We start from the raw sequence: 72,089 nt of genomic DNA, 5'->3' as shown, positions 1-72,089 counted from the left end.
GCATTGACAGGGATCACTCTCCCTAAGCTGGAGGTGGCAGAAAGAGAGAACCTAGAGGTCCCAATAACGTTAGAAGAACTAGAACAAGTGATCAAGTTATTGCCTACTAACAAAGCCCCAGGGGCAGATGGACTCCCAAGTGAGTTTTACAAAGCTTATAGGACGGAATTACTCCCCCCACTGCTGGCAATGTTAAATGAGGCGTTTAACACAAACACATTCCCTGAGTCCCTACGGGAATCAATCATCATTCCGCTCCTTAAAACCAACAAACTGGACATGGAATGTGGGTCCTATAGACCGCTCTCGATGCTCAATCAGGATAGAAAAATACTCACGCAGTGATGGCGAACAGGTTGAGAGCAGTCATAAAAAAACTCATATATTATGGCCAAACGTGGTATGTCCCATGCAGGAGCATCTCTGACAACCTGAGAAGACTCCTTCACATTATAGAGCAGACACAGGTAAGCTCCCAGGAGGCAGCAATAATCTCAATAGACGCGGTGAAAGCCTTTTACTCGGTCAAGTGGCCCTGGCTGTTGGCTGTTTTAAAGGAATATGGTATTGGGCCTGTATATTTAAAGTGGGTCCAATTACTATACAACAAACCACTGGCTCGAGTCAAAACGGGAACAACCATATCAGAACAATGGCAATTGAGTAGAGGCACCAGACAGGGATGTCTGTGGTCCCCCGATGCTTGTCATTTTAGCACTGGAACCCCTAGCGGCATATCTGAGACAGCAATATGGAGAAGTAGGAATCGATGTACACGGATGACATGTTGCTGTACCTGAGGTACCCCAAAGAGAGCTTACAGTATATTTTAGAGGTCATTGAGCGATATGCGATGTTGTCTGGCATAACAGTTAACCACAAGAAGTCAAGCATATTCTCCCTGGGTAGATATATGGGAATGCCACAACATAAACTGCCAGTATTACAGATAAAGTGGGAAACAGAGACTTTCAGATACCTGGGAATAGATGTATACCATGATACTGAAGTTGAATACAAGCAGAACAACGAAAAGGCGGTGTCTAAAATTTAAAATAGCATGGTATTTTGGGCCAAGCTACCTTTGACCATGATGGGTAGAGTGACACTGCTAAAGATGGTAGTACTTCCCAAGTCATTACACTACTTTGCAAATATACCATATATCATACCCACATGATTCTTTGCTAAACAACAGAGTATATGCAGGCGTTTTATATGGCACAACTCCAGGAATAGATTATCGTTATGGAAGCTACAGAATCCGTACGAACAGGGGGGCATCAGATTGCCCTATTTTGAGGTGTATTACATGGCTAGTCAACTCCAATATGTAGCGAGGTGGCTATCAGAGGATCCCACACCTGAGTCTAAACTGTTGAGGGCCGAATGCACCCCTTATTTCTTGATCGAATGGATGTGGTTGCCAAAATTGCAATGGGAAGGAGGAAGTAGATTACTGGACCTGGGGTGGAAAATGTGGCAGAGAGACTGACAGTTAATAGAGAACCCGTTCCCATGCTCCCCACAGATACCACTGGTGGCACTCGAAGGAGTGGATGTGCAAATGAGGAGGAGCATCAGAAGGCAGTGGGAACTGACAGGCATAGTGACCATGGGAGATGTGTGGCAGAATGGAAAGGCAATAGAGTTTGATACATTGGTGGAAGACACTGCATTACACCAGGGACAATACATTACATACGCTAGGCTGATGAGGATGATAAAAGGTACGTGCCCTGATGCAGTGTTGGACCGACAGCCCAAGGCTGTCATAGAAACATTTTATGATGTGTCAGAAAGGGGCCATGAGGTCTTCCAGATATATGAACGGTTGATGTCTAAAGTGGGGAAAGAGGTAACCCAGAATAGACTAGACTGAAAAGAGGAGGTGGGGGAATCAATGGGAGACAGGCTATGGGTGACGGTACAGGGATACCACAAGAAAGTATCAAGGAATATTCGATTGCAACAAATTCAATTATATGTTACCCACAGAGCATACATGACCCCTAAGAAGCTAAGAAGATAGCCAAGTTTAAAAATGCTGGTACACAGACATGCCCAAAATGTGGGGTCAATGCAGGAATGTTACATATGTTCTGGGCATGCCCCGAACTATGGAAATTCTGGAGGGAGGTGGCCCCCTTCATGGCAAGAAGGGAGATTAATTTAGATGGGAACTCCCCGTGGTCATGCTTGTTGGGGGTGGGGTTCCCCAGGTCGAGTAAACTTAAACATGTGAGCAAACTTAACGGTCTGGCATATATACTGGAGAAACGTAGGATAGCAATGAGCTGAAAAGCTATTAGGTGACCGAGAGCAGAAGCATGGTGGTACAATCTTCAGAAATGGGTGAATGCAGAAACAACGGTGTGGGACGAGGTTGCAAACAGGGGGGTGGGGGAGAGGCGACCACGTTGACTGCCTGCAATCAAATAGTAGCGACACTGTCTGGGTCTGACTGGGCAAACCTGGAGGAAGGTAGCCCTCTGGGAGAAAAGGAAGGAGGAACGCCCACAGGAACGGATTGAGGAAAGTGGAAGTGTTTGGTAGGCTCGGGGGGAGGGGAAAAAATACAACATGGAACTGCATATGAAGATTGATATGCATGTTTGCTGCTAAACTGTATGGTGTACGTGTTGGAAATCAATAAAAACTGTTTATAAAAATAAAAAGGTTTCATTAGAGGGATGTCAATATCTAGGGAGGCAGGGGTCCTTAAACTTATCAGGAATGATCTTTGCCTCAGTGAGGCCTGACCCAAGGCCCTGGAGACCGAGCATGTTCAATCTCTTGAACCGAAAACTCTAGCTCAGATACAAACTGAGTTGGAGGAGTTTTGTTCATACGCCTTGCGCAAAGTTCACTTTCTTGCTAGGCCGATTGCCGCCAGGAAGTATGGGGAGGGAGAAAGGCCTGGTAGGACACTGGCCAGGGTGGTATGGGTCAAACACGTGAGAATTTACGGTGACAACATTCTCACTGTGCAAGAGGAACTCAAGTGGGAGGAAAATGATGCTCTGGAAGTGTTCCGGAACTTTTATGGGGCCCTTTATGAGGGGGAACCATGATTTGACCCCACTGTCATTAGTGCCTGGCTCAAGCGAGTGCCGCTGTCAAGGTTGAGTCCACAAGCTACTGAAAGCCTCAATTGCCCAATTACAGCAGAGAAACTCATAGCGATTGTCAAGACCTCCCCAGGGGAAAGGCACCCACCCCTGATGGCCTAACTGCCGATTTCTTTTGGGAATATGGGGCCCTCTTGTCCCCATATCTCAAAGGGGTCTGGGAAAAGCCGCTGGTCAACTCCCTGCTGCCCAAGTCCATGAAAGAGACCGTCATAACCATACTGCTCAAGCATCGAAAACTCAGCAACCAATGTGGGTCTTATCACCCTCTGTCATTCATGAACGCAAACATTAACATTTTCACCAAAGTGCTGGCAAATCGGCTCCTACCGTTAATGCCCACATTATCCATCAGGATCAGGAGGGGTTAGTCCCAGTTAGAGCAACATCTCTCAACATCTGTCAGCTATTTACTGTAATGGCTAGACTGAACTCCGACGTGGAGGCTGTTGCGGTAACAATTGATGCTCAGAAAGCATTTGATATGGTATCATGGAAAAATCTGTTTCTGGTACTGGAAAAAATGGGCCTGAGGTCTGAGATGCTCAGATACATTAAATTACTGTACTCTAGCCCTTTGGCTAGAGTTCTTGTAAATTCCAGGGTCTCTGATCAATTTGAACTGGGAAGAGGTACCCGTCAGCGATGCCCCTATCATGTATCCTTTTCGCACAGGCTATTGAGTCAATGGCAGACTTCATCAGTTTCCTCACAGCTGTCGATGTCTACATCTCAGAGGCCCTCCTTAAATAATCTCATTATATGCAGACGATGTCCTGCTCTATATTCACGACCCAAAAACTAATCTCGACCCCATTATCAGTGATATTACTCTCTTCGGCGAGCACTCATGATTTGTGATAAATTATACCAAGTCTGAGATCTTTCCCCTGACGTCCTGTACAAAAGAACCCTGCAGAGACTTCCCTCTTCAATGGGATCGGAATGGCATCAGGTACCTATGTGTGATGGTGGCCCGAGAGCGTGCTTCCCTCTTCTGTAACAAATACTTTTTCCTCGAAGAGTATGTCAGAAATAAAGTCATCAGGTGGAGATCTTGACAGTATTACTGGTGGATAGGCTTGCTCTAATAAAATTATGATACTGCTCACCAAATTGTTCCCTCTGGCCCTACAAACCATACTTCACTAAACTACATGGGACACTCGCGCAATTCTTATGGCATGTTAGGGAGGTCCATAAAAAATGGCTAGATTTGACTCATCTATATTCTGCAGGAGGACTGACAGCTCCACGTCTTGAATTATACTGGCTAACTGCCCAAGCCCAATTTGCATCCTACTGGTACAGTGAGGATCCATCCTGCCTCACGTTAACCTGGAAAGCCTAGCTTCAGGGAGGACTGACCTCTGGACACTGGTCCTAGAGGAGAAATAAGCTGATAACTGCCCGTACGAGACCTGGTTTCGACAATCTTGACAGCGTGGCTCTCAAATTTCTTAAAAACTGGGACCAAACACCCATAGAATAAGTGGCTTCCACTATGAATATTCCCTGGGCTGGGTCCCACGTTGGACAAGACCCTGAGCTCACGCTGGGAGGGCCTGGGTAATCAAGGATTGGCTGATCTGTTTCCAAATGGCTACTTCATTACTCCACATACCAGGTGACAGGGCCACGGGGACTCAAGTATGGAGCAAATGCAGTATTACATAATTTGTGCTGCTGTCACTGCGTGGTGGCCAGATTACCCCAGGGAAGCCACAAAAATTCTGAACTGTCACACATTGCAAACTCCACAAACTGCCGTGGCTGCCTTTCCACACTTTATAGGATGATATTAAATAAAACACCCATGAATTTACCTGCAATCTGGTTGAAATGGGCGGTCAGTTTAAATGTGGAGTTGTCTGACATCCAATGGAAAAACATGTGCGAACATACACAAAATGTATCCCTGAATTCTAGATTTAGGGTCATGCTATTTAAATTGTTAACTAAACTGTACTACACGCCCAGGAAACTGGGTAAAATGCTTAAGACTGGAGAACAACTGTGTCAGTCCTGAAGACACTGTTGGACATAGTGAGGGTAAAGCTCAATCGATCTCCTTAGGGCACACTGTTTGGAGGCTGGTCTACACTTCCGTCCAAGCGCCTCAGACCTTTTGTAAGCATGGGGTACATGATTGCCAAAAGTTGCATACTGCTCAAATGGAAAGCCAATAACCCTCCAACTGACAAGACATGACTGGTCGAACTTACATGGGCTCAGAACTGTAAGGAATCCTACATCGATACAATCCCCAACTCCTCCATACCTAAAGACACATGGTCAGAGTTCTGCTCATACTTAGCTGGCCGCACATCAGACTACTCATCCTGCTATCTTGCTGAATCACCCCCCCCCCATTCCCTTCTGTCCCCCATTTGCAGCTACTGTGATTTTGTATCGAAAATCCTGCTGCCTGAATGACATTTCTCTCACTGAAATGTTGTGTTTCTCTACATCTGTATGCTCTTTTGTGTTCTGACTGTTGCCTGTTCTCCTCTGCCTGATGTTTCTCGTTGTACTTGCCAAGAGTAAATAAATAATAATAAAAAAAGGAAAAACACCTGATGACAATGCGCCGGAAAAACAATTCACCCCCTCACTAAAAGAAACAATCGCAAGATTGTTCACACCCCTCCTCAGAGCACTGAATGCAACTACCAGGAAACTGGAACACAAATGGAAGAAAAACTATGATTGCAGAAAAAATGCACATACCAAAGACAGATATGACTATACAAAGACAAAATAATCAAAGCAAAACAAAATATTACAATAATAATAATAATGAATGAATGTATCACAAACGCAAGCAACACCCAAAAATAGATGCTCAACATCCTCAATGAGCTAAGAAACCCAAATGTCTGTGACAACACCCTCACAAAAACTATGTGCTGACCTTGGAGACCACTTCAAAAATAACATCACAAATATCCAGCAAGTTATCAAGAGAATGCCCACAAACATGAACAACTTCCATATCCAACCAATCCTGGAACTAACTACACGACTAAACAACTACTCACCAATTTTGATAGAATAATTAATCAGTGTAGTGAACATAAGCGACAGAACCAGCTTGCCAGCAGATCCTTAACTACCAGACATGTACAAGACTATCCTTACCAAAAAATACTTGCAGAATACTTCTGCAACTTCTTCATCCATATAGAAGCAACAGGAAATGTGCCACGAGCCTTCAAATTGGCATACATTAAGCCACTTCTCAAAAACCCATCGCTAAACATGGAAGACCTAACCAAGTACAACCAATTTCAAACATCCGTACCAGGCAAAACTCCTAAAAAGGTAATCCTGAAACATGTACAAAACAATTGACTACTATAACAGTGCAGGAACCTCCCGGTGTCCTCCTTGTCCCCACGACTGAAGGTCAGGAACAGCCAGATCTGCAGGAACGGCCAGGAACAACTGCCTCAGCTACAGGTGTGGAAATCCTTTCGGCCGCATTGAAAGTTTGTGAAACTTTCCCAACTTTGGAGTCTTGTTCGCTCCTGAACCGACATATAACTCTTTGTCTGGCAAACTACTTCTAAGAACATTGGCGAAGACTTAACTGTTTACTACCAGAACTGTGCTATCCTCTCCAAGACACTGAACCACTGACTTTGGCCCAGGCCTATTGAATTGAAATGCCTCTTGCAGTGAACTAAAACTAATTGCCCTGCCTCTGAAAGTAATTGTGTTTTGATTCTTATAAACTTTGTCTTTCTACCCCTTTTTGAAAGTTACTGAAGTGCCATTTTGCTCCCACTTCAGGGGAGCCTAACTTGTTCAGAAACCCATTGGTTGTGTACTGTAGTGTACTATAGTGTGATATTGAGCTGCTCCTTGCTAGTGAAATGTTTTCTAACTAAATGTGTAAATACATGTATATTCTTTTAGCAAGAAACCTTGATTAAGTGTTTGTTTGAACTACTGTGATTACAAGTCCTTTGTGTAACATCTTGTACTGCCCTGTCGGGGGGAAATTCTGCCGGGGTCGGCCGGACCGTCCGCAGACCTCGAGGCAGGGAGGCCCCAACTCCTCCCGTGTGTATCCCAGATAAGATGAGATAGAGTATGAGACGCACACAAGGAGCAAGGTGACTCTGCTGTTTATTAGACAAAATGGCAGGGATGGGTCAAGGAGCGCACGCGTTCGTCCTGACACACACTCAATTGTGGGGCTCGCAGGCCCTTTTTACTGTAGTATGACGCGCTACTTGCGTCACTTCAGAAAGTTAACAAAAAACCTATCGCCACTCTTAATTGGGTGTTCGAGTGGTAGGGTTAGTATAGCACACATATAGAGAAAGATATTAGTGGACAAGGTGTAGTCAGGTGGTATATCTGGGTTGTCCCTACAATTAGATACATGAAAATTGTTACATGAAGGCTCCTGAGGATTGGCTAAATGTGCTGGCGTCAGTGATAAGAGCCCCAAGTTCTGATTGGTGCACCCGTGAGCTTCCCAGCCTGGGACCACCGTCGTTCCCAGCTCTCGGTGTACCTGTAAGTTGCAACAATGTTTCACTATGGGTACATGCAGACAATGTGAGGACTTATTCATAGCTAGACGGGGTACCGTTCCCACTGTTGCAGATGTCCATTGAGCCTTTCAAGTGTATCTGCCAGTGTCTCGTAGCGAGGGATCCAGACGCCTCTGTTCTCCAGGGTTTGGCATCTCGTCAGTTTCGGCTTGATCACGTGGGGAGGGACCGTGAAAGAGGCATAATTCTGCACAATTAATATTGTTTTTCTACTGTGCGTCTGGTTTAATTTGTCGGTGTGACTTTAACGTTGGTGCGCGGAGTGCGAGGTTGCAACATCGTGCCTTTGATGATTTGCTCTTGGAACATGGGTTTGCAACATTGCGACCTTGGCTGGTTGCTTCGCCAAGCTCATTCTGCAGGATCAGCAACTGACTCTTGTCTTGTTGATGTTCACGGGAGCTCTTGTTTGAGGCCTACTTTGGCCCGGTGCATAAGTTGTCCGTTTGGTGCACAGGTGCTTTAAGTTATAGGAGCATATAATTCCATAATCGGTATTGTCTTTATTATATTTCTCATCATTGTACCTGATTTCAAAGAGAAGCGTGAGCAAGCTAGTAAAAGTTCATGACGCGTCTTGCGTTTCTGCATTCTGAAAGCCTATATAAAAATAATAAAGATGCACGTCCGTGAATATGCCTGTCGCCTACGTCATAGCACTGAGTATATTCTTCGTGTAGGTTGGTGTGGGAATGTCCAGTGAGTATCGTTGTACAGATGTGCTTCCCGTCGTCTAGGTCGTCATGGCATCTCTAACGACGTGTAGATTTTAGTCTAGTTGATCCGTGCCGCAGGTGTCGGCATGGCCAGTGCGGGCTGCTGGGCAGGCAGATGGACACACCCGTATGTTCCTGTACCAGGGTATCTGGTCGTCTGGTAAATGGGCAAACTCTTCTCGTGGCGGGTGTTTGGGTCGTGACCCTCTAGGCCAAGCGCGAGAGGTGAAGGACGGGAGCCTGGTTTTCCATTCTCCCACTTCAGTCCCCCCTCTGGTCGACTTGTCGACCACAAACATATCCTTCTCGTTATCTCCTCTTACTCGCCATATCTTAGTTATTCCTCCGAGATGTCCATAGTGGTTTACATGATCTTCAAATGACCAATACATATATTCACAGGTACCCCCAGGAGTACAGTATACCCATCTTCCTATGTAGCTCCTGGGGTTTCTTGGGTTCTCGGTCTTTACTGACGGTGGGTCTAGATGGTTGGTAATTATTTGGGTGCGCAGCTTCTCCCTTTCCTGTATAATTACACCTGTATGCTGGCCGTCATCTGCTGGCATCAAGGGGTGCATTCCCACCATTTCCAGCAATTCGTCAGTAGTGCGTGCCTTTCGTGCCTTCCAAAATCTAATTATGATCAGGGTAGCTCCAGCCAATATAGTACAGCCCACTATTATTTTCAGTCCATCTGACAGCCAGGATGGCATCCATGACCATAATAGTGAAAACCAGCTCTCATCCTTGTTCACACCATTGCTTTCATCCGTCATTTTGGAGTGCATCTGAGCTAATTGTGAAACTGCTTCTGTCAGTGTACCATTGTCAGCATCATTGGCAGGTATGAACGTGCAGCATGATTGTCCTATCTTTGCACAAACTCCTCCTTCCATTGCTGTGAGAAGGTCCAATACATATCTGTTCTGTAGTGCTACCATCCTTACAGCTCGCAGCTCTTCTTTTATTGCGTTGAACCCATTTACTGTAGAATTGATGGTCATCATTAGTTCCCATCTAGTTATTTGGAGCCATTTTGCGTTTGCGTAAGCCTGTAATCCCGGGTGTATTATTGAGGAGAAGAACATTGCTGCTCTGCTGAATAGTCTGTGTTCTGGCGGTATTGATGTTAGTGCCGTTTCCGACCTTCCCCACAGGTAATTTCCTGTCAGCGGCTCTCCTTGTCTTTTTCTTCTATTTAGTACAGTGCCATTGCTGTTGGTCCTGTTCACTTGCTCCTCCTGGAGTGGTGCAGATCTCTTTCTTCTCTTATCCCCTTCATTCATTCTAGGAAATTTCGCCACATCAACGTGCTTCTTAGGTACCACTAATGATGGTACATTGACGTGTACCATTGTGCACACACCATTCCACAGGGGAGGCAGTGTATGGTATGCCTTTTCTCCACAGGCCCAATAATGATCCATTATTACTGCTGTTCCTGCTCCCCCCTCAGGTAACTCCGTCACACTTGCGCAATTGGTGTTATACCCTACGTCCACCTCTCCTTTATGCTGGTAACATACCTTGGGCGCAGTCAACGGTAGTATCGTTATTGGGTCTTCATCTTCTTCTACCCATGTGAGCATTGGAACATACTTGATCCATGTCGTCCAACATCGGTGATTGTGTGTCTCGATGGTTGAGATAGTTTCTTTTGTTACCATGTTGCTGCCAATCACTCCTATCTCCCAGCTGTTATCCAGATACACCTTTCCTGTTATCGTCAGTAGCGGCCTCTCCCAGCATCCTTGTTTACCCGGAATTTCAGTGGCGTACCAATCACATGGTAGATACTTCAGTGTTACTTTCTGTGTTTCTCCTTTTGCAGGGCCACTTGTTATATATTTGAATGCTTCAGCATGTAAACTGGTCTTGTGATAACTCAAGTAGGTCTTGAGGAAGTTGTTTTCATATGGGTATGAGTCTCGTGTTTTCCATGTCATGTGCACTACAGTTCCTTGAAATCTTCCTTTCGTCTGGAACAGTGCCAAGTATATTATGCACTGTGCTACCTTCTCATTTATTTCTGTGGCAACAAATGTTCGTGAAGCACTCATGGCGTATGGTATTAATGAGCAGACGTAGCAGCTATCCTCAGTTGTCTGCTTACCAATGCGGGTCATGTGTTGGTACCATATATTGTTTGTGACGTGTGCTGAATCTTGTACATAATTATCAATACCTTTATTGTCTGAGTATGTGCTGCGTTTAACTCTATTTTTCTTTGGTGCAATGTTACTACTACCACCTGACGTAACACCTGTTGCAGCAAGGAACGGGGGTATATTAGGTTCGGGTACAGCAACAAAATTGATAGCACAGCTATACTGCCATACAGAAGCAGCCAAAAATCCGGTGACTATCAAAATCCCTATTATTTTTATTACAATTGCTAATCTCACCGGCATTTTGCTCTTACCTTGCTGCAGTCCTGGCAGCTTATTCTTGCGACGTTAAAGTTGCCCGCCTAAAAATTCTCAGAAATGCTCGTTTTAAATGTTAGTTTTGTTTTGTTTAAGCTCTCCCTATCAAATAGTCATTCAGTGCCCAGGCGAAGAGCTGCTCCCATGCTACTCTAAGTGATTGGTCTCTTAAGACCGGCAAGTATGGGCGGAGGTGGGGCATGTAATATTCTATGGCCAGGAGGAAGGCTGTGTAGTAAACACGTACCCTTCTTCTTTTTAGGTATGTTGGCCTTTTTATTTCGTATACAAATTGGTGTGACAATTCTTCTGGGTAGTTATCGTCTGGGAGTACCATCTACGCCTGGACAGTGGACTTTGTTAGTTAGCTTTCTACTTAACAATACAATAATACGCAGTTCCTGTATGTGCGAGAGAAAAAGAGAACATTCACGTGTTTACATGTGTATTTGTGCGACCAATGTCTTTCAGTTTATGTTTACAACTGTCCTGGGGGGGGGATGGCGTAATTATTTTTACTCTTTGAACGTGTGACCATGGGGTGGGCAGTGTAGTGATCACCCCTTTCTTCGTCAGTTGTTGTCTCTGGGGTGTCTGGGTAGTGAGAAGGTAAGGGGACAATTGGGTCGTTGTCTGTGGTAGAACTTCCTTCCGCTGTCAGGGATGTTGTTGCTGTTGTTCCAATGGACCTGTCGTTGGCGCTGGGGCGGGTCTGCAGTTTGTATATCTTTACATCATGTAGGTGGTTCCAAGCACGCTTATCCTTTAGTTTTACTGCTCTTGTTGATACGTCTTCTACCAGATGTGGACCGGTGAACCTTTTGTCGTTCCACCTTCTATTGAAATTGCGAAGTAGCACGTGGTCACCTTTGGCAATTTTGCACAAGTTCTCTTTTTCTAATTCTGTACTGGCGCCTTCTTCTTTATCTCTGGTGGACCCGCCCTGCGTGCGCTCGAGCTGTTGAGACACAAACACAACACTAGTAATCAAAGATGACACATATTGATACATTTCATCACCTAGTATACTCGCTGAACTTTCGTGGTCAGTGAATGCCCTTGACGTTGGCGTTAGAGGAAGGCGCATTTGACGTCCAGTAACCACCTCGTGTGGGGTGAGGTGGTGGTCGGACCCTGGCATGTTCCTCAGCTCGAACAATGCTAACGGAAGGCAATACAACCAACTTTTCTTTGTTGTTTGTTGTATCTTTGCAATTGCCTCCTTCAATAAGCCATTTAGGCGTTCACATACGCCGTTAGCCTGTGGGTGATATGCACATGCAAATTTGTGCTTTATGCCCAGCAGGGCTGTGATATGTTGGAACATTTCGTTTGCGAAATGTGGGCCATTATCTGATCTTAGTACTTCGCACACTCCCCACCTGGGGAAGACCTCTCTTACTATGAATTTGGCTGCTCTAAATGCATCTGGGTGTGAACAGGGCCCTGCTTCAATCCACCTAGAAAATGGGCATACTACTACAATCATGTATCTATTACCTTGACATATGTTGATCATATCAACATAGTCAATGTGGAGGTGCCGAAAGGGTCCTTCTGGCCGGGGTATGGTACCTCTTATCACTTTTAGGGTATGACCGGCCGTAAACTGTTGGCATGTGAGACAATTGCTGATAAAATTTGAAACATGAGAATTTAACTCGGGACAGAAACAATCATCTCTAATTCGTGCTGCAATTATTTCCTTGCCTGTATGGGCTGGGTGATGTAATTGGCTCAGGGCGGTATTTAAAAGTGCCAATGGTATTACAACTTTCCCAGTACCACTCTGGCGCCATAGTGCGTCGGTTGGTGACATTGTACATCCTCTTTTTACCCATATTTCCTTTTCGGCCATTGGTGCTGCTGCTTGTAATTCCATAATCTGTGTGGCTGGGAGGTGGGTATACCCTTCTCTTATTAACATCTCTCTAGCCATTCCCCTCCCTCTCCCTCTCTGTGAGTCTGTGGGGTCCCATATCTCACCAAAGTATGCAGCATATTTCGCATGTGCGTCTGCTGCTGCATTCCCTTTTGATACATGGTCTTCACCATTGGTGTGTGCGGTGCATTTTACTAAGGCTAGCTCTTGGGGGTCGTTTATTACTTCAATTAATTCAGCCAACAAGAGGGCATGTTGCACTGGAGTGCCGTCAGCTCTCCTAAACCCTCTTCTCCTCCATTTTGTTAGCCCTGAGTGGACAGTGGATGTAACATATGCACTGTCGGAATATATTGTTACACGTTTGTTAAAACTTTCTTTCAATGCCAATATTAGTGCAACTAGTTCAGCGGCTTGAGCAGAGTAATGCTGTGGTAACTGTACACATTTCATAGCCACACACACCGGAGCCTCCATCATTTTTACCACTGCTGCCCCAGTTCTCCGTATCCCATCTCCTTGATCAATAGTTGATGACCCATCAATAAACAAAAGCTCACCTCCCTCTAGTGCATTCTCTTCAACTTTTCTAGTACATGAATACATTTCATTTAGTTGGGTGCAGTCGTGGGCGTAATCTCCCTCCTCACTTATTTCTGCTAGAAATCTTGCAGGGTTAACAATGCTACATCTAACAATCGCTAGTTCAGCCCTAGACAAAATGATCTCATAACCTGATGCCCTTTGTGTCGTTAGTGTGGACTTGGGTTTATTCAATATTGCAAATAATGCATGTTCCACAAACAGTGTAGTTGGACACCCCATGGTTATTGCTGATGCCTTTTCTACTGCAAAAGCAGCTGCAGCGAGGCCTTGTTCGCAAGGGAAGTGGCCTAACATCACGGGGTCTAAGTGACCGCTATAAAATGCTACTGGTTTATAGCCCATGCTTGTTTTTTGGGCCAATACTGCTTTCATTACTGCTGAGTCGCAATGTGAAAATATAAAAAATCGTCGCTCATAGTCTGGGGATGCTAGTACTGGAGCTGTTGATATCGCGTCCTTCAATTCGTCAAATGCCTCCCTCATTTCCATAGTCCACCCCAACCTTTTCTCCCCTTTATTTGCTTCCTTCAACCCCTCAAGCAGGGGTCCTATGTATGAGCTGTAATCAAATACCCATGCTCTACAGTAATTGCATAGCCCCAAAAATTGCTGCAGTTCTCTCACAGTCTGTGGCATGGGAGTGCTTGAGATGGCCTGTGCTCTTTGTGGTGCAATCTTTCTTCCATATTGGGATATCAGTTGGCCAATGTAGAGTACCTGTTCCTGACAGTATTGTATTTTTTCCATGTCTACTTTATACCCTTTTTCAGCCAATATAGTCAACATTTTTAACGAGTCCTCTCTGCATTTACTTTCATTTATACTGCAAATTATTATGTCATCCACATATTGTAACACTGTGCTTTCCACCTCAACGTTACCCAAATCCATCTGTATCACTCTATTGAAAATTGAGGGTGATTCACAATACCCTTGTGGTAACCTGGTATGTTTCCATTTAGTATTTCGGTAAGTGAAACTTGTTAGATCTTGTGAGTCGGGGTGTAATGGTATTGAGAAAAAAGCATTTTTAAGATCTATTACTGTAAATCGTGATGCCTCTGCTGGAATGCCACACAATATTGTGGCCGGGTTTGCTGTTACTGGATATTCTGCTTCCACTATGTTGTTCAAGGGCCTTAGGTCCTGTATGAAGCGCCAAGACCCCCCTTTAGCCTTGCGCACTGGGTACACAGCCGTGTTACATGGTGATTCTGAGGGGACCAATATGCCATTGTTTATAAGGGCCGTTATAGTTTCATATATGCCCTCATCTGCCTCTTTTGACAATGGGTACTGTTTTACTCTTGGTAGTATTGCACCTTTTTTCAATTTTATCCGTACACCCCCTATGCTTTTAATGCATCCTACGTCATAAGGGCTAATGGTCCATAATGATTTGGGCACCTTTGCCATATCCTCCTTAAAGAAGGGGACTGGGGTGCATGCAGGTGCCTCAAGTGCCATAGCAATTTTCTGCGCTATATGTTTGTGAGCCACTCGTAACCATATTTCTACACTCATCATGAACACCATTTCCCCCTCCTCTTTTTCTTCTGAAAACAGTTCCTCATCTGACACCTGGGTCAACCTACATCCTTCTGCTAGTGCTATCACTGCCCTCCATGCTCTTCCTTCTTTGTCTTGGGCGTGCACAGCAATATACTCAGCTGTTGTAATAATGCTTTCAATGTCTATTGCAAACACCTTTCCTTCTTGTTCATTAACAGGTGTTTCTGGTCGGAATAGGTAAGCTGCTGGCCTCCTCCATATTTTCCCTTCTATCCCTGGCATCCATGCAATTGCCATGTCTGTCCCATACTGGAATATTTCGCCATCTATTGGTTCCGCCCTAATCGCTGTCTGCCCACAGTATGCTTGCATAATCTGTCGTGCTGCTAGCATGTTAATCCCTGGAGTAGAGCAAATTATACCATCCTCTGTAAAGGAGATTGTCATATTTAACCTATTCATTATGTCCCTCCCCAGTATATTTACTGGTGAGGCACTATAATACAAGAGTGGAACTGACAGATCGTAATCTCCGATAGATAAGGGAACGTTATCAGTAAAAGGAACCAATCCTTTAGCCCCAGAAAATCCTTGGGTGTTCATGGCTTCGCCTGACATCTTAAATTTACCTTCCCTTATGCAAGACCGGGTTGCCCCGGTGTCAACAAGGAAAGATAATTTTTTGTCACCTATCGTTACCTCTATGCGTGGCTCCTCCGCACTATTAGGTGTTACTGACAGGATGGGACACACCAAGGCCGTCTGTGGGCTGTCCTATTGGGGGTACAATGATTGGCCATTTCCTGTGTAAGGGTTGTGTCCCAATACCGTCACCCTACCCAATTGTGTTTGTTCATTTTGGGGTTGTTGTGTTATCACTACTTGTTGTTGTGGCAGTGGCTGTTGTTGTGTTAATTGCTGTTGCTGCAGTGGCTGTTGTTGTGTTAATTGCTGTTGTTGCAGTGGCTGTTGTTGTGTTAATTGCTGTTGTTGCAGTGGCTGTTGTTGTGTTAATTGCTGTTGCTGCATGCCCTGCTGTTCTTGTGGTGGCCTAGGTTGTGCCTGCTCATTCCATGCTGGTGTTCCTGGCCTGACCCTACACGTGCGTGACATGTGTCCTAGTAGTCCACAACTCCAACACACGGGTGGTTCTCTGTTTTGCCATGGAAAGCTCCCTGTGTTGTCCTGGTATACCTGTTGCCCTGTGGGGTATGAACTTCCAACTCCCCCCACCTGCTGTTGGGTATTATATCCGTATCCTCTCCCTCTCATAAATCCTCCTCTCCCTCTGTTATAACCATAATACCCAGCTCCTTGCATCTGGTACCCTCCTCCCACGTTTTGTGCGTGTAATTGTAGTGGCGGCATTTGCTGTATTATACTTTGTCGAGGTGCTATTAGAGCTGGGTCTTGTGCAGCCACTATTTGCGTGGGGCTTTGGGCCATTGTTGTGGGCGCAGTTATTAGTGCCCCCTCCATTGTATATTTAGTTAATTTTTTCTGTACTAGTTTGGCCTCTTCCGTTTTCCTGTCCTCTTCCTTTTGTTTCATTTTTCCTTGCCATATCCTGCAGTGATGTACTATTGTCAGCTGTATTTCAGGCCATGGTTTTACTTCCATTCCCACTACTTTCTTTAGTTGTTTCTGTACTCCTTCTGGGAGCCCTTGTACTAGTATATGATAAAATATGGCTGGTGTTTTATCCCATTGTTCTCTCGTTTCCATGCGCCACTTTTCTTGAATATCCTGTATATAATCAACGGGATCTTCATTCTCACGCATTTTACGGGAAGTGATTGCTCCTATGTCTGATGTGTCTGGGTACTGTACTCTCAGTGCCTGCCATAGCGCATGTCTGCAGTTTGCAAATGGCGCCCCATCATGCGATGTGTTAGTTATTGTTATCCCATGGAATCCCGCTCTCTTCCAGATGTCGTCCGCTCTATCCCCTAATATTGATATTAACAGGCCTTTCACATCTCCTACTGCTAGTTTCTGCCCTGCGGTATGTTTTTCCATTTCATATATCCACTTACCCGCACCTCCACTTAGTGATGGGAGCCTACATTTTATATTTTCTTTATCCGTATGCTTCCATGGTACATACTGCGGTCTAACCCCTCCTCTCTCCAACAGTGGCATTAAGTTGTGTCTTGTGTCACCCTTTATGTTCCATAATATTGAGTCCTCACACCCCTCCTCCTCCCCTATTTCCCTTACCACATCAAATTCTTCCTTGCTACCCCTCCTCCTACCTACCTCTCCTTCCCTTCCCCTTGTTTCGTCATCCTCTGTGCTTAATATGGGTATGCTTATCTGTCTGTCTTGCCTGCGGCTAGGGAGGTCTCTAAGCCGGCACGCATAGGGAGTCACTTCGTCCATGAATGGCGCAAGCTTTATTTTGCGCAGCGTGCGTGTGGTGGTTGAGCATGTAGGGTGCGATGGGGGAGGGCGTGATGGAGATGGCGATGGTGTGGCTTCATGGGTTTGTTTTTCCACTAGTTGTTGCACCCTCTCCTCACTTTGTTCCAGCTCCTCCCTTCTCTTACGGATCCATGGCGAGTCTATATTGGTTCTAGTGAGGTACAGCTTATCTAAGCTTTCCCTTTCACTCTTTCTTCCTACCCTTTCTACTCCTTCTTCCTCCTCACTGCAAAAATCAGTCATAGATGGTATCCCCCACTCTGTTCTTTTCCCCTTTACTGTTACTGTTTCTAAGTCTATTAGCTCCATTTCTCCTCTTCCTTTGGTACCAACTGTTCCCCCGGGTGTTGATGTTGTTGCTACTTCTCTACTTCTATATACATCCCCCCATTTTTCACTCTCCTTATTTCTCCCTCCTCTTTCCCCTTCACTCCTCTCCTCCACTTCCCTACTATTTTCCTCCCTTTTCCTTTTTAATTCCTCCATCACTTCGTTGCTCATCTGTTCCAATATTCTTTCATCTTCTTTCTTTCTTTCCCATTTCACCCTTTCTCTTTCTATTGCTTTCTCTTCTTCATATTTCTTAGCTGCCTCTGATACTACCCTCCTCCTCCATATTTCCAATTCCCTTTCCTTTTCCTCTTCTTCCTTCTTTTTTTCTCTCAATACTACTCTTGACACCCTTTCTGCTGCTGCTCTTACCCTTCCATCTTCTATCCTTTGCTCCTCATTTCGTTCCCTTAATTTGTCCAATTCGTTTTTACCCTCTTTCCTTTTCCTCACTATCTCTTTTTCCCCCTTCTCAAGCTGTGTTAGTAATTCATTCTGCTCATCCCTTAGTTTTGCCAATTTTTCCTCCAAAATCTCTTCTCTTTGTATTAGTAGCTCCTCCCCCTTCATCTCACTCTCCCTTCTACTATCCTCGCCTGTTCTCTTTACAGCCTCCCTTTCTTCTCCCGTTAGTGAACCCCGTAATTTTAATAATATCTGTGCAGCTACCCACTCATCATGTCCTATCTCTACAATCTGTTCTTCTCCAATCCTCCCCTCCCCCACTATCTTCCTGTGAGCCACATATGGTGGAGGGCTGTAAGCCGGGTTCGAGTATCCTTCAGCCGCCCTTAACTGTCCTTCCATTTCTCCTAGTTCTCTTAAAGGGTACAACCCTTCTCTCTCTGTTTTCACTCCCGGTGTTATGGGTATCTCGTTGCTCGGTTCCTTTTTTATGTCTTCTAAAGTGTCAATCTTTTCTCTTCCCTCTCCTTCATTCTCCGCATTCTTTTTCCTTTCACACCCCTTTTCCCCATCCGTTCCCTCTTTCATAATCTCCTTTACTTCCGGTGTTTCTCCCACAGAGAACATTCCATTTGGTCCTGGTCGGGATCCCTGGAACATCCTCCATAAGTTAAACACCTCCATATGGCTCGCCAACTTCTTCCCCTTGTATGTATTGTGCAGATGGTTTAGCAATGAATGTTGGGCATATGGATCGAAACTACCATTAGGCGGCCACGGTGTTAACATTTTGTTATCCGTCCCCTGGGTCCACTCTATGCTGTACTTAATTAATTTCTCCCTATGGGGTGGCAGTGTTGTGCATATGTGTTGTAGTGGGGTAGTGAGGGTGTTCCCCCACCCTCCCAACCCTGTCCCATATGACATAGTCGTGCCCCACTTGTTACTCCTCCCTTCGCTATCAGTTTGCAATTTACAACCTTATATTGTTTACCTGGCCCCGTAAGTGTGGGGACTTACGACAATCCTTTACAAAGTATGCAATAATAATAAAAAACAAGAAATAATAAAACACAAATATGTATAATTTTGTATTGTATATTCCCTCCCCTACGGCCCCCTGCGGCCGAAGCGCACGCAGCCCCCTGTGACTGCGTACCCCTTACGACGATCTTATACAGTCGTCCTTTATTCCTCGTTCTCCTCCCCCTTTTACATTTGCCGTTGCTGGCGTTCTCCGTGCTCAGCCACGCCCCTCTCCCCTTCTCCTCTTCCAATCCACTCGTTTATTGCTTATCTTCGTACCAGCTCCCTCATCATTTTTCTCTTCCCCACCACTTTCAAAACTCAATGTTCCTTGTGCTCGTGATATCCTATAAAATCCCTACTGGTGACGTCACCGATGTCTCTACGCTACTAGTACAGTCTCATTATTAGTTTCAAAATACACTTGCAATTTACCCCCGCTAACCCTACAGCTGTCTTCCTGTCTCTCCTGGAACAAGGTAATCTCATCAATAATATAATTGGACTGCACACGCTGCGTCGCCTCGCGTGTGATACGCCCCTCAACAGGAGGGCTTAACCAGCCAATTATCTTCCGTATTTGGCAACTATGCAACTAGCTACCCCCTACAGGGAAACGTCATCTACCTATCGAGTTTCTTGCTCGAACAATAGGAAACCTCATCTACCTATCGAGTTTCTTGCTCGACCAATAGGAAACCTCATCTACCTATCAAGTTTCTTGCTCGAACAATAGGGAACCTCATCTACTCATTGATCAATAAATGCCAAATCGTAGGAAACCACACACGCCCAACCCTACACGTTAGTCGCGATTTAGGCCAATCAGTGTCTACGAGCGGCCACACGTGATGTTTCGTGCTCCGCCCCCCTCTTTCACGTCACTGCTCTCGCACTCTTTTCACTCCCTTTCATTCCATTGCCAACACTATATTGTCAAACCTTCGCCGCGCACCTGTGTAACACCTCCCTCCTCCCTCATTTACTTCCTCCCCCCTCCCTCACAATTTCGCATTGCTCGTTGTGTGTGCCATGCTCACCAAGTTCTCTCGATGCAGGGCCGCTCGACTGCGTGCACCCCTCCAAGCGGCTCGCCACCTCCCCTCGTCTGGACCACGTCTGGACACTCGCCAACCGCGGGCGGGATACTTCTCAACCGGCTCCCGAGGGCCAATATCCGGATTGCGCTGTCCGGTCTTCTCGCAGCTCCGCGATGGTCCTGTAGTCCTCAGAAGGGGGCAACGGCAGAGGGGGCCGCGCCGCCGGGTCTCCTCGCAACGGGAGTGCCTGGAAAAAGTAAAAATAAAAGTCGATCTTAAACAGATCTCAGCAGTGCCTCCAACTTGTCGGGGGGAAATTCTGCCGGGGTCGGCCGGACCGTCCGCAGACCTCCAGGCAGGGAGGCCCCAACTCCTCCCGTGTGTATCCCAGATAAGATGAGATAGAGTATGAGACGCACACAAGGAGCAAGGTGACTCTGCTGTTTATTAGACAAAACGGCAGGGATGGGTCAAGGAGCGCACGCGTTCGTCCTGACACACACTCAATTGTGGGGCTCGCAGGCCCTTTTTACTGTAGTATGACGCGCTACTTGCGTCACTTCAGAAAGTTAACAAAAAACCTATCGCCACTCTTAATTGGGTGTTCGAGTGGTAGGGTTAGTATAGCACACATATAGAGAAAGATATTAGTGGACAAGGTGTAGTCAGGTGGTATATCTGGGTTGTCCCTACAATTAGATACATGAAAATTGTTACATGAAGGCTCCTGAGGATTGGCTAAATGTGCTGGCGTCAGTGATAAGAGCCCCAAGTTCTGATTGGTGCACCCGTGAGCTTCCCAGCCTGGGACCACCGTCGTTCCCAGCTCTCGGTGTACCTGTAAGTTGCAACAATGTTTCACTATGGGTACATGCAGACAATGTGAGGACTTATTCATAGCTAGACGGGGTACCGTTCCCACTGTTGCAGATGTCCATTGAGCCTTTCAAGTGTATCTGCCAGTGTCTTGTAGCGAGGGATCCAGACGCCTCTGTTCTCCAGGGTTTGGCATCTCGTCAGTTTCGGCTTGATCACGTGGGGAGGGACCGTGAAAGAGGCATAATTCTGCACAATTAATATTGTTTTTCTACTGTGCGTCTGGTTTAATTTGTCGGTGTGACTTTAACGTTGGTGCGCGGAGTGCGAGGTTGCAACATCGTGCCTTTGATGATTTGCTCTTGGAACATGGGTTTGCAACATTGCGACCTTGGCTGGTTGCTTCGCCAAGCTCATTCTGCAGGATCAGCAACTGACTCTTGTCTTGTTGATGTTCACGGGAGCTCTTGTTTGAGGCCTACTTTGGCCCGGTGCATAAGTTGTCTGTTTGGTGCACAGGTGCTTTAAGTTATAGGAGCATATAATTCCATAATCGGTATTGTCTTTATTATATTTCTCATCATTGTACCTGATTTCAAAGAGAAGCGTGAGCAAGCTAGTAAAAGTTCATGACGCGTCTTGCGTTTCTGCATTCTGAAAGCCTATATAAAAATAATAAAGATGCACGTCCGTGAATATGCCTGTCGCCTACGTCATAGCACTGAGTATATTCTTCGTGTAGGTTGGTGTGGGAATGTCCAGTGAGTATCGTTGTACAGATGTGCTTCCCGTCGTCTAGGTCGTCATGGCATCTCTAACGACGTGTAGATTTTAGTCTAGTTGATCCGTGCCGCAGGTGTCGGCATGGCCAGTGCGGGCTGCTGGGCAGGCAGATGGACACACCCGTATGTTCCTGTACCAGGGTATCTGGTCGTCTGGTAAATGGGCAAACTCTTCTCGTGGCGGGTGTTTGGGTCGTGACCCTCTAGGCCAAGCGCGAGAGGTGAAGGACGGGAGCCTGGTTTTCCATTCTCCCACTTCAGCCCACATCCCTCTTGAGATAAGTCTGGCTGCTCAGCCACTGCTACCACATAACTGTGTAGTGCACTCTTGTACCAAAGGTGAGATTGTGCTTACACATGTAGTCTTAATTGTGTGCAGTGTTCTCAAAGGGTACTGCATGTAATTCTGCCTAACACCCTGCAAAGGTGCCATGACCCTTGGATTGGAGGGACCATCCATTCCTGACGTCTGCTCGGTGTCCAGCACAAAAACCACCTTCGGAATTGCCTTGGAACAATCCTGTGGCTGACCAGCTTTGTTTTTAGGCTACCATGCTAACTTTGTCACTGTTCTGAGTTTCTGTCTTAAACTTGCCACAACCTCAGCTGCCATGGCAAGGACATCCTCTGCGGTATGTCGGCGTCCTAGCACAAAGGGGACCTGAGAAAGACCGGAAAGTCTGACCGTGGCTACTGAGTCCTGTTGCATCACTGTGTGCAGTGTGAACCATGTGAAACCTGCTTACCTGACATGAATCTAGTCTTGAGAGGGGTACTGCATTGTTTGTTTTTGCATTCGTTGACTGAGTGCCCTTGCACCAGCAAAAGATCCCAACCCAAGTGAAGCTCGAAACTGCAACCCCTGAAAATCGAGGACCGCAGATTTTGGGAGAGAAAGCAATGTAGGATACCCGTCCTTTGTTCTACCAAGACTGGGGAGATTCGGAGTAAGGGAGGTAAGTTACAGAGCTTTTAACCTACCCGTATACTCACATTATAAGTCAATGGGCTTAAAATAATCCTATTTCTAACATGCTTGCCTTTGCAAGACTTCTGACTGTTGGGGATAATTTCACTGGACCCTAGATACCCTACCTACATTTTCTCCTGCATCCCAAGTTCTGTAGAACTGTATCCTGAATAATAGGGCACAAGGCCCCTGGCAATTTAGGGCTGGACAATTTTAGCTAGAGATCATCTCTGTAAATCCTTTGGTGTATAATACTTACCTATTCATTCCTTTGCAGTAGTATATAATTTGTATTGTGCATTTGAACCTGTGAATGTATATATGTATTCAGTTTGATAGTATTGTGTGATAAGTCTACCTGATTGTATTCATTTTCTTGCAGTGTGCTCTGGTCATAATTAAATAACTGCATTTTTGTACATCCTGTCTAAGTGCAATTTGTGATTCCCATTATGTGACCTCATTGTGAACCCTTTACAAGCTCACCATGTCTGAAGAACTTAGCCTAAACCGCCTGTCACAGCTATTTAAAATGGTTTGGCTGCAGCTTCCCAGAGTTGTCCCTGTCATAATTTAGGTTGGTCTTCTATACATCTGTCCACCAGGCCAGAGTATAGAAAATCAGTCCTAACATGCATTTACCTGTAGCTCGCTTTCCTGATTTGCAACACATACAAGCTAGTTAGCTTGAACTTAAGTTAACTTGATATTTAGAACAATCAAGCTAATAGCCAGTGAGAAATGAGGAGGGAACATGTCAAGAGTCGCACTCCCTCAAAACAACACAAAATGCTGTTCTCTGTATCCAAAAACCACTTAAGCTTACCCTAATGGGAAAGAAATAATAAACGGTTGCCTGTGTTCCGAATAGACTCTATTTTCTATGCCTTGAATTCTGAGTGAAAGTGATCTTGTCTTGGCTAGAGTTACTATACTCCAGGTTCATTACCCATTTAAATCACTTATATCCAAATTGTGAGGTGTTCCTTATAAACACAAAAAGGTAGAGAAAAGCCAATGAGAACCTGCATATGGTATCTAAGTCTGACAAAAGGGTCAAAAATCAAGTGTGCCCAGTCTCACAAGGTTAAGAACTCACCAAGATTGTATATTAATGGGACCTCTTTCAGTCTCCCTCTGACAGCTTTCCTCATGGGCGCTAAGTGTGGCCATGTTATGTGCCACTTTATATACCTAAAGCAGCACTTACTCAGCAGCGTGTGATGTCACACATAATTGCGCGCATCGCGGCACGTTTTTCGCAAACTATAAACAAAGTCCCGGGACCAACCGACTCAATAGATATACGGCCTCTAATGAAAATAGACAATAGCTCCAACTAATATGAAGAAATGCAGACATGTAAAGAACAACAGTTATATTTTTAACCCAAGGAGATTATTATTGTAAAATGAATTTTCACTTTGAAAGCTTCTTCTAAATGTTTTCTTCAAACTATTTGACTCGATACAATGGAGGATACAGTTCTTCCCCATAAACATAACCAGCTAAGGACACTTAAACGATCAACGCCCATAGTAGATTGTGTGGGTTTTGTTAAAGGTGGTGAGGGTACATAGTATCTGGCCCAAGGGATCTCAAAATGGACTTTCACTGATTATGAATTCACCATTCTTGATCGGCTTGCATATGGTATTAGAATAACAAAGATAAGATAAAACGGTACGTCTGTTAAATAATATGTTCCACTCCTATACTATACTGTGCAAATGTAATGCCATGACTTCATCAGATAACATTTTCTGTAAAACATTTAGCCTGCATGGATTCTCACTCTTTAGATTCTGAGATTAAACAATGCTTAGTTCATATTGTATAAATGTTCCCATAACATGATTTTTCAAACTCAATTCAAATTCCATGCAATTAGCATTGTGCAAACATACTGCTCATGAAAATCAGCCTGTGTGGAGCACACACAGTGAAGCCACATCACTGGTGCCATTCAATGATGACTTGGGGCAAATCTGACATGCCCATAACAACACCCTGAGAATGTGTGTCTGGGAGAGGCCAACTGCATGTGTCCATAGCCATTACAATTAACTGCAGAAAACCCTGACACAGTCAAAGCAACTGTAAACAACATTGTCCATGTTGCACACACTAAAGGACACAACATAAGCATCACAATCCATAATAAATTTCACATGGTTACCACCAACAATAGTGCATGCAGACCCCCAACAGCACACAGGAGTTCGCAAGTGGGAAGGCACAGCACCAAATGCAAACCACAACCAACAATTGTGTGTACTGCCCTGGCTACCCTTTGCTGACTCACAACAATGTGCAGCTTTAGTTGCCACCCCATTCCCTCACAATTATGCCCACAATACACATCTACATAAAAATAGTCATACAGAATGGGAACATTACTGGTTCACTACAAGAAAGATGCACATCTTACCTCACATTGTTCCCCTAATGAGCCTGCTGCAGCTTTACCCTGGAATGTATCCTTCCTCCCCTCTGTAGGCTTACAAACTAGCCTACTCTGCTGATGTGTTGCATGCAGGCATCCAACTGCACTGTCCTCCAGACTATCAGCAACCATCTTCCCTCACAGAATGCCTCAGTATATAAAAACAACACAAGGTCAGAGCACGTAACATATCCATGCACCCAATGACACTGAAACATGTGCCCCCCTGGGTACCATGCAACAAATGTAACCAATAAATCTCCAGTCACCCCTCACCATGTGTCCCTGCACCCATACAGCCGGACCCGCTCATCTCAGGCCAATGCATTCAAGACACCCCACACAGTGACACCTTCCCCATACACAAAACCTACACTGCCTGCCCCCCGAGTGCCATTCAGTGATGGACCAGGTCCCACTTACTGTTTGTTCTATTGAGCGTTCATAGTGAAAACTCAGATCTGGCTGCAGTTAGAATGACATTGAGAGGACTTCCCAATAGAGATCACCGAGGGTTTGGAAACCCAAGATCCCCTTGTAAGCACTCCCATTGCCACAGTATGGCATTCCCTGATTAACATGGCATTGGGACAGTGCAGTAAACACTTGCAGGAGAGCCAATGATGGAATGTCCATGACAACACAATGGCAATTCCTCATCAATTCCAGTGAAGACAGGATCTGGCAGAAGGCAGCTGGGCAAACAGGCAGCAGTGATAGAGGAAGGCAGGACATAGAGGCAACTGCATAAAGGAGACAAGCAGACAAGAGAAAGGAATAAGAAACTGAGGGCAAAGATACTGGCACACAAAAGGGAGCAGGGATCAGGCAAGGGGAAGGGAAGGCAGAGATCAGAGGTACTGGACTGACCAGGAACCACTGAGCCAGGAACTGAAGGGAGAATTGAGATGCACTGAGCAGCTGTCAACAGGTAGCAAAATATCTGCTAGTGTACAATGCATGGTACATGTCTCCATGGCAAACAACAACACCAAGCCAATAACATGTGCTTGGTGTCTGGGGTGAACATGGCATCCCCCAAATGGGCTGCAATGCTTTGCTGTTTGTTGATTTGTCTTGGGACAGTACCCCCAGAAGGGGCAGAAGTGGCAGAAGTGGACTGCCAGCGTGGGTAGACAAGCCACAAAACGCTGAGTGAATGGGATGACATGTGGCAGGCAAGACACATGCAAAACTGCAAGCATTCACTAGACAGACTGACCCTGTTCCCATGCATCTGGACCTGCTCACCTCAGGATAACTCAACAATCAACACACCACAGTGGCAGCTTCCCTCATAACAATCACCCCGCAAACCCTGTCCCCTGATTGCCATGCAAAAACAGCAAGCTTAGACTCACCAGCCTACCATCACAATGTGTCCCTGCAACCATGAAGCTAGACCCGCTCACCTCATTCCAAGGTATTACAAATCACCCCACACCGTACCAGACTCCCTGCCACCAATGACATTATACCATGTGCCCCACTGAGTGCCTTGAGCTTACCTGCACAGGGTACCCACCTGTCTCGCATCCACAGCATTCCACATGAAACAACATTCTAACCTTGCAAAGACTTGCATTGCATTAAAGTATAGACATCCATGACAACTTTTGTATGGAACAAGGTAACTGCCATGGACCTCCCAGAGAATGCATGCAAAGATTGTAGTGACCACTAATACAGACATTACATGAATGGCAGTGCTCAATCTTACCTGCTGACAGAGCTGCTCTGATGTAATTCCCTCATCACCTCAACCAGAAAATGTACCTCCACATTAGTAAATGGAGGGTCAGTTCCTGGTGGAAGGCATGAGAACTAGGGAGGTGAAAGGGTGTAGTGTGGACCTCCCATGGAGTGCAGTCACAGGATAAATCAGGATCACTGCAACAACATGGGCCATTGCATGTCACCATCCATAGTAGCAAATTATGCATAATGCACATATACGCGAAAAGGCTATCAAAGCTTTGTTACCTGCACATTTCATCCTGTTGTAATCAAGTCAACCAGTTCACACCACTGTGCATGGCAGCATGTCTAGTACTTCACTCATTAATCCCATGAGAGGGCAACAACACCTCTCTCAAGGTCGGACAAAATAAATGAAAACAGTCCACCCTGGCAGGGCAAAAACAACATATGCCTACATCCTGGACAGGGGTATAAAACAATCAGAACAATGTGTCCATCCCCAACAAGGTCAGGTTCAGAACAACATTATAAAGCCTATGCTGGACTGGGGTAAACAAATGTCCACGCTTGAGGGAATTGGAGGGAGGGTGAGTGTCCATGTCCACATGAGTGGACCACAAAAAGCAACACCTAAATAAACTAAAACAAAATAATACCCTCCATGAGCTCATGGACATCACGGCAGAGGTAGTTGAGGTGGCGTGGGTGTGCTGGGACCACCCTCCTGCGGTGGATCATTAGGCAGCTGTGGGGGTGGCAGTGGATCCAGTCCATGCAGTGCCAAAGCCTGGGCATCATTGGGTAGGGCCAGCCGTGCCATTGATGCATGCACCAGCACCCCACAGGTGGTGAGGTAATGATGTGCTTCTTCACTTATGGCCACAGAAACCGTATGTGCGCTCACTCATGACACCTCCATTTGCTGGGACAGCATCTACCTCAAGGCGTTCATCTCTTAGTTGAGATGGGTCCTTGTGGCTGAGAGTTCATCATGCAGTGAAGCCCTCAAGCTCTCCATCTCACAGCGATTGGATTTATGAGATGCCAACATCTCCTTCTTCAGGGCCTTTCTCTGTGCCTTAGCATCTGCATGCAGGGAGTACTTCAGACACTTCAGATCATCCCTTGATGTTGGCCTCCATGCCCAGTCGGTGGGAGAGCCTTCAGGGCTGCATGATTTTCTGCTGTTACGCATCCCGGGTCGCTTGTATGGACATGTTATCAAACAGGCAATCCATGCACTCTGCAATATTATTTAACATATTGCCATGCCAAATGGTGGCATGCAACATTTGCTGCTCCCACACTGTCTCTCCAGCATGAATACATCCACCACGTGTGCAGGAACCATGGTGGTGTGATGCAAGGGATGTGGCCTCTTGAGTTGGAGCCCCTGCCATTGGCTACATTTCTGCAACTCATTGGACATCAGCACCAGAATCTGACACCAACTCATCAGAGAGAGGTCTTGTAGTCACATCCACCACAGACATGGGACTCACCACTGACTGGCCTTGTGAAGCCCAGTGCACCACCACAGACTCAATGGCCCCACCCGATCTGCCCTTTGGAGCACTCACCTTCTCCATCAGTGAGCCATCCACTTCTGGTTCTGCAGAGTCCAAAGAGTCCAAAGAAGCAGTATCATGACTGATAATTGCCTGTAGCACCTGTGGATTTTCATGGCGAAGGACACCATGGCCTCCACTGGTGGACTGATGTATCACCTCCTCCTCCTATACATCCGTATGCATCATCACCTACACATGGACAGATAACGACATTTTTAGTTATGTGAATCCTGAAAAAATGTACATGTGCATAAAAGTTAATTCTGAGTGAATATGGCTGCACACCCATACATCAGACATTGTGACTTGTTACACTGTGAGCAGTATGCACCTGTGTATTTCCCATGCAGTTAATGTGGACATAGCTATACAAATGTGGCCTACTCATGACTGATGGGCCATACAACAAGCATTTGAGTAGTCAACCAGGGGGGAAGTACTGTACATGATGCACTGTAATGCTGAAGGCCAGCACATGGCATCGGTTTGCCATCTAAATCCACATATCCTACCATGAGCAATATATGACAGACTTTATGTGATTACAACTATGTACATGATAACCATGTCATGTTGATTTCACACGAAGACGGTTCATATATTTGACTACATTGCCACAAATGCTGCATGCATGAGAAAGACAAAGTGTGATCTACTTGACAAAGTGCTCCAGTGGATGTATTAGGATATGGCCCACATGTATTCCCTCACCATTGATATCCTCTCCATCCTCTCAACATGCCAACCACTGTCAGATGTCTCCTAAATCTGACTCTGCACCTTGATTTGGACAGCAGGGTCCAATCTGTCATTGTGCAGACTGTAGTCCATGTACAGTCAATGATGCTGAATGTGTGCAGCAATTATGAGTGCATAGGCAAAATCACAACCCTTGTAGTCAAGCCCTCCCTGTCCTGGGCAAAAAATGTGAATAGACATATGGCTGTTAACATCTAATGTGTCTCATGAATGATGACACCAGGTCTACCAGCACCCTGTGTGTGAATCTATTTATTAATTTTTATTTATTTTAATTCTTGTTACATGCCACATGCTCGTGACATTGTCATGTGATCTGTCATGCAATTATTGTCCATGAGTGAGTGAGTGACAGTCATTGAGTCTCGCTTTAAATGGCACTGTCAGGTAAAGGGCGCTGTCATGTGACACAATTTGAAGTGCCACTTCACTTTGTGTTTGTTGGCTGTGCACTATATGTGCTGTGGCCCTGTGTTACCACACAATTTAGTTGTCCCTTGAGCCAGCTTTGTGTCACTTGCACATACAACATTGCACTGGGAATGTTGACATATGCAGCTATTGCGAGTGTGCCATTCTGTACACACACTCAAGCACATGAATTAATCACAGAATTCACCACAAATTCAACACTCTACAGTACCAAACCCACATACCACACCACTACAACATGGTGTGCACTGGTTGCAGGTCATCACTTACTAGAGACACTGATGCCCGAACTGTGAGTCGAAACATGGTCCTGGTCTTTTGTGCATGAATCACCAATGAGGCATGCATAATGGTGAGTTGGCAGTTTCACTGTAAAGGTGGACCCCATACGACATGTCAAGAGCAGCTTTTGTCATTCATACTGCTGAAGCTCATTCATCATATATAGGTATATAGGAATCATATATAGGTGCAACAATCATTCCCTACATTCATTCCTCTGGTATGGGTGATTTTGTTTATGGCATCAGTCCCTGTCTATGAGCTGCATCCTACAAAGATGTGTAAGTATTGTTGACCGGGCATGCTCAGACTGAGAACCAGCACTTCATCATCTACAAATCTCATGACAAGAGGAGTAACAAAGCCCTCATGCCACATCTGAGTGGGCGATGTTGCTGCCATGTCATTCCACATTAAGCAGAATCCACATGCCAGGATGAGAATATATGTCTCAAGGACAAGGCCAGGGCAATGTTTGTGTGAGTGTCATCAACAGTGATGCAAGCATCAAGGTATGTGTCTGTGATGTATCGACTGATAAACGCATACAGGCCTTACATGTCAAACTGGTGATACAAAATTCAACTGCATTGTCATATTTGCTATCTGAAAATCCACATACATGACATGCAAGGCAGACAGGCACACTCATTGGCATAAATCAACTTAGTAATCTTTTGCATGGGCTCTCTACAGACATATCAATGGGAGAGTACCAGACTGGCCACCTTGGAATGATGGCCCACCATTAACTGATTTCACCTATGTAATGACTAGTGTGGGCCCTCGCAATTTACACGTTAAGTTGTCTGAACATACACAGGGCAGTGGTCTGTGGGCACTCATACCACATTGATGTGTACTGTCACACAAACATGTGCAACACATGTAAACCACACAGAAGCCTCCAGGAATACAGGCCCTGTCACAGAAGTGAATATGGTAGCAAACATGCATTGGCCTGTTAAACTGTATTCATATAATACTGCCTTGTTATGAATATTGGCCCAAGCCCATTCGCATTGCACTGGAAACCGCATTCCTTGCGATTTCTGATCAAACTTTGCTGCCATTTTAAGAGTCATCCGCCATTTTGATTTCGACTCCTGCTTTGTGTTCTAAAATGGTGGACTGTGTTTTCAACTTGCAGCCGAGGCGAACAAACTTTGAGTTTTGTTAATGTTTAGGCTGACCGAGAGCAGACAGTTTGTTCTATGCAAATAAACCTTGTGACTCGAATGAACTGCATTCCAAGTGTTGTCTGCACTCACAAGCCTCATCCTCATATAATCAATGAAACGATGTAGAACAAACTCAAATCATGTGCTTTTGCTGAACTGCATTGTAGCGATTCATGAAATAAGGCTTACTATGGATCAGAGAATCAACATCACCATTCTAACTTCATGGACATGCAAAATTGTTAAATCCGTCGTACAATATTGTAATATTTGACATGTGAACTGGGCACGTACCCTAGCATGTAACTTATTAGTTTGGAGAGGGGCTGGACAATTTTTGAAGAACTGTATAAAAGCGTCCGTGTTAAGATGTCCAGAACTCTCACCCCTCACTGTGTCTGCTGGTACATACTGTGAGGTGTTGGGAGCCAGATAGCTATCTGTTTGCTTTGACACTGTACAGAAATAAAAGATACTTGTATCTTTCAACCCGTGATTGGTTCATTTCATTTGGTGGTACTAAGCCTCGAAATTTCTTTGGTCTTTCAGGTCAAGGATGGCTGACAACTGCAGCTGGCTGTACTACAACAAATATATGGCCTGGGAAACCTTAATTGTCCACACACATGATGCACACAAATGCCACTCACCAGATGGGTCCTCACAGGTCTCCATGCCCCCAACGCCTTGCTCCTGCTCACTGCTGATGAGTGCATTCGTAGCCTCTTCGATTGGGGTCAGCAGCTCCTCCTCTGCTGGCCTCCCTCCAGTGGCCAGTGCAGAGACAAGGTTGTCACTGAGCTTCTGCTTGCTCCTTTACGTGAGGTCATTCAACTGCTTTTGGGCCTGTTCGGCAGTGTGAACCTCCACACCACATGCATTGGTGTGGCCTGTGACCTGCTTCCAATGTGCCATTAATTGTGCTGGAGTATTGGTGCTTCCTGAACACTGGTACATCTCATGATGGTGTTCAGTGACATAGCCTGCGAGGAACTGGAGGGTCTAATCGGTGAAGCACCTCTTCCTCTGTGGACCTGCCTCCAGTGCTGTGTCATGTGGTGTAGCCTCTTCCTGCCTTGCAGGGCATCCCTCTTGGACCTAGTGGCCCTAGGTGGTGCTGCTACACCTGTCTGCCTCTGACCATGTCCACATACAGGCACCAGATCACCTGTGGGCTGAGGCACACCATGACATTCTAGGGCTTTGGCAGATGTGTCCTCACCACGTCCCCATCTTCTCACTTTTCATTTTGGGGCCTTACCACTCATGGTGCAAATGAAATGGATGAATGTAATGAACACCAATATACTGCTCTGGGCAATATGAGGAAGGGAACAGTCTATGTGGTGTATAACATAGGTGACGCAGTCCAGCAAGGCTCCAATGTACCAAAAAATAAAAAATGTGCAGTAGGCGATATGCAGAGGCTCCACAAGAGCCCAAAAATGCATATGCGACACCCGTAAAGCTTCCAAAATGTGAAGAAAGTAGTATGCAATATGCAGTGGGATCCCAAGAGACAAACATGGAGTAGGCCATACCCATAAAGCCTCTGAAAAGTGAGAAAAAAAGGTACCCGATAACACAGAGGCACCCCAAAAACAATAAACGCATATGCGATTCTCAGAATTCCTCCGAAAGGTGAAAAAAACAGTATGCAATACACAGTGGCACACCTAAACAGAAAAATGCAGTAAGCGTTACTTGAAGGAAACGGCTTGAGTAGCACCCCCAAATACGCATCTGAGAAACTTGTCTGTCTTCGTGCTTTCACAAGCACAACCAGTGATGCGTGTCACATATCTTAAATATCACTGTCATTGCCGTGAACCGCATAGGCATGCTGTGTGCAGTGCATAACACATATGTTAAGTGATAAGGGCCTTTACTCTGTATTCAGCTGGGTCCAATCCGAGCCATGGATAACACCCGTTCTCCTGATACCAGTGCCAATTCTACTGCCTCCTCTTTCCCTGTGCTGCCTCACACCTTGCCATCTGCTGCTACCTGCGGAGAGTGAATACCTGTTGCCTCGCCACTGCATGTGCTCCTGTGTCTGGCCCTGTGACCCCATCATCTGCTGTGTTGAACTCTCACCTCTCCATTTCACCACCACTGCTCCACAGCCCATTTCCAGGACCAGTTTGCCCACCCACACCTGCCTCAGCAGTTGCCATGTCTGGGCCATCATCATCATCAAATAGCAGCACCACCACGGTAGCAAGGCAGATGGCTGCCCACTTCATCTCCAAAGAAGTTGGAATACTGGTGGATCTGGTCCTGGAGAACTATGATGCCCTCTTCAACCCAGCAACGCAGCAGGGGACTGAAGGACACAAACAGATCTGGGTGACCATCACGGCTGCCATCAATGTGGAGGGGTGGCAGAACATTGCCCAAAGAGCCGTGCTCAAGGAATGGAAGGACCTCAAGTCCTGGACCCACTCCAAGGCATTAGCAGCCCTCGAGGCTGATGTCACCGTGAAGGTGCACCATGCAGGTTGCTACATGTTTCCCATCACCAATTTCTGGGTCCTGGAGAGGTTTTACCCAGAGCTATTTTCCCAGATCTGTGAGTGGCAATGGCGTCTGGATGCTGATGGTATGTAGCCATGTGGTGTTCTGCTTTTTAGTGCATGTGTGTTGTGGCCTGCATGATTGCAATTACTCCTCTATGTATGCAGCACGTGTTTCAGTGATCCACAGCATCATGCAGCCCCCAGACAATTCTCGTCATGTGTGATGTCAGACATCGGTTAATTTGACATGCACTGGTATGTGCAGTGTTCGTAGCTGTAGACTTGTGCCAAATGTGCACATGCAATGTCAGTTGATATTTACACATACCTGGACAGTAAGGGTGCCAGAATACAATGTTGTGCCCATGTGAGGGGCATGCATGATGGACATATTTTTGTGTGGTCCATTACAAAGTGTAGCCATCCACCCTCAACGTCCGGAGTTGAAACATGTGTATGGATGTTGGTGATTGTCATGTTGGAGCATTGACCTTTCAGGGACATTGATGTGATCTGTCATCCCGCTGCATGTGAAGTCTGAGCTCACTGTGACCATGCCATGTGTATGTGCTTTGGGCTACAGCATTCCCATGTGTGCCTATGCAATTTGTGGAAGTATGTGTTGCATGCTTACAGGTAAGACTGTCCATGGGGCAAGTTGGATGAAGTAATTGTGTGGAGAGATGCCCAAACAGGTGTTGTTAGCATGGCCATGCTGTGCATAGTACAATCATGAGTGTCGACTGAGATACATCATTCCACTGGGTCTCTTGCCGTCAATGTGCTCCCAGCAGTACCCCAGTCCATCTGTGCTTCCATGCATTCTGTGCTTGGCCAACCTACCAGTTGACTCCCTGCCCACCACTGTGCCCATGTGCCATGACTCCAATGGCAACGCAGCAGGTAGCAGTTGGGTCACCTTCGATTGCCATTGTGCCATGTCATGTGTCTTTGTATGTGTCTGTGGACCAATGTCTATGTGCTATGGTGACATGTGAATGTGTTGTGACTGTGCTCATCATTGACCCTAGAGTTGTGTGTCAGTTTTCATGGGAATTGCACAGGCGTGTGTCTGTGTGGCTCTTGCTGGTTGGCCCATTGTTACTTCACATTATTGTAAAAGTTGTGTATGCCACACATGCTTTCACGCTGTTGCCTGATGTCAATGTTCTATGTCTTATATCCCACAGTTTATGCAGCTGGCGAAGAGGGTGGACGCAGTACTGTGGAATGTGGGCACAGGGTCCGGACCACCAGACCAAGGCACAGACTCAAGCCACTCCCCTGTGACACCTCCTTTTCGGGGACTGATGTGGCAGAAGGTGCACCTGGACCATCGGGCATGGCTGCTGGGGTAAGTCCCAGGAGGAGAAGGAGGCAGGGGACACCTCAGCAGTAGTGGGATAGGGTGATGCCACACAGGGGTCATAGACAGGGGAAGAAACCCTGGAGTCATTGCAGGCCAGCCCATGGGGTCAGGTGGGGCCATCGAGCAGAGCGTGCATGCTGCAACCCTGTCTGAGGGGCATAAGGCTGTGCAGGCCCGCATGGAGGTGCCTGTACAAAATTCTGTCTCTAGGCCTTCAGATGCAGCAGTGACTCCAACAATCCCAACATCCCCATGCCAGCCAATATGTCAGTTTGAGATCATGTGCCACCCCTGCTGGCTGGTCTCATGAGGTGGACTGCAGTCATAAATGATGATGTAGAGACTACTTGCTGTATGCTTGTACATCATCACAATGATCTGTGCCACCTCATGGCCTTGCTGGCAACAGAAATGCTCTTTGATGGGCTCCATGGGCTGTTCTCTGTAGTGACCCCCTGCTCCACTTCCTCCTCTGTGCACCAGTTGTCCTCCAGGGTGCTTTCCGGCCACATTCCAGCATGGCCCCCTGTGCACCAGTCCCACCACTGCTGGCCGTCTTGTTGAGCTAGCATCCATGCCCAAAGTGAGAGTCACTTCTTCATTAGATGAGATTGTCACTGTGCCTACTGAGGACCCGACTCAGACACAGGCAGTGGAGGATCATCAGGCACCTCAGAGCAGTGCAGGATCCATACACTCCTGATGACAGTCATCAGGTTGGTGGGCGTACCTACATAGCTTGCACTCTGCACAGAGGCAGCAGGTGGCAACTAGGAGGAGGCAGACCATCACTGGGGATAACCACCCGAGGAGGCATGTTGCACCTTTGAGGCAGGCGGACCATAGGTTGGCCATACATGCTTTGTCATCCGTGTTCAGGCATGACCAGAGGCAGCTTGTGGTAGATAGGCAGAGAGGCAGTGGGCAAGCAGTGATGCTGGCCAGGGCTGAGGTGGCACTGTGGCGAGCACGGAGCTCGGCTGCCATCCTAGAGGCAACTTGTAGGTTGGCAGAGGAGGCACAGCAACAGATGGTGGCCACCCTGCCATCTCTCAAGGCAACACCAGAGGCCTGCCTGAGAGGGGAGGATGTTGCTTGTGACTCAATCCTGGATGAAAACAAAGTTGTCTGAGATTGGTGAGGACTAGCCTGCTGCCTTTGTAGATAGTTATTTAGGATTAGGTTTCATGTGTGACATTTTTTAATTTTTCTTCACCAGGCTTTTATGCCATTCCTTCCATTTGATCATGTATATAGTTCAATATCAATACAGGTTTTACATCACTGCATTCCCGGGTTTTGTGCAGGCTATTGGATGTATGTAAAATACACATACACGAAAATACCGAAGCTAAACACTGCAAGGCTGAAATCATTTTCACATTTTTAAAATGTGCCTATTTTATTTTTAGTATATGTCCCCCGCGTTTGATGTTATGTATGCAGAGAACACCCCAGCAACCCCTGAATGCAATAATGCCAAACTAGGGGTGCAGGGGACACATTCAGCATTATTGGATTCAGTATGTTTTACTATCCTGAATGCAGTATAAACGTTCATACGTTTTCTTTTTTTCAATCAATTGGGTTAAACCCTATTGGCCTGACTGTGTGCGTGTAATGGTGATGCTGTGATATTTGCTGGGATGAACGGTGCATATGTGCCTGACATGTGGGGGTGTGGCCATCAGACAGCTTGATGGTGCACTGGATGATTTTCATATTCCATTCCGTATTCAGGGGCACTGCGTGTTTGGGGTCAGTGTTTCGATGTTGTTGGTGTGGAGGATTCAGTTGTGTGTGTGATGGTGTACATTCGGGTATGGTTGTGGTGATGTGTGGATGTCTTTTGATGGTTTTTGTTGTCTCTCATTGTGGATGGATTGCAACCTGTTCATGTGTATTTCTATGTGTCCCACTTTTTTTCATTGTGTTTAGTATGTGGTGTCATCTGAATTCCCTCTGCACATTTGCTACTGGAGGTAGTGTTTCTTTTGCATTGAATTTCAGGTCCACTGCTGTTCAGGTATCTCCTGGGTGCATGCTTGGGGTTGTGTATGTGCCGACACTCTATTCACTGTAGTGTGCATTTGCCATTGTGGGTACTGTGGTGGGAAATGGGCTCACTTTGGATGAGTGGCCTGAAACATAATTTGTGCATTTGGCATTTCATTGCTGTGTCACCCCCATGTCACGGTCTCTCACCAACCCACATCTGCAGTCACATACTGCCTGCTCTCTTGTCATGCGCCACCTCTGCCTCTGGAATACAGTTGAGTCCCATGATGTGTGTTTCAGTTTGGCTGCCCACATATCCTGTCCACTGAGTCACACACTCTCTGACTGGCTTCCCATCACCCATGCTCAGGCATTTTTTTTTTCATCCCTGACAGGGACTTTGCAATCCCCACTACCCAGGTGGCATGTGTACAGCCGTAATGCACCCACTAATTCTTCATGGATATGCCCAATATATGATTTTGTGTACTTCTGTCCTCCAAAGGCATTCACTTGCAGTGCTTTGAGGCCTTTGTAATGACACATGGCAATATGCACATGCCACTTTGCATTGGCAGAGGCCAGGGGTGTGTGGGGAGGGGGGTGCAAATTTAGGGTGCTTCATGGGGTAGTGGCAGAGATGAGGGGTGCTTGTGGTGGTGTCAGGACTTGAGGGTGCTGCCTGCGGGTAGTGCCGGAGATCAGCCGTGTGTGGGGAGAGGTGTACTGTGAAGGTGCTGCATGGTGTAGTGGCAGAGGGCAAGGGAGCTGTTGGGGTTGTGTCAGGACTTGAGGGGTCAGCCTGGGGGTAGTGGCACAGGTCAGTTGTGTGTGTAGAGGGGAGTGTACTGTCAGGGTGCTTCCTGGGTAGTGGCAGAGGTGAGGGGGCTGGTGGATGGTGTCTGGAATCGATAGGACTTCTTGGGGGTAGTGGTGGAGGTCAGCAGGGTGTGGGGTGTACTGTCAGGGTCTGCCTGGGGTAGCGGAAGAGGTTGGAGGGGTTGATGGGTGGTGTCAGGACAATGGTAGGGCTGCCTAGGGTAGTGTTGCAGGTGAAGGGAGCTATTGAGTGGTGTCAGGACTTGGGGCTGCTATGACTTAGGGGTATATGCCAGCAGTTTGGAGTTTGGGTGCCTTGGTAGTGTGGGGGGGGGGGTCTGCAGTTACACTGGGATGCAGCCGTGACTGATGGGGTGCCATAGACAGTTTCACAGGTGTGCAGCCATGACTTACAAGGGACAGCATGCAGGGTGCTGGATCAAAGGTGGGCATGAAGGTTGGCGCAAAGGTTATTTTGATATGGTTTTGGTTTGCATGGGGGCGTGCTGTGGGTGTTCCTGGTACAGCTCGGTTTTCTTTGTGCATCTGGTTATTTTGTGCTTTGTAATCCATGAACATGTGTGCAAAGTGAGTTTCGCATGCAATTGCGCAAAATAGTTTTACGTGCAGAGTACTTGGAGGGGTCTTTGTGATTTTTCTATAAATCGGGCACAAAGTCTGCCTACATGTGAGACTGCATTTCCTATATGTGCCTTATTTCACGAGAACATACAGCACATCAGTTACTGGACCAAATCCAATGGTTGTTAGCTTTATTCCAAGCAATGTAGCATCGGTTTGACATCTGATGGGATTAATTATATATTTTCATCTCAACAATGTGTTTAAAACATGTCCAAATGTTTTACGTTCTGAATGGGATCACAAATCATGTATTGTAATAGTGGTGTTTATGCAGAATGTGAAAGTACCTGGGCATGGTGAAACTTTCCATTGCATGCCCACATTCATTTCATTGCAGTAGATTTATGATGCTCTTTGTCATAATGGACTTAAAATAGAGGTGAATCTCACTTAGGTGAAAAAAGGTGTCGTGAAATAACAATTCAGCACGGAATATCAGCTTTAATGACTGATCCTACTAATTGGTGTATGCATTGAACATAAATGTTAGTGCTCAGAAGTAAGGCGTTTAGCTGAACGGCACATCTTGAATACAGAGCAAATAAAAACTATTTGACAAATTACCCTTTAAACCATAGAATCGTGTTTGAGCACAGGGCACCTTTGCCATTGCATTTTGAATTTGGAGAAATGCTAAGTTTGACAGGCTTTGCTAAAAAATGTGCTTAATATCAATAAACACATGCTAATGTCCCTTTGCAGTAAAGGTTATTATTGTTTCCTTAGCCATCCAATTATCAATGTCCAGGTGCGACTATATTTTTCCATTCCCTATTAGCTGCAAGATTCTCCTCGAAGTTACATGAATCAGGTACACAATAGCGTGCTTGGCAAAACATAGTCATCCTGATAATATTTTCATTATGTTTCTATTGTACTCCATCACTGGATTTGTCAATTGTGTGCGGATGGATTCAGTGCCTGTGGCAACGTTTATTTTCTGTTTATATTCTGCTAATGACCCATGCATGCCGTGGATGGTAATTTCAGGAGAAACAAGGCAACATCCCGGGAATTCACATAAGCAAATATTGTTATACCAAATTGTCCTAGAGCTGGAGGCAGATGTATTGAGATACATAATTAGGCTACTGAATGTAGTCATTTGTCATATTAAACTGGCGAGTTGCAATATTGCAGCTTCAGACAGCTAGAGATGTTTCAAACCAACAATGGGCGAAGGTAAAACTTATTTTGATTTTAAGCAAGTCACAATGGCAATAATAATCTGAGACAAATGGGCAACCACTATCCCAGTACTATTCAGGAGACCAGCCCAGGTGCAGGCAAAATCTGTCGATTTGTAAGGGATTCGTTCTTAATAATTATTGATTATTGGTATAACAAGTTTGCCAAAGACTTTTACATAGAACATTCACATACAATTATCATGCAACCAAAGTTTGTACTCAATTATCGACTTCGAAATATACAAGGCAGGTATGGCCTTCGCGGGATTCAAACCGGCAGCTTGAAGTTCACACACAATTCGCAAAAGGAATCACGCAGCCCATTGAGGTATCTCACGGGCTATATTAATTGTTTCTGGGTCAAGATTACAGCTCTGCCGTATGATGAGCCCAGGGGTAGTGCAATTAAGTAAAACATTTCCTGATTAAAAAAAGCAATATTTCCCTTCACTTCCAGTCGTTGGTGTCAAAAATGCAACCCCTTTGTTAAAATGTGCTGCTGGGTAAAGCATTTTAAAATGGGAGTTTCATCCATCATCATTATTGTACAAAGGCAATTATAGGAAATGTCTACACTAGAAAGAATATGACAAAGCTGGAATTTGCCAGACTGCTCACCAATGTATGGAGGATAGAACAATCCAAACCTTGAAGGTACTTCCGAAAAATTATACAGTAATGGAGAGACCTTTGTACATCTCTCCAATCTGGGCAAAATTTTGTACACACGATGGCTGATTTGAGAAATACACAATAGACAACCCTATCATTCAATATGACAAGGAACTCGCTTTGTTAAAAAAAATAGCTACTTGGCCAAGTACATTTCTACAAAGGAAAGAAAAAAAGAATTGAAAGCCAATTTACAAGTTAAGAAACCGGCCTGGGAAAAATAAATGGAGACAGAAGAAGGTGAAGAGGACCTACCATTAACACCCGAAGTGGTGGAGCCAACCAATTGGGTTGCTCAAATCACAGGCTGAATGCAATAATCCAAGCAAGCATTCCAAGTAATCTGATGGCTGCACCCCCCTGCCCTCTCCCCACTCCCCCTTTCACGTCTCGAGTCCCCTGCCACCCCCACTTACCTTATTTCTTTCAGCAGCTGCTGCTTAATTGCCACTGCTGCCCAGTAGCATAGCACAAAATGTGGGTGCCCCCTGCAAGCCTTGCTGAGGGCCCCCCTCACACTCTGCAACAAATCACAGATTGAACCACAATCTGGGCTGGCCTAGACTACCACCCCAACTGCCAAAATCAGATCGTCAGCTCAGATTTACCTCCACGTCCCTCTTATTCGTCCCAGTATTACCTATGAGGTATCTTGCCTCATAAGTAATTACTGGGACGAGGAAGAGTGATATTAGGAGTAATGAGGATTACATACAACTAAGTCAGGCATTACATCCACGTAACCCTACCTCGTCCCAGTGCTTGTGCCTTACACACAAGTACTGGGATAAGGAAGAGTAGGGATAGGCGTAATTAAGATGACCAATAAGTAATCCAGGCATTAAACACACGCACAAACCATTACCTCAACGTCCCTTTTCCTCATCCCTGTGCATAACTATGAGGCACGTTGCCTCATAAGTAAGAACTGAGACAGGGAGGATTGGGATTAGGAGTGATAAAGATTACAGGTAACTAAGCCAGGCATTACATCCACATCCCTTTACCTTGTCCCAGTACTTGTGCATGTGGCAAGGTGCCTCATACATAAGTACTATGACGAGGAAGAGTGACTAGGATTAATGAAGATTATCAGTAAGTAATCAGAGCATCCACCATACATTCACACACACACACACACACACACACACACACACACACACACACACACACACACACACACCCCCCCCCCCCAGGCAGTCACCCATACTTCATGCACTCACTCATTTACACACATTACATTATACACATATATACACTTACATGCGTGCACACACATTTACACAAAATACATTTTCTTACCTTTTAATCAATTGATCCAGGACAGGGATTGAGGCATCCAGCTCCCTGCAGTAGGATTGCTTGTTCCCATCATGGAACTGGATTAACCTGGCAGCCTCCATGTCAAGGGGGGAGGGCTCTGACTTCAAAAATAAATGTGACAATAAGGCCTCTGGTACCCCAATGCGCCCACCACTCCAGCCTCCTGGGCCACCATGGAAAACTGAAGAGGGGTGCCTCCTTCCAGATCCATGATGGCCATCTTAACTAACATTTTGCAATGAGGCATGCCGTTCATTGAAACAAAAAATAAAAATTCTTAGCACCTCGGGTTTCCGGTTATAAAACCTGCGGTGCTAATATTATCAACATCTGATCCGGCAGGTTGGATCAGTTGGTAACAGTGCCAGGGCCCATTGGCTATAACTTGGGCCATGGGCCATTACCATGCTAGCCAGCCTGCCGGGTGTTCTCTCTTAGTATTGAATACTGTTACCAAAGACACACAAAACAAGTTAATCACATAGGACATTATACATTATTCAGTTAACACACTTTGTTAAAGGGACTTTATGGTTAAGTTACCCTGATAAAAACCTATCAAATTCATTAAAGAAACATTGTTAAAGGGACGTTATGGTTAAGTTGCACTAATAAAAACCTATCAAATTCAGTGGAAAACTGTGTTAAAGGAATTTTATGGTTACAAGTAAAATCGAAAAACCCCAGAAATTGGCCAGTTATGGTACGCTAAGCAACCATAACTCGTGCCACCACCATTCACTGCTAAGACTAACACCCAGGCCTTAAAAGATGACATCACAAATGTCATTGATGCAATCACTGATGACATTACATATCTGGCCCACTTGATGTTGTTCAGTGACATATGTAGGCCAGGTGGTTTTGTTTACCGATAGTCAGAAACTTAAAATTCAAAAGGGACTATATATCTAGATGTTACCCTTGTCATATGTTCTTACAGTACTTTCCTTAGGGTTTGATCTTAGCTCATGGTGCATGTACATGGGGCAATAAGCAGGCCTCAAAAACACCAATCATTTCTATACATGAAGATAAATGTTTATGTTATTAGTACCCAGTGAGAGTCAAGCAGAATGCAACACGCATTCTGATTGGCTCTCGCCGGGTCCTTACCCGGCCTAGAATCCTTCGATTCTCGGCCGGGATTCCAGCCGCCTTGTCCTCGGTGGGGGGCGTGGCAGCCCCTCAGCCAATGAAGAGGCTGGAAGCGGGGCCATCCCCGCTCCGAACCTCCCCGCGGCTGAGAGGCTGCCTTCGCTCCCCGCCGGGGACTCGGGTAAGGCTTTTTTTTTTTAAACTCCCTTTCCTCCCTCCTCCCCCCTACTCCCACTTACCTGCTTGTTCCTGCTTCCCCGGCGAGGGACGAGGGAAGCCTCCAGCTGTGTGGAGACTCGGAGCGGGCCATCCCCGCTGCGCGCCTCCACACGGCTGGAGGCTTCCCTTGTCCCTCGCCGGGGTCGAAGGTACATTTTTTTTTCCTTCCCTCCCAACCCCACTTACCTTCTGCTTCTTTTCTTTCTTTCGGGAGCGGACGCGCTGGGAACACTTGTGTTCCCAGCGCGTCTGCTCCCGATGGCCGCCATGGAAAGGGAAGACGGACTTTGTTTTCCCTTTCCATGGCGGCCATTTTCTTGGTCGTTTCTTTTTTTTTTTTTCTGTCCCGAAACGCCCCAGCGTTTCGGGACAGAAAAAAATGCTTTTAGTGCCCCAGTCACGCACATAATGCGGGCCGGGGTACTAATAGCAATAAAATCCTCGCAGCGGGGGCATTACCGACTCAGGTAATGCCCCGGGGCCTTCGTTAATGCCCTCGCTTCGCTCAGGCCTATAACTATGGGCCCCGGGGCATTACCTGAGTCGGTAATGCCTCCGCCGCTCGGGTTATATTTCTTAATTAACAGTTTCTGATGATAGTGTTTCTTTTTTGCTTACTCTAGTTTCCCTGTATATGCCTCTGATTTAGATGCATTGCGGTCTTTATATCTATTGTTTGCAGTACCACAAGCTAGTAATAAGTGTACAATTATTTTCTAGTTAGTACATGTTTAACAGAACTCAAAACTGTGATAAGGTACTATTAATTATTTTACTATCCAACATTGCAAGATTGCATACTGCAGCCACTGCCTATGTTTATGACTGATTACGCTCCTGTACTAAGAACAACACTGCAATAGAATGTTGTTTAGAGCAGTACATTCTTTACTAGATTAATTAGTTCATGATAAGTCTCCCGATCACCAATGACAACTTTTTGCCAACATTATAATCACAACCCCTTGTAGGGACTTTTGATCAAAATTAATGTTGCATGTAATGTCATCAGTGATGTCATCAATGACATTTGTGATGTCATAGTTGATGTCCTGGGTGTCAGTATTAGCAGTGCACGGTGGTGGTGTGAGTTATGGTTACTTAGCTTTCCATAACTGGGGAATTTCTGTGGGTTTTCGATTTTACTTGTAACAATAATATCCCTTTAACAGAGTTATTCCACTTAATTTGATAAGTTTTTATTAGTGCAACTTAACCATAACATCCCTTTAACAAAGTTTTTTCACAGAATTTCATAGGTTTTTAACCAGAATACCCTTAGTTTGTCTCCATGTCCCTTACATCATACTGACCCCCCTGGCCCCAACATGATAGCCACAGAGTCCATGGACAGCGCGAGCATTCACACTGCCCAAAAGCACAGGGGTTACATTACATTGTTAGAGTGTGCAGCAAACAACAGAATATGTTTTAAGGGCAACACATATATCAGCACAGTAAAAATATATATATATATATATATATGTCTACAAACTTTGTACTTATGAAACCAAAAGTGCAATCTCATAGCTCGTGCAACATTATGGAATGCACCACGCACAAAAGTAACCTGTGCATTTAATAATATTACCTCAGTGCAGCCTTGCTTTCACAGTCAGAAGCAACTCTCACAAGTAAGTCCAACCTACTAAGAAGAAACCCATACAAAAAGTATTAAGTATACTATATGTCTTCCTGTAACATTAGAGTTTACTGTATGTACATGAGTTGTAACACGTATTGTTTTCTTTAAACAGAAATGGCAATCATCTGGAGTGGCTAGAGGAACATTTCCGCCACAATGAAATGAGTGATGGAAGTAACTCGAATGGTACACAATACAATATTTAAAATACATATCACTGAAACATGTTTTTTTAACAGTAAATAGTGCAAATGAAGAAAGTGGCCCGGAATTACCACCAAATGTGCAAGAAGATGGGCACAGACAGACCCACAATGCAAATGTTTCAAATGACCTAATAAGTCTGTCTGCAAAAATGGATCAGCTCAACACCAGTTTTGCACAGTTAAAGACATTTGTGGAAAGGCATATTATAGGCAATATAAACTACCACTGCCCCACTAGTACCTGACCCCCTTCCCCATGTCCCAGCCAATCATCCCCACCAAATCCCTTTAGTCAATGATGCAATGATGAGACCTCAATCCCTTCCTCCACTGATGAACAGCCTCTGGAAAACACCAATCCCCCCATATCGTCTATATATGTTTCCCATTCTGTTACGCCTCCCCTTTCCTAATAAAGTGTATTTGTGGGTGTTCATACATTTCTATGTGTTACTGTTGCTGTGTGTGTGTGTGTGTGTGTGTGTTTGTTTTTTAGGAAATAGCCCTGTTTGTTGTCCGTGGACAGCACGACTGTCCGGCCAGTCCGTAATCAAAATGCTGGTACCCCCTGACAGCGTGCCTGTCAGACATGTCCGCAAAATCATGACTCACCTTTATATGATTCAGGGACCCAGACCTTGTCCTGCAGACACCCAGGCGCATGTGCATCTGATCCCCTCGTCCTCCAAACACTGTGCCCATCCACAAATTTCTGTAAAGTCGTGGCATACTTTTAATTAGTTTGTAGGTCCCGCCCATGTCCTACGAACACCTGGCTGCATGCGCATTTTATCCCCTGTGCCCTCCGAACACCACTCCTGTCTTCAGATGTCTGTAAACTAGTGGAGTACTTTTAATTAGTTCGGGGGTCCTGGCCCTGTCCTACAGACACCTGGGTGCAGGCGCTTCTGCTGATCCCCTGTGCTCTCCGAACACTGTGCCTGTCCGGAACTTTCCGCTTCATGTGTCGCACTTTTAATTAGTTCAGGGATCCCACTCCTGTCCTATAGACACCTAGACACATGCGCACATCGCATCCCGCGCAATAGATGTTCAATGGACAGCTGTCCTACCCGTGGGCATCCAGGGACGACACCATCTAATCACACCTGCGCTGAGTGTTAGGCCTATCCTGGATACTGCCCTTACCCACAAACAATTTTAAAGTATTTTTTTCCGATTCCAGGGTGTTAAAAGCTGAAACGTCACCGCTACAGAGGTTCTAGACCATGCCCGGGTTGATCTAGAGACTTTTTTCAACTTCTTGAGCCCTGCCTGGGGGTTGAAGTGTCCATGGAGTGCGCGACTGTACACGGAGCGCACCTCTATAAAAGGCCACACCCAACTGCTGCTCATCATTGTGTTTTTGGCTGACAAGGACACATCAATTGCTCAGGTTGGTGTGGCTGGATTCCTGCTTCTGGTGTGCTGCTTTTCATCCTTTAATCTGCAATGGCATACATGGCTGCTGCTGCTGCCTCAGCACCACCACCACCATCTCCCCCACCACCACCACAATCTCCACCGGAAACGTCTCGAGAGGAGAACAGGTGTGGTGATGCAGAGGGGGATCAAGAAGATGAAGAGGATTAGGTAGTGGAAGTCCCTACTACCAGCTGCCAGCATGCGTGATGGGAGTGGAGGCTGTTTACCACTGTTGAGGGGTATCCAAGGTGCCTGTGGCCAAGGTTCGATGCACTGAGTGCAGTCACAGAAAGCCGGGGTGTACAGCTACAGGACCAGCTCCATGCGGCGACACCTGAGGTCGAACCACAAGGCAGCAGTTCAGAGGGTCATCCCTTTTTAAGGAGGTAGCAGGGTGAGTTCCTCTGTTGCATCCACTAAATCTGGTCCTGTCACCACAAGAGACACTCTGGCCATGCACCTAAGAGTCTAGGGACTGGCCACAACCACCACAGCATAATATGGCGATGCTCCCAAGAATCTGGCCACTGGCCACAACAAGCACACAACAATTTGCCCCTAACTTCCCAGTTTAAACACCATGTGCAAATAACAAAGTAGACCTCCAATCCTCTTTTTTCACCAATGGCAATATCACCATATCATCTAGTTTCCACTCCCCTATTCTAACAAGCCCTCTTGCAGTCACCAAATAACCACAAACATGTTTCTCCAACTGCCCACCAAGCACTAACTACCGCAATAGTTGTGGGCAAATTCTTGGTTGCATGGCCATATGATACTGCAGTAGTTGTTGGACTTGGAAAAATAAATATTGTGGTCTGGATGTTCGACACAGTGACGAGGAAAAATAGAAAATCATCTGTGAAACGGACAACGTGCGGGCACAAAGTGTAGGCTTTTTTAAGTTCGAGGGCTAACAGTAAACTCAGAGAAACGTTTAAAGAACGTACATGCGAGATGAAGAAGGCGCGTTTTTTTATGGACACACGTTGAAGATTATTTAAGGAACCACGTGCTAATGTGGGTTATTAGAGAGCTTGAAGCATCATTATAGGATATACCTAAGAGACCGGGAAACTTGGAAAATGCACGGATTGGCTTTAAAGATTACCAAAGCGTATGTAGTACAATTTGGAAGAAATAAATTACAGGTACAGCTTAGTCCATAGACTCTGACACCTATAAACCAAGTGTTTAATGCCCTTTGACACCAATGCAGTGGGAAAACAGTGTGACTGATAAAAAATCACTAATAGTGAGGAATTGAACCACTTTGATTACTGCTCTCACAAGAAAACAACAGAACAAAAGAAAACGTTGTTTGATCAATATTGATTTGTATATTTCATGCATAGAGAATGTGAACAAATGAATGATGTGGAATAAAACATGGTGGGATGAATGGTTTGATAGATAAGAGGATGAGAATGTAGAAAAATTGAAACCTACACAATTGGTGATTTTGACTATTTTTCAACATTGTTAGGTTATGTCCAAGAACAAAAGAACTACATCGTCTTTGTAATATTGATGAGAAGTGGAGATCAAAAACTAATGATACAGATTCAATAATTGATCAATCAAATTAAGCATCAATGATTGGTTCAAGAAAAATATGTTATTAAGATTAATAAAAGGTATATTTTGGATAAATGCAAAAAGAAATTGATGGTTTATTGAAGATAGATAAGGAGGATAGATAAATATTATAAAAATTCTATCTAACAGTCATGGTGGAAGTCAAAGGACCATCCAAACAGATGGTATGTACCAAATGTAAAAGATGAGGAGGGATTGTTTGGAGAGGTCCATGTAAATATCCCCTCTTGTCTCTGTGTTTGCAAGCCTAGATTCTCGGGCGCATGGTCTATTTTACCCTATCCAAACATCCTCATGTCATCTACATTCCACTCCCCTACCCTAATGAAGCCTGCCTGCAGTCACCACATAATCAGATAGAGCATGGCAGGCATTGCGGTAAAATATGACGCACATCACGCTTTTCACCAGCCAGTCAGCAAGCGCATTGGTTGTCCGCAGACATCATGCTGCCCTACTGAACCAATCCGAGTTCTGTCCACAGAGCAAACAGGGAAATGTGTCTGTGCAGCGGACCCAGATATCATGCATTTTTTGGGACCTACATTTTGCCTGTTTTAAAGAAATCTACTTGTTGGATTTACAACAAATTTACAAACGCACGCTTTCGGTACCAAGCCGCCGTTCCTGCCGCAAATTTGTTGAAAATCTGTCCAGTGGTTTGGGCTGTACGCGTGAGCACAATTTTGTTTCCATTTCATCTATAGAAAAAAAATGTGGGACCCACGTATAACTTTGCCCCCCATTAATGAAACCTCACCAAACTTGCCAACAAAATTCAGAGTGGGCCAGATACTTTTTTTTTGCAAAATTTGGTAAGGTTTCATCCAGTCCAGATGCAGCAAAGTTGTAAGCAGCCCAAAAACTGCTCTTCCTATGAGTTGAACAACTTAACCATAACTACACGGCCGCTACTACAGGCCGTGCAATTTAGTACTTATTGATATAACCAACAATTACCAAATTCAGCATACTCTGGGACTGGCAAAAGATTGCAAACTTCTGGACAGAAATACTATCACTTTTGGGATGAAACCAAAAAAAAAATGTATTAAAAGGAAGCATGTTGGCAGCTGGTGGTAATAGGGCATAAAGGTTGGTTGCATTCTCAAACTGGAAGCAAGCTAAACACTTATGCCGGAACTGGTTGACTTGAGGACTAAATCTGCAGTATACGAAAGTCAGATTTTGCTAGATCATGCCACAAGTGAGAAAATGTATTTTTATTTATTTGTGTTTATTTATTTATCGTGCATTTGTAAGACGCTTATACATCAAGTACATTGTGTTTCAAATCGACCACAGGACAACAGGGAGGGAACATAGTAAAGAAAAGTAAATATAACAATGAAAGATAGAGGTGGTCCTACTAGGCCTAGTATGCATTCAGAACATGCAGGTGCAGAGAGAGAGATGGGAGGGGGATAAGTGCTAGGTGTACCAAAGAGTGAAGTGCTAGGGAGTAAGCAGCTATTAAGTGACTTGGTGAGAGCGGGCAGCTGCCAATAAATAAGTGCAGGTCTGTGGTGGGATAGGCAAGTGCTGGTGCAGGCAGAGGCTGAAGGTGATTGGGTGTGATTGGGTGTGGGAGGACAGGACCCAGGAGGACACATTAGGGCCCCGGTCACCAATCTCAGCAACTCGGGGGGTTTGCAGAGGAGGGACGGAAGGAGGAGGTGAAAAGAAAGGTCTTGAAGAGCTTCTGGAATTTTAGGAGATCTGGATCAAGATGAAGAGGAAGGGGGAGGCTGTTCCATAGGAGGGAGCCTGCCGAGGAAAGAGATCAGTTACTGGCTTGTTTAGCGAAGCGCTTGACACACAGAGAGTTGGTGCCAGAGAAACATAAAGATCTGGATGGAGAGTATTTAGTGAGAGACAGTTATAAATAGATTGGTCCCAGCACCAGACAGCCTTATGGATGATGCAAGGGGTTTTGAATTTGATCTTTGCAGCATCCGGGAGACAGTGGAGAGATTTTAGGGCTGGAGAGATGCAGTTTCCGGGCTTGAGGCCAAGGATATGTCTTGCAGCTCTATTCTGGATTAGCTGGAGGAGTCGTAAAGAAGAAGAGGGTAGATTAAGGAAAAGGCTATTGCAATAGTCTAGTCTAGAGAACCAGAGCTCTAGACACATTGAGTTTCAGGGGGAAAGTTAGGAAAGGAAAATTCCTTTGAGGAGGTGGAGTTGAAAGTGGGCCTTCTTGGCAAGGTCCTGAATGTGAGGGAGAAAGTAAAGAGAGGAGTTGTAGATGACTCCAAGGTTTCTGGCTTCAGATGAAGGAGAAGGGGGAGATTTCATATAAGATGTACAGAGTGATGGGAAGAAAAAGGGAGCAGGAGTCCCAATAGGAAGAATCTCAGTTTTGCTGGCGTTGAGGCAAAGATCATTGGAGGTACGCCAGGACGGGATTGCAGATAGGCAGTCAGAATGATGGAGGAAGGTGGGAGAGGAGCCGAGGGAAGTTTGAAGAAGAGTTGTGTGTCATCTGTATAAGACTGGCAGGTGGGGGAGAATGTGGAAATGAGGTGTGCAAGCAGAGCAAGATAGGTGGTAAAGAGCCAGGGAGAAAGATTGGAGCCCTGGGGGACACTGCAGGTGGAGAAAGAGGTGATGGAGGAGAAAGAGCCCAGAATAACATGGGAAGAACTGTCAATGAGGAAGGCCAGCCAGTCCAGCGCCTACTCCGAGATACCTAGAGTATCAGTGAGCCATTTTATTTGTATATGTATTGATTGATTTATAAAGCGCTTTACACCAAAGTGCTTGATGGAGGATGGAGCGGTTGACTGTATCAAATGCAGAGGAGAGATCAAGTAGAATGAGAATAGCTGGAGAGTTGGAGTCAAGAGATGCAAGTAGTTCCTCTGGGGTCTTCAGAAGGGCAGTTTGCATGCCTATGGATGCTCAGAATCCATATTGATTGTCATGTAGGCAACCAACAAGTTCAGCTTGCTGGGTCAGTTGGTGGAAGACTATCTTCTCCAAGAGTTTCCCAATGAAGGGGTAATATACATGGGGCGGTAGCTGGCTGGACAAGACAAGTCTGCCGAAGGTTTTTTCAGGAGGGGGCGCCCAAGGGAGTGCTTTGTTACTCATACTTTTATGAAGTATTTATTCTGCATTAAATCACCACTGCAGCAGTTTGAGAAAACCTAGGCTTGTCCAGAAAAGTGGTATATTGTGCCCATGCCTGGTGTCACCACTATGTTGTTTGAAATTAAATGGTCAAAGGGAATTAGTTGAGCAAAATAAAATGGTTAATGTTGTATTTATTTATACAATGTGTATATTCTATGATCGTTAAGGTTGAACAATGTTTATCCAATATACAATAAAAAAGGGTTAACAGAAAAGTTACAAACAGTGAAAAAGTGGCTTGCTCCAATAAGTAGAACTGTCAAGAACATTAAATGCTAGTTTAAACGAGTCTTTAGATAATGGTACATTTCGTAAACGGCAGGTATAATATAGAATATTATAAACAGCAGTTTATGGCTCAGTGAGGGATTTCAGATGTGCGCAAGCAACCCTTTGAAGCATTGAAGCATGCTGTGTCTCACAATGGAATACATGTCTGTGGCTAAACACATACCTTCATAGTAATACTCTGAATGCTAGCACAGAGCTCAACAGCAGCCCAGTCCAGCACACACTGGGTGATAGGCAAATGAGAAGGGACACATTGGAGAAGGTGGATGAAAAAGAAACAACAAACAGGCAAGAATGTGGACGCTAGTAGTGAGAAATGTTTTATGGCATCAAATTATGTTGGTTTTGTGGTGGGTGCTCATGTGCTACATACATTAAATAAACATGAAATAAAAGAGGTGAACAGACTTTCGTCATTGGCCTGAGGAAATATGAAAATCTGCAAATGCAGGAGAAAGTCGTTTGCCAGAAATGTTGTTTGGGGTGAGTGGGAGATGGCACTGATGCAGAGCCAGCTGCAATGAAGGGCATATGCAAATTAGATGATCAAATAATTGGGCTATGCCATAGTTCTTGGTTGCTGTAGAGCTCACATTCAGATTCTCCCACACTATTTGTCAGGGCTACTGCCAAAACATAATTTCGATAGGGGAAAGTATTTGCGTTTGATTGCTTAACAATGAATTAGTTCATTGGTATTATTCAGTGCATGAGTTTTGATAATTCCCATTTAGAGCGGCTAATTTCCTAGCTCTGAAGAAGGTTAGGTACTAGAAGCAGTCTCTGCTGGATCATTTAGGGTTTATCTGCATTGTGACCATCTGCATCTCGACACAATGAAGTAGCCATTGGGGCTTGTAGGTGATAGTGCTTGTGATATTTGCAGTCAGATGGTCTTGGAAGGTTTCCCGTTCTAGAAAGGCTTCTACCCATTTAATTGTCAAGTCTGCAGCTTCCACAGTGTCCAGAGGATTCACACTAAGTTTTCACAAGCATCCCAAGGAGAACCTCAACCAACGTGTATGGTGAACTGTGCAATGATAAGAATAACATGATGCGAAAAGAAGATTCATTCATACACAAGTTTTGATGACCCCACAATCTTTAGGAGCTGTCACATTCCAATTGTGCATACCTCTTCACAGGCAAAAATCCCACGTATTTTTGTCTTGATAGACCATCCAAAACCAGCCAGAGAGTCAAAAGTTATTAGCAACAGGGTTTTGGGAAAAGTCAATGCAAATTGTTTGTATCTTAACTGTAGGTTGGCGAACATACCATAGCTATGACAATTATAATGTTTTACAAGTTATACGCCATAAACAACATTAGCCAGATTCTCAGAAAGTAGCTCAAATTGAAGGAGCTAGAGAATGCACTTTTTTCATTTGCACTACTTTCAAAAAATGCTCAGGACAGCTTATTCTCGAAGGTGACCTGAACATTTCTGCAGGAGCTGGAAAGTAGCACAAAGATATGCTGTCCAGCACCCTTGCATACATTAGTGTTAAGAGCACACTCCTGACACTCATTTTTGACAGGCTCCCAACAACCATCTGTTCCTTGGAGTCCATTTCACTGAGGCAGACTGTTAAAGGGCCTGTCTTGGTGAAATGCTTGTTAAAAAGGCATTTATATCCCTGTTTAAACTGCTGCATTTACACTTTAGTAAAAAATGATGACAGGGTCAGAAATTGCCCTGTCAAAATTTGCACCTAGCCTTGCGCCTGTTAACAAAATGCAAGATGATTACTCTGGTTTCTGGGCATCGAATGCCTGTTAACAAAATGCAAGATGATTACTCTGGTTTCTGGGCATCGGAATGAGGGAATCCCATTTGTGAATTTGTAAAGTGCTTTAAAATGCCCGGAAATGTTCTCATTTTTTCGCAAAGGGGGGGAAAAAGTGCATCTGATTGACTGCATCTAAGATGCTCTCATCCAGGACATGCTCACATATTGTCAAGCCTCTGAGGTCTTCCCAAATATATGCTTGTGTGTGCTGGGAGATTGCCAGGCACCCGCAGTATTTCTCTCTGTTGTTAATTGTAATGTCATTAAATAACCAGTGTATCTGGAGTCCCCTAGAAATCCAATTTAACACTATCCATATTTTGGGCCACACTTCTTCTATATTTGAACACCATATTTGCACATGAGGGAGCCTTATCACACCCCAAAAAAACATACACTGGAAATACTGGGAGCTGGGATTAAAAGATATGACCTCTTTCCACTCTGACACCACCAGGAAAGGACATTCCGTGAGATGCTTTTCACGTGTGTAGAAAGAAGTAGCCTGACTCTTCCTTTTCTGCAACTCTTATTATGCCATGGGATTTTATCTGTACATCGTCAGGATTCATACTATATATATACGTTTCATTCTTAATGCCAGTTTACTGCTAGATTTTAGAAGAAGGATAGGCTCGGCTCTAGACACAATAAGGACCACCACACACGTTCACAGTTAGGCACTTTATATATATTTAACCTAATGAGCAAGAAACAGACAACTCAGTTATGTCACCTGTGAAGCATGAATACAATTAAAATAAACATTTATCAATCAGCACTTGTGCAAGAACACATTTAATCTTTGGCATACCTGAGAATCATTTGTTGGGAAAGCAATATAACAGCATTAGGATTTCAGTTCTTTGTCAATCTTCTTATCCTGATTATCACACCATGGCACTTCCCCCTCTGTGGAACTCCTAGAACTTACCCCCTTCCCTAGCCCCCTCTCTCTCTTTCCCTCTCTGCACTTGCACGCTGCAAATTCTCACAAGGCCTAGTAGGACTGCCCCTTTTTTGTTCATCTATTTTGCCTCCCATGTTCTCTCCCCTTTTGCCCTGTGGGCACATTGAAACACAATTTCTTGTTGTATAAGTGCCTTACAAATGCACAATGAATAAAATAATTAAATCATTGAATGGGTTGTTAGAATATGTCCACCTCTGCATGAAAGAACAAACCCACACTTAACATTTTGAAATCAGGGTACTCCATTCATCTTTTGGTACCTTAAAGATTAAGGAATTGTCTTTCGTGTCCAGTCTGACACCCTGCCAATTACCCTGCAGAGGGTTCCTGCTTATTTGACTGTCTAGTTATACTCGCCATTCAAATGAGTCTCCTTTGGATCACAAACTGTCTTCCTGCAGCTTTTTATGTCTCAGCCTGTCTCTGCTAGAACTGCCCCGGAGTGGAACCAAAGCCTTAGAAAAACTCACTGTGCAGGTCCCACTCCCTGCTACACTGGCCAGCAGCATAGCAGATGATCCCGTCAAAGCCACAGCTACCCCAAAACAGCCCTCTCTCTCCAGAAAGTCTCTCCTTCCCCCTTTCTTTCTGTCTATTTCAAACTCTCCATTTACCTCTGCCGCTCTATATGTTCATGTACATTTGCTTTAATATTTTCCAGCTTTTTTGTGATGTCACCACTGGCCACATCATGTGCCAGAACCTTCCAGCACCCATCTTGCCCCCTTTGCGACCTTAAAGCAGCTATCCGCTTATCAAAATTATCCTATTAATGCTGCATTTCACTCTATCCTTCCTTCTCTCCTGCCTTTCATGGACAATGCATGTTTATTTTCAAGCACCATCTTGCCTCTGTTACATTGCTCTGCACGCCATGAATCTTTTCTTCATGTTTAGCTTTTAACTCTGCTTTATTTTCTGATCTGCCAATGTTTGTGTGCCTACCACTATGCCAGCACGTTTGTGACCTGTAGCCTAACAAATCTAACCCACTCTATTTACCCCATTACTAATTGCTAATATCAAATGTTAAACTACACACTTAAAACACTGCAGCTTATACATTCTCTAACCCATGGTCATTGCTGCTTCACAGTACATGCACATGGAACTATACTCTAAAGCGTACCTGTGTATCATAGCAGCATTATGCATTGCCTATTTAGTATACCGTTACGTATCATGCTAAATTGTGCATTCAAGTCCACCCTTTCTCTAATCATATGTGATGCCTTACCCTGTCTCAATAGCCTATTCGACCAGAGCAGTACCACCTATAATTTACCCCTACCAGAATGGAATACATGTTAGTTAGGTTTTCTGGACTACCCTGTATTATGAAGAAAGCACAGTGGTATCAACCAGATCCTCAAATACAGCGTTCCCATCTCTGTAAAGTATCTTATTGTATGTGCTAGTTGTGCTTATCTCACCAACCTCTGTTGCCTATTCAGCATTTCATCCATGGTTTGCATGTACCATAATGGTGAAGATCCTCCAGAGTGTCCATTTTATTGTAAATTGTTACATAATCCTCTTGCTGTATATACCGCCTATCATGTTAGCCATTAACACAACATAATATGCTGGATACATGACACACTTGCCTTTGTCAAATGCAGGATGATTCCATAGGCTGGCTTTGTGAATACACTTAGGGAATTCTATGCCCCATATACCTTGCTAGTCTAGCTACACCCCTGGGTGAAGTGACCACATTTGTTTGACTGGTACCCTGAGTGCCTAGGAGCCCGGTAAGAATTGTCCCCCAAATGTGCTGCATACTGCAGTTGGGCCACCATGAGGTCCTTGTTTCAGAACGGGTCTTGAAACCCTACCTCTTCATGTTTCCAACACTAGTACGCAAAAGCTACACCAGACCCTTTGCCCAAATCGAACAATAAATGTATCAGAGCCCTACACTTCTTTAAGACGTTTTCTTTGTTTTCCTGGAGTTTGACCATCTTTTATTTCAAATGTATTTGTTCTACTGTGCATTGGTTTAAAACACAAATCTTTCAAACATGTAAAAACAATGAAATACAGCATTATTATGCAAGAAACATTGCAGTACACTAAAAACACATTGTAAACACATAAATAGAAACTGCTGCTTGAACACTATATAAACAGATTATCAATTTGTATCACTCAAAATATGGTTTAAAAACCTACAAGTCTTTAAAATAAATATAAAATGATCCCCCACTATACACCTTTTCCATAAACTTTCACCAGCATTTTCATAATTCATATAAATACACTTCATCAATGCTGTAATCTTTGGGGCAAGTGTTCCATTCTTGTGGCCTATGGACCTGCAGGCCTTTTATCATTTTCTTGACATTGAGTTCTTTTTCATTTAAGCGCTTTCCATTCCAGTTTTCCCATGCCCCACTGCCCTCCACACTTGCTTCCGGGTTCCCCCACCCGCTTCCCTTCCTGGCATGACCTCTGATTGAGCTGTGTGGCCTGCAGAAGTTCAGTGAGGGTCTAGGCCCCTCGCCATCTCATTGCTGTAATCCTTTGGGTAAGTGTGAAATCCTTGGAGGCCCTGGGTCTCCAACCCTTTTTTCGTTTTTTGACTGCCACTTTCATTTTCATTTAAGCACTTCCTGTGCTGCTTTTTCCATGCCCCAATCCCCTACCCTCCCACTTTCTGGTTTCCCTGCCTCCCACCTCCCATCAGGCCGTGCAGCCCTTTTAGCACATCCTCCCAAGGCAGCCCTTGCTGGGCAGCCCAAGGCTAAGGGCCACGAGGCAAAGAGTAGCTCCCGACTGAGCAGCTCCACCCTGTGTTTACCCATGTTCACCTGAGACACCTACAACAGTTAACCAGCAGCAACTGAAAAGGTAAGTAAGGGTGTACTCCAGTAAAACACCTCCACTTTGATTACCTATTATCACATGCTCACATGCATTTAGCCCAACTGTACTAGTTAACCATATTCTGCTTTTAACCTAACTGTGTCAGGTAGCCGTATTCTGCTTTTCGCCTAACTTTGTCCATGGCGTCCCTTAGGATACTCCAGCAAAACATGTCAGCCCTTTTGAAATTAATTAGCCACATCTTGCATCTAGCTTAATGGGGTAAGCTCGCCAGTTTAACCTAATTGGGTAGGGTGGCCATACTCTGCATTTGGGGCCTACTCCAATCATGCATCTACTGCATTTGCTGCCTGTGCACCTTAGGCCATGCCTCCCTTTTGAACCAAGGAGTCTCCTAATTAGTGTTCACTCTACACCTGAATCTGAGTCTTCCAGCAAGGTTCTGCCATAATTGATTCTAGGTGTTTGCCACCACTGTGCCAAAGTTCCATCTGAGTGCTCCTCCACTGCTGTGCTAAAATAGATTCCAGGTGCTTCACAACACAGTGCCAGAGTTGCACCCAAGTGTCTCTCCACGCTGTACTAAAGTAGACTCCATGTGTTCCCACTGCTGCAACACAGTACAATATGAGTGTTTCTCCACTGCTGTGCTAGGTGCTCCTGATTGTTTCAACACAGATGTGCTGGGGACAAATCAAATCTAAGTGTTTCTCCACTGCTGCGCTAAAGTATATTCCAGGTCTATCAGCTCCTTCTCCCCATAGCTAGCTAGTGCTGAACCGTACTGCACCCTATGGCTAGACATTGGGCCGAACTGTGCAGCACCTTATAGCTAATCCACTGGGTTTTGACCCATAGTTTGCCTGCATTGAATTGTGATCTGCCCAACCCTCAGTCACTGTGCTTCCTCCCCATACCTAGCCTGTGACCTGTCCCACAATATGTTTGCAATGAAATGTGCCCTATAGCAGTCCACTGTCCTGAATTGCACTGTCCCAGTGTTTGAACTGTGATGTGACCATAGTTGGCCCACCTATGCTTAACTCTGCTGCAACCTATAACTAGCCTTTGCACTCCTAATCCATTGGTATATCATGTGGAACTGTAGTGCACCCTATTGGCCAGACAAAGGGTAAAACTGTGCTACGTCAAATAGTTAGTGACTGTATTTACTGGGCTGCACCCAATAGTTAGCCACTGTATCCAAACAACCCTGCCCGCAGCCAAACTTTGTGTCCTCCTCAGTTAACAGGTGCCAAACTGCGCTACACTCCATAGCCAGCCTTTAAGGATTCACCAACCAAGTCAGCGTCACCACCTGAGTTGTACTGTGCTGTGCACCATCTCCTAGTAACGAGTTGGGAGTGTGCTGCGCCCTACAATAACCACAGCATTAAACACCCGGAACAGCTCTATCCCTAAAAAGACACCAAGACGCCCAGAGCCATAAAGGAAAACCAGGAAACAACCAACCTCCTCCTCTTTGATAGACACTTCCTGCGCCTTATCAATTTCATTCTTCTCCTGCTTGCTGCCCCTTCTCCCCCTTTTTTGGCTTCCTTGCCTCCCCCCTCTGCCACCTCTCTGGTGCCCTCATCCTCTTCTTTGGCTAACTTGCCCTCTCCTACTTCCTTGTATGCCCTCCCTTGGGCTCCTTCTACACCTCTGCAGTGAGTACCTCAGATTTGTACCCCTCCCAGGAAGTCCTTCAAGGGTGGCAACCTTCTCCATATTGCCACTCACAACTCTCGTTCAGCTGTCAAACACTCCTCCGACATATGCCATCTCTTGGAAGCACTCGACCTAGATGTCATTGGTCTCACCGAGACATGATTCATGGCCAGCTCTGACACAAGCTTTGACACTCTCCACCCTGATGGCTACAAGATCCTCTCCATGCCCAGATCCAACCGTTCCAGGTGGGGGTGTCACCTTGATCTTCCTTGGAGTGGATTCCTGCCTTTATCATTCCTATGCAGGCCTACTCCTCTTTCGAATGCCTTGTTTTCAGGAACTCTCTCTCTCCTGGCCACTCTGTTGCAGTGGCTACTGCCTACCAGCCACCTGGTCAGACCACCTCCTTCCTCTGTGAGTGGGTGGGCCTCTTCTCCTCCCTCCTGGCCTCAAGCACTCAACTCCTCCTCCTTGGAGACTTCAACTTCCACCTGGATGCTTCCTATCCCTCCTCTGGATTCTTTTGAGACCTCTCCAACTCTCTCTCTCTTTCTATTCTTCCCTCTGGCCTAACTCACTCTGGAGGGCACACTCTGGATGTTGTGATCTCCTCAGACCTCCCCCCTCTAACCTTCTCACGACTCCACTCTCCTGATGTGATCACTTTCTCCTTTCCTCTCATCTCTTTCTCCCTACCCCTCAGGCTGAGCCAACCCACACACTGCCACTCACCTTCTCCGTCATCCGACCCATGAAGTGTGTGTCAGTAGAGCTTTTTGCTGCCACTTTCTCTCCCCCTCCTCCACCACTGGCTGACTCGCATCCTTATACAGCCCTTTCCATGCTCCACTCTTCTATCTCTGATACTCTTGATGTACTTGCCCCTGTCATGAAGATCCCCTTGAAAACCAAAGCCAATTTAAACTATTGGCATGACACAGACCTCTTCACACTTAAACACAAGTGTAGGGTGGCTGAGGAGAAATGGCTGGCATCATGTACATCCTCTGACAAACTGGCCTGCCACCTGCTCCAAAGGCAATACCGACTCTCTGTCCTCACTAAGAAGAGAGCTCACACCTAAGCCTGTGTCTCTGTGGCATCTAACATCTTGGCCGAACTCTTTAAAATCTGCAAGGTGCTGGCCAATCCTGCTGCAGTCTCTGCTTCTCCTGTCCCCTCCCAGGCCCTCTGTACGGCCCTGGCTTCTCATTCAATCTCTAAAACCCACGACAACCTGTCCACCCTCTTGTCCTCCTTCTACTCTCTCCTCTACCTGCGGACTCCCTACGGCCACCTCTCCTCCTCCCTTCGATGCCTTTCCTCTGTTCACCCCTGACAAGGTTTCTAGACAAGCCCGATCTATGAAAGTCTTGTCAAAACAGGTTCTTCCCTGTTCTTCCAAAACCATCGAGGACCTCATTAACACCCTTGCACCAACCTTGGCCGACTTCTGCAATCACTCTTTCGCCAGTGGAACCTGTCCTTCCCCCCCTGAAGCACTCTCTTGTGCACCGTCTTCTCAAGAAACCTTCAGTTGACCCCCCTGCCTGGCTAACTATCGCCCGATCTCCATCCTGCCTTTCCTGGGAAAACTCTTGGAAATGGCCAATCTCCCAGCTGGCCATCTATCAGCTTTATCTTCACACTAAATCTTCACACTGAATCTGTTGGTTGTCTCCATGACCATCAGTCTGGCTTCATCACACGGATGTTCAGGAAACTGCTCTCCTGAACATCCGTGAAGACCAGCTCTACAACTTTGATACTAATCATCCCTCTGTCCTCATCCCTCTCAATCTCTCTTCTGCTTTTGACACAGTCAACCATGCCATCCTGCTCAACCGGCTCTGTGATAATCTGGGTATCACTGATCAGGCCCTGGCCTGGTAGACCTCTTTCTTCTCAGACCGACCTTCGCAGGTCCAAATTGGGTCCTGCCTCTCCTTCTATCTCACTCTCTACCTTTGGTGTTCCCCAGGGGTCTAACCTTTCTCCCTGGCTGTTCAAACAATACCTGGCACCTCTCACCCACCGCATTGCTGCTTTCTAATCCAACTTTCAGTGCTATGCGGATGACACTCAGCTCATGTTTAGGCTCCCCTCTGCCACCTCTTCTTGCCTGTCTGCAATCCACGAGTGGTGTGCCGGCAATTATCTCTGCCTTAATGCCAGTAAGATGGAGATCTTCCTCATCGGCAGACCTGCACCTTCCTTTCCTGTCACTCTCTGGCCGGCATCCCTTGGCTCCCACCTGTGAGCCTAAGAACCTCAGGGTCATGTTTGACTCCACACTCTTCTTCTGTCCTAAATCTCTGACATCTCTAAGGAGTCAAAATACCAATTGCACCTCCTCAGGGGTATTCTTCATTTCCTTACCTTCCCCCAGAAGCTCAATGTCTCCAGAGCTCTGGTTCTCTCTAGGCTGGACTACTGCAACAGATTCTTTTAAAATCTCCCTGCCCTTTACAACTCATCCAGAACAAGACTGCAAGACTTGTCCTTTGCCTCAAGCCCAGGAATCATATCTCTCCAGCCCTGAAATCTCTTCATTGGTTCCCAGTGGCTGCAAGGATCAATTCCAAGACCCTCAGCATTGTCTACAGGTCCTTCTGGGGCCAGGGACCATAATACCTCCAACTCTCTCTTCAGAAATATTTTCCTACTTGAGCTCTTCGCTCCTCATCCTCCAACACCCTCGGGGTCAGTCGGTTCTCCAAGCAACAGGTTGGGGATAGATCTCTTTTTTTGGCTGGCACCTCCCTCAAGAACAGCCTCCATGCCTCTCTGAAACTTGAGCAGAACCGTCTCCGGTTCCGGAAGCACCTCAAAACTTTCCTCTTTGCTTCCGCCTTCTCTCTTTCTCTCCCCTGCTGAACTCCTGTCTGACACTACACTGGTCACCTGGCTACCCTCTGAATTTGGGCCCATGTCCCTGCCCACTGAATTGCACACTGCACTTCTTTCTGGCAACCCTTGCACTTGGGTCTGTATCTGCAATCCTACTGTCCCCTCACCTGCACTTATTCGACACCTGTCTGCACTTTAATTCTCGCACTTGCCACCTGCTGGCTGCACTACTTGTATTTTGATCCCTTGTTTGGCATTCTCCTATCCTCCCCTTCCCCTGGCACTTTTCCCCTCACCTCTCCCCTGCACTTGCACAATCTCAATGTCACTAGACCTAGTAAGATCATTGTCTTTGTCCTCCCTCTGTTTACCCTCCCTCGCCTCGTCATGCCTTGAAAAACTTGTGTATAGGTGCGTTATAAATGCCATATGATATCATATCAAAAGTGAAGAAACATTTTCCTAGGACCAGGCAGCAACCCAACCAAGAGGACACCGTTATTGAGAAATTCAACCTACGAAAACACCATGCCATGCGTCGTCACAAGAAACACAAAGAAGCAAGAATGGTAAACACAAACAGAAGGTAAACCATAACCCCACATGAATGGGTCCATCATCAAGAATTCACAACACCTAAAAACCCCATGAAGACAATGCCAAATTAACAAAAGATACAGACGAAGAATAGAGCAAACACAGATTATATCTCTTGCAGCCTCTTCACATATGACTCTTTTGCAAGAGATAACAGACAACCATCAACAAACCAACATAAAAGAACGAAAATAAATGTTGACTTCATCGGGACCCGAAACCTGGCACTACACAAAACAAACCGTTCCAACTCGGATAGCACTTTCAATAATACACCAACAAGAATCAGGGAAAAACTTGAGTCCATTACCTTCAACATAACCTTAACTACCAAAGACTGGAACAATGGACTAACACTCAAACAACTCACTAACTGGCACAAACCAAAACCAACCAACCCTGCCATCAACCTAATCAGACTACTAGACGGAGAGCTGGACCACCCAAGAATAACTCCTCCCGGCAAGCACAACCAGGGGAGAAACTGACAGCAACAGCAACCCAACCTACACCACACCAACTCAAACAGACAGAAGAACAAACAACAACCCACAAATAGACAGATTACACTGCAGTCTGGTCAATGTTAGATCCATGACACAACACTCAACAGAAATTCACAAAATCCTAAGCGAGGGAGGCACTGACATGCTCTTCCTCACAGAAACTTGGCTATCTGACAATTACAAAACCATCATGCATGAATCCATACCGGACAACTTCAGATGAATGCACATCAACAGAACAAACCCAAGAGGAGGCAATGGTGCACAAAGAACACATCCACCCCTTGCCACTCCCCTCAACCAACATTGAAGAATGTCAATCCCTCCTCATCAAGATCGAACAAAAAGACCAAGCCAACATAGAGTACCTCCTGATCTACAGACCACCATTATACAACCTGAACTTTGAGACGAAGCTAGTCGACTCCATCGCCTTACCATTAACCTACCATGACAACCTAAACATATTGGGAGATGACAACATCTGTTTGAATAAGAAAACGAAACCTCAGTGAATTTGCTCTACATGCTCCTAGAACACTCCACTTGAAGCAAATAGTAAACAGTTCTACAAACATGCCGGACCCACCGCAGACAGAATCTTCTGCAGAGAAGGACTCTGCGCATCCACCCCACCAACTCCAATGGCATGGGCCGACTACCTGCTACCATTCTACATCAAAATCCAAACTCGCATACCGACCGAAAAGGCAATACTACACACTACCAGGAAAAGAAACTGGTGGATCCTAGACCCTGAATCTATAACAGATCTATTAGAATCTATACAGCCAAACACCAGGGAGCTGAATGAAATGACCCTAGACCCATCGGAAAACATACTCAGCACCTGGATCACTGAGGCCTTAGACAGTCTAGCACCAGCAAAGCTTTCAAAGCCACACTAAACAATTTGTCACAAGATTGTTTACAGAAGAGCTGAAAGAACTAAAAAACAACAACCGTAAAATGGAAAACATATGGAGCCTACACTACAACTGACCAGACAAAATGAAATACCAAAGCCAACTCAGATTATACAAATCAACAGCACTCAAAGCAAAAAAAGCAACCCACAAGAGGAACTCTTCAGAACCATACAAAAATAAAAAACCTTGATCATGTAACAAAGATATCAGCCCAACACAAGCACTGTTTGACAATATCACCAACCAATTGAGATCAAATATTGAAACAATCCAACAGGACATCAACACAAACTGCGCTAAGGCAAACACAACCACTGAAGCACAGATAACGGACGAAACGACTATAGCAAGACTCACCTGCTTGGAACCAATAACCAAAGACATTTTCTCCACAATTATAATGGACACCAAACTCACAGGATCTCCATATCACCCCTGCCCCCTGGACATCTACAAATAAATCCTTAACTACAAAACCCCAGCCTCACACTTCTGACACCTAATCAACCTGTCGCTAAGCACAAGAATAGGACCAAACGCCTGCAAATCAGCATACATCAAACCACTGATGAAAAAGGAAATGGAAAGTGCAGAAGATCCAATCAGCTACAGACATATATCCAACCTGCCCTACCCAGAGAAGATCCTGGAGACCCAGGTATAAAAAAAACACTTAAATACGGTGAAACAAACAGAATACTGAACCCCTCGCAAGTTGGCTTCAGATCGATGAGAGGAAGAGAATCAGCAACCTTTTCCATATGGGGCAACCTTAAAATAAATGCAGATAGTGGCACCCAATCTGCCCTCATACTACTGGCCATCTCTGTGGCATTCGACACAATTAGCCACACAACACTAATGAAAAGACTGAGGTAATGTGGCATAAAAGTATCCACCCTAAGGAGGCTTCTCTCCTTGCTCACAACAAATCGAACCGAAAGAAACAACCTACCACCTTTCACCTCAAACACCAAAAACATCTTCTGCAGAGTTCCACAAGGATACAGCCTCTCCCCCATACTCTTAAACATCTACATGTCCCCCTTAATAAAAATAATTCACACCCACTAAATGACCGTCTACAACTATGCAGATGACACACAACTGATTGTGAAGATAACCACGGACCAAGAACTATACAACAGCCTCAACAATTCTCTCATAGAAATCTACAACTGGATGACAGCGAACAACCTCAAATTGAATTCGGCTAAAACAGAAATAATGGTCTCACCCTCAGAAGGCAATGCATCAAGCCCACAACTGAACTGGTCGTCAGCCATGGGAAAACAACCGGAAACTTCAAATGTGGTAAATAACCTAACAATACTCATGGACAACAGACTATCACTGGACTCCGAGTCTACACTATTGCAAAAAAGTGTTTCTATCTCTGGAGACTCCTCAGGGCGTTGCTCCCATACCTCTCCTTTCCCTGCAGTGCCCTTACAATCATATACCTGATATTAACAATAATCGACTACGCAAACAGTCTCGATCTAGGAATGCCTAAAATACTTGTCAAAAAATCTCAACGCATCCAGAACACTGCAGCTAGGATTCTAGTGAGATTAAGCAGAAGATACCAGATCACTCCAGCTCTCAAAAGCTTACATTGGCTACCAGTATAAAATACATTTAATTCAAGGCCCCCTGCATTTCCCACAGATCCTTACACAGACAAGGAGCTGAATTTTCCCAGGCCAAGATCAGCCACTAACAACCAAGAAGAGACCTAAGATCAAGAAACAACCTACACATAGAGAAAAAACAAAACGAAAAGAGGAAATCTGGAGGAACTGCATTCTCATGCGTAATTGCAAACCTATGGAACACAATGCCCAAGGAAATTAGAACCACAGAAGACCACCTCACTTTCAGGAAATGACTACAGACATGGTTATTTAGCTGCCACTGACCGTCACAAAGGGACAATGGCAGCAAAAGCAAAGAGGACGAAAGAAACTCACCAAGGGACAATGTCACTGGTAAAGGACAATAGCAGAGAAATAAAGGAGGACCAAAAATACCCCACTGCCCTCCCCCAACCATGTGCCACAGCTAGAGAGATCAGCAAAGAGTAGCCTGCCTCCCATTGGACAGATTCGTGGACAGACACCCCATGAGCACCATTAATGCATTTACGAAAGACCAGGGGCCTCATTACGAGTCCGGCGGTAACCGCAGCGCTAAAACCGCCTGGTTACCGCCGGACTCGTATTATTATTCCGCCTCTGTGATTTCCGGAATTACGGGGGCATTACAACCCCGGTTTCCCGGGAATCACGGAGGCGGAATGGTGTTAATCCCCATTCCCATTGAGTTCTACAGGACTCGATTGGAATGGGGATCATGGAAACACCTGCAGCATCTCGTAATGCTGCCGGTGTTTCCTCGTCCGCCTGCAGGCGGGCGGTGTTAAACCCGCCAGGTCAGACCTGGCGGGAACATCACCTCCCGCCTGCAGGAGTTGTGATCGCCCGGCATGGAAACAAGGGTGGCGGTGGGTTTACCGCCACCGTTGTTTCCATACCAGACGATTTGTAATGAGGCCCCAGGAATGTAACACATACAATTGAAGCATAAAGACTCACCATGCGTTACTCCATATAATGTGGGTAGTTCAGTTGCACATAACTTACTGAAAATTTATGGAAACCAGACATGCGTCTATTTAGCAGCCAATTCCACAACATGCCAAAGTACAATTATTCTGAATAATACCTGCTGAGAAACTAGAAACATGCTTACACACAACCAATCTATTGAACTCAGAGGAACAAGTGGAGGAAGTTAGACCCTGATCTTGGAGAGGTGGCGAGGATGGCCAACGGACCACAACCAGGAAGGTTGGAGAGTACCACTGAGTGGCCACCTGATCTGCCCTGAAGACATACTTTTGTGGTACTGTCAAGATTAACCAATGTACTAACCATTCCTCCCCACTCCTGTTCCTCCAACATGATCCACACCACTATAGATGACTATGCGCTAGCCACACTACACATAAAGACACCTAGCATTAATTAACCCTCACACTAAATAAACTTCAAAGACTCTAGACCTAACCTCAGACAGAACATACCAGTGAACATAATCCATAAATCCTCAACCTCACCACACACAAACGCACACCAAAACAACTCCATCAAACATCTAACAAACAGCAATGACACTGAATCCCCCCTTACTGATACAACAATCCTGTGCACATGAATGTACTTCCACCCTAACCACATGTGACTTGCACACCCAACATAAACATTAGTACACATCTGAGGCACTGAGTCTTACCCTTATGGTTAAGCTGTGCTGCACATCCAACCTGCACGCAAGACAACACACACAAATGCCAGTTCCTCCTCATTTTGAACCGACCCAATCATCCTATCCTCACTAACACACCCTTCCCTCTTTTCATGCAGAGCCATGTGAGTACCTGGGCACTGTCCCCTAGGTGGTAGTGGTGCACAGTATAAATCAACATAACAAAACATAACTCAGCAAATTGTGACACTCTGGCCCAATCAAAATAGGTACAATAAATTATACGACACTTTAAAGTTTCAGTTGCCAAACTATTTCAGCACCATCAACACAATCTTTAATCCTTCAATATGCCCAACCTAGGGCCATAGCGTTCTAAAGTGGATAACAGATTACATTTGATTTTTATACACACATAGCTACATTTCTGATTGGGAAAGAGAAGCAAAGATTTGGATAAATCGCTTCTGTTTCTTGTTACTTGAGAATACTCAGTGTGTATAGAAAAGGACTGTATGGTGTCAGCCGTAGTGCACCAATCATTCTCATAAAGCTCGGAATTTCGTTTTTATAAGGATTACTCATTAATTCCATTAAATCATTAATATTGCTGATCAATACTTTGCTCAGATGTAAAGCAAAATTATGTAAAGAACCCATCATTTTACCTCGAGTCAGTTTGATGTTAATATCTGAAAAGAGAGCAGAGGGCAAGGGATCTAGGAACGTGGCCAAAAGTGCCAGCTTCTTCCACATCACTATTGATTTAAGGGAAATAAGACCAAGTTTGTGTTGTATAATGCAATTGGGAAAGCATAAAGCCAAACTTAAAGCTTGTTTTCCTAATTGCGCCCTCCAAGGAATTAAGAAACTCCACTAGGACGTGCAGACAGATCTCTAAACCATAAATTAATTATGTAAGATTTTCTTGCTGCAATATTTCCTAAGCAGAAAAATTGAGAATTTAAATGTGTGCAATCAAAGGGTGGACTCTAAGTTGTAGCATCTCATGAGAGTTGGAGTACAATTATGATGTATAGTGAAGCCCAGATATTTTAGGCATTTCACTGATTCTAACTATTGCTCACCAGCTCTCCATATCATATGTTTAGAGGGTCTTTTGTTCGAAAAGATTAAAATTTTAGATTTGGCTACATTGAATAATGGATTGTTGTCCTCCAGCGCATAAAAATATATTTGTTTTATAGATTTTTGGCTAAATTGTCATTTAACAATGTAATAACAAAGATATTATAAGTTATTACAAAATACATTTCCACTTTGATTCAAAATATCATAAACAATTCAATTCATTTAAACAAATCCGTATTTAAAATGGGAAAAGATGAAAATTAAATTCATGAAAAGTAATTAAACTACAGTTTCAATGCTTTCATCTTACTCCTGCATACCTAAAGAATTAACAAAACCCACAGTTGCAATAGCAAGTGATTCAGGGGCTCTGCTCAGACAAAACTTCCTGAAGGATTCACTGTCCAAAATCTGGTTCTTACCCATGTATTTTACAAAATGTACTTTGGGTTAATGGTTCAGATTCGAACAATACATACATAGATGTCCTAAGGTTTCCATCCAGCGAACATCACATCAAAAACGGCAGGTTGCATCAGCCAAACTAGGCGTGTATCTCCTTTAAGATTTCTCTGGTTTTAAATTGATTCCAACAGAACTTAACAAGATCATGCCTGAGTTTCTGACAAGGAAACAATGTTCAGTGCTGGGCCAACTCCCCCAATCGTTTGTGTTTATGGGACAAATATGACAAGCTCTTCTGATTATGAAATCTGTCAGTCAAAGTGCACCTATCATACTGTTTTATAGCCCTCTTTACTTTGGTTGGAGAAGTCAGTAAATCCAGACTTGTGAATCCGATTTTCTCCATAAGGAATCACAAAACACACCACAGTCTCTCAAGATCTTTTCCTTTCCTGCAGACAGAATTTGATTCATATCATAATAAAGAGAGGCTAGACAAGAGCCAACAATTTATAGTAGAGCAGCATATTTTTCAACTTTACCAAAGTCAATATACTGCACAGACCCAACTCATACAAAATTGCTGCAGTTGGAATGGCGTTGGATATTCGCAGAACTCTCCTCCACAATATGCAGTTTGGGTAGGTTTCAATACCTTAAGCCAGCTTGGGAAGTACTGTACTAGTGTAGTACTTTACCAAAGGAATCATAGAATACCTACAGTACTTATTTTTTTTTACATAAAGCATCCTATACATTAATACATCCGTATTTTGTCTGAGGTAGCTCATTATTTTCTTCTCTTTGTGGGCAACCAAGGATATAGAAACCCGAATATATTATATCAAACACATTCTCCAGTTGGACACCATCCAACACCCACTTTCCTTTAGTTGTCTGCCCTTTTCTCGTAATTGTGAGAATGTTCGTTTTGACTGCATTGATTTTTAGAAATATTTGTTTTGCATAACTTTCAAAAGCTCTCAATAAACGCTGTAATCCTACTACTGAGCTATCCAGCAACACAAAACTGTCCTCATAGGCCAACCATGAAGCACGTTAGTGCACTTTGACATGATATGATATAGCATTTATAAGGCGCCTATAAACAAATGTTCCAAGGCGCGAAGAGGCAAGGGAGAGGGAACAGAGGGAAGACAGAGGCAACGATCCTACTAGGCCAGATGACATTCAGATTGTGCAAGTGCATGCAAATAGGAGAAGGGAAAGTGCAAGGGGGAAGGGGAAAGGAGAGGGGATAGTGCAGTACATGGGATCATAGAATAAATAACAATAAATAAAAGTACAGCCAGCTGGTGGCAAGTGCAAGGTGGTAAAGCAAGGCTATTTAAGGTGGTATAAAGGAGGCATGCTCAATTGCATCCCTTAAGTCAGACACATGTAAATTAAACAGGAAGGGGGGGTCGTTTGCACCCCTGTCTTAGACCGTTCTTTACTGGGATTTCTTTGGTTATGTCACCAGCTTTATTTAGTCTGACTTGTATCACAGTGGCTTCATGGAGTCTTATTCTCAGATTCAAGGGCGCTGGTGGAATGCCCCAACTTTTCAATTTCAACTAAAGTAAGTTTCTGCTAAGATCTATTGCGGCAACATTTATGGTTTCATAGCACCCTGCTTGTACCAAATCTTGACAATATCTTAACAAAAACCCATTAATTACTGTTACATGTGATTTTCTAAATCCTGTTTGCCATTTGTTCAGACGTCCAATACCCACCACCCATTGCTCTAGGTGTCTCAAAACAATTGCAGCATAGATCTTACTGTCAGCATCAAAGATAGAAATAGGACAGTAGTCTTGGGGTCTGAACGAAGGTCATGTTTGATAATTGGAATATAAGATTTACTATGTGCTAGGAAATCCTTCCTTTTTATATATATCCTTGAAAAGTGATGCTATGATAATTGCCCAGCAGGATGGCTTTTCCTCGAAAAGTTTGTTGGATAAATTATTAGGACCAGGGGCCCTGGAATCGCTTGCTCCCTTAATAGTATCCAGAACAGACTGCAGCAAAAAGTCTATCTGATATGTCACAGTTTCATCACACGTTGATGGAATCAATCTAAATACTGCAGCCTTAGAATAGAATAAAGTGAGTTTCCTCTGAAGGCTTGTAGGCGTGGGGTCAAATATTAACACATCATCCTCATAAGCCAAGCAATGAAAATTCAGAACACCCCATCGAAACAGGCTTGCCCCGTTTTGGCCCAAATTTCATCAATATCAGAAAGGTACTGGTTAAAAAGTGTAGGTGCTAAAATGCAACCCTGCCTAAGTCCCGAGGATGTTCTAATGTTGCGAGTTATATGACCTTCCACAGAAAGATGTACACTGATTTGTGAGTCTCTGTGTAATAATATAATCAAGTGTAATAAGGACTCTGGAAGGCCCCACAGACACAATTTCCACCATAGTCTAGCACGCACCACCCTATCAAAAGCAGCCATTATTTCTACGCTCGCAATATAGATGGGAGAGGCAGTCGGACCTTTTGCTTGAGCATTCAGATGACTCATGACCATTACATTTAAGGACGCCCCATGCCCCTTACGAAATCCCACTTGGAATTTCAAAAGTAAGTTAAGGTTTTTGACCCAAAAATCCAATTTCTACAATATTAACGATGTACAAATGTTGCTAGGGGCACGCAGGATGGCTATCGGCTGATCATTTGATGGAGCCATTATGTCACTTTTTTTTTATAAATAGGTAAAATGTAGGTTTTCATATTCAGACTGTGAATTATCCGCACCCCCAGATATTTAAATAACTCATCAGCAACTCGCAGGTGGTATGTCTGGCATTTGCACTGGCAGCACCATAGTCAGGTACAATAACTCTAATGTTGTCCAATGTATCCACAATACTGAAACTTCTCCAAAGTGGTTGATTATATCCAGCACCTCTATCCAGTCTTGAGAGTGCACTTGACATGAAGAAATATTGTCTGCCTATGGTGCACTAGTAGATTCCATCACTATGACAGTTATCACCTTGCTATAGAGTCACCAATCTTTCCTTGCATTCAATGGTTCCATCCTTAAAGAAACCAAAGGAACGAAAGGGCATCACTGCCTCATGCCCTTCTACAGTTGGAATTGTGCTGACACCACACCACAGGTGTTATAAGCTACTCTATCTTAAGTGGTGTCCGGTCAAAGATTCGAATCCAAAAGGATTGAATGCCATAGGATCTAGTCAATTTGACCTAGAACAAAAGGGTCGATTTTTTTTTTTAATATCTTTTTTTTGGGTTTCCGCTTTGGGAAAAAAGTGGTTTTTACCACAAAAAGGGGGTTTGGCTTCAGAACCCCCCCTCAAAAAATGTAAAATAAATAACATAAAAAAAATTGACCCTTTTGTTTTAGGTCCTTTTGATTCGATCCTTTTGTCATTCGATCCTTTGCATTCGAATCTTTGACCTATAACCATCTTAAGTATATATCAGCCCAGAAGATATTCCACCAACCATAATCTTCCTAAGAGTATTATGAGCTGCATTCACTACACTGAGCCATGGGTGTCGAGGGGCACCACTGCTTTCTAGTCCGGTCCTTGACGGTCAGCCATCATGCTTGCCAGCCTTATCTGATCCAGGACGTGGACTATTCCCTGTATGAAGCATCCCTGGTCTGGAAAAACTATCCTCATTCAAATGTATTCCATGTGATTCCAGCTTTACTAAGATAACACAAACTTTTATTACAATTATTAGGTACAGTGGTATATATAATCTTTTAAAAAACATTTGGGACACCTTTCTGGCTTCACAAGGATAACACACACGTGCACCCTTTAAATGTATCCCTACTCACCTGTGTACAGATATTCCCTTGAATTAAAAGCTAATATCGATAGTTGCACTTCATTCTGAGTGAGTGGGGTCTCCAAACTTCAGCTATCTTACTCTACCAGCACCATTACCTCAGTCCTACTCAGGGGTGTGTTGTCCTTATACCCCAGTACAGGGATCTATTGTA

This window comes from Ambystoma mexicanum, chromosome 11 (genome assembly GCF_040938575.1).
Source record: "Ambystoma mexicanum isolate Mex_15411 chromosome 11, UKY_AmexF1_1, whole genome shotgun sequence".
In the NCBI taxonomy this organism is placed as follows: domain Eukaryota; kingdom Metazoa; phylum Chordata; class Amphibia; order Caudata; family Ambystomatidae; genus Ambystoma; species Ambystoma mexicanum.
The sequence above is the reverse complement of the archived record's forward strand: the minus strand, read 5'-3'. Positions refer to the sequence as shown.